The 56,611-nt window shown below is 43.1% G+C and overlaps 5 protein-coding genes across 8 annotated transcripts; 2 read left to right on the plus strand and 3 right to left on the minus strand.

The window, feature by feature from the left end:
* Nucleotides 1–9,565: 9,565 nt before the first annotated feature.
* On the minus strand, nucleotides 9,566–12,583 carry sostdc1b (sclerostin domain containing 1b). Its single transcript, XM_023809643.2, has 2 exons — nucleotides 11,836–12,583; nucleotides 9,566–10,664 (listed from the first exon to the last, which is right to left on the minus strand). The coding sequence occupies exons 1-2, from the start codon at nucleotides 12,029–12,031 to the stop codon at nucleotides 10,219–10,221; spliced, it is 642 nt and encodes a 213-aa protein (XP_023665411.1). The 5' UTR covers nucleotides 12,032–12,583; the 3' UTR covers nucleotides 9,566–10,218.
* A 1,275-nt stretch (nucleotides 12,584–13,858) lies between these two features.
* Nucleotides 13,859–23,808, minus strand: LOC111842733 (ankyrin repeat and MYND domain-containing protein 2-like). Of its 2 annotated transcripts, none has more exons than XM_023809644.2 (4): nucleotides 23,610–23,808; nucleotides 23,156–23,225; nucleotides 16,737–16,938; nucleotides 13,859–16,149 (listed from the first exon to the last, which is right to left on the minus strand). In XM_023809644.2, the coding sequence occupies exons 1-4, from the start codon at nucleotides 23,672–23,674 to the stop codon at nucleotides 15,983–15,985; spliced, it is 504 nt and encodes a 167-aa protein (XP_023665412.1). In that variant the 5' UTR covers nucleotides 23,675–23,808; the 3' UTR covers nucleotides 13,859–15,982. The 2 variants fall into 2 exon arrangements, with proteins under 2 accessions (XP_023665412.1, XP_023665413.1); XM_023809645.2 differs by having other exon boundaries at nucleotides 23,137–23,225.
* Nucleotides 23,809–24,034: 226 nt separating this feature from the next.
* bzw2 (basic leucine zipper and W2 domains 2) lies at nucleotides 24,035–41,262 on the plus strand. The gene is made up of 12 exons (XM_023809699.2): nucleotides 24,035–24,155; nucleotides 29,124–29,194; nucleotides 30,605–30,781; nucleotides 33,352–33,455; nucleotides 34,546–34,611; nucleotides 35,221–35,356; nucleotides 36,078–36,187; nucleotides 37,897–38,067; nucleotides 39,164–39,310; nucleotides 39,692–39,830; nucleotides 40,067–40,189; nucleotides 40,855–41,262. The coding sequence occupies exons 1-12, from the start codon at nucleotides 24,094–24,096 to the stop codon at nucleotides 40,881–40,883; spliced, it is 1,335 nt and encodes a 444-aa protein (XP_023665467.1). The 5' UTR covers nucleotides 24,035–24,093; the 3' UTR covers nucleotides 40,884–41,262.
* A 1,273-nt stretch (nucleotides 41,263–42,535) lies between these two features.
* Nucleotides 42,536–52,226, plus strand: tspan13b (tetraspanin 13b). 2 transcript variants are annotated; one of them, XM_023809701.2, is made up of 7 exons: nucleotides 42,536–42,588; nucleotides 42,688–42,770; nucleotides 44,730–44,897; nucleotides 45,588–45,668; nucleotides 46,223–46,336; nucleotides 46,638–46,748; nucleotides 49,038–52,226. In XM_023809701.2, exons 2-7 carry the CDS (start codon nucleotides 42,708–42,710, stop codon nucleotides 49,110–49,112), a joined length of 612 nt encoding a protein of 203 aa, XP_023665469.1. In that variant the 5' UTR covers nucleotides 42,536–42,588; nucleotides 42,688–42,707; the 3' UTR covers nucleotides 49,113–52,226. The 2 variants fall into 2 exon arrangements, with proteins under 2 accessions (XP_023665469.1, XP_072562250.1); XM_072706149.1 differs by lacking the exons at nucleotides 42,536–42,588; nucleotides 42,688–42,770 and adding an exon at nucleotides 42,832–44,475.
* Nucleotides 51,619–54,528, minus strand: agr2 (anterior gradient 2). 2 transcript variants are annotated; one of them, XM_023809702.2, is made up of 8 exons: nucleotides 54,399–54,528; nucleotides 54,037–54,167; nucleotides 53,670–53,733; nucleotides 53,483–53,535; nucleotides 52,843–52,919; nucleotides 52,520–52,583; nucleotides 52,324–52,407; nucleotides 51,619–51,873 (listed from the first exon to the last, which is right to left on the minus strand). In XM_023809702.2, the coding sequence occupies exons 2-8, from the start codon at nucleotides 54,152–54,154 to the stop codon at nucleotides 51,824–51,826; spliced, it is 510 nt and encodes a 169-aa protein (XP_023665470.1). In that variant the 5' UTR covers nucleotides 54,155–54,167; nucleotides 54,399–54,528; the 3' UTR covers nucleotides 51,619–51,823. The 2 variants fall into 2 exon arrangements, with proteins under 2 accessions (XP_023665470.1, XP_023665471.1); XM_023809703.2 differs by having other exon boundaries at nucleotides 54,037–54,241; nucleotides 54,399–54,459.
* Between the last annotated feature and the right edge of the window lie 2,083 nt (nucleotides 54,529–56,611).

The following is a 56,611-nucleotide window of genomic DNA, read 5'->3' on the forward strand; positions in this document are numbered from 1 at the left end:
TGTGGGAGCTGACATGCCAGACACTTAAAACACACATTCGTTTGTATATATTTGAGTTGTAAATCCAAATATGACCACATTTCTTGTGTTGTTTTTTGCTCTGATTAAATGTTTACAAGGCCTTACTACAGGAATCTAGTAATTACACTTGATTTAAGTATTCGTTCTATGTTTAAAACTGTTCCCTTCTGAAATACTTATAATTAGGTACAACAAGTAAAGATGAGTGATTAAACTGGGGAAGGAATACTTCAAGGATGCATTCAAGTGGCTGGTGTGACTAATTTTTAATTACATTTATAGTTTAAGATAAGCTAACGAGGCATCTAGAGCCAGGGGAAAAGAATGAGCTGTTTCTGTCCCCATGGCAACATCAGCACCATCTCTGCCGTACCTGCGCCGGTTCCCCGGTGGTCTTGCCGGAAAGTTCTTTGTGTATCGACCCTAAATGAGCCGTCTCTGGCGCGCCTGGTGGTACCTTCTGATTGCTGATAATTGATGTTCCAAGAGAGGTGGTTCGCGGTGATTTATTGTTCTGAGTTATGTTACTGCGGTGGTATGACAAATTCGATTGAACTAGTTCCGACATAGAATGGTCCTAATTCATTACATACAGACATCAGTCAAGGCTCCAAGAGACCAGGTTCCTCACAACACACTAACCCCAGTCTAGTGTTTCTCAGTGTTTTGGCCACAAGCTGTGTTGAATATCTATAACTCTGGGTCATCAAAGAGCTAAGCTCATCTCACAGACATCATTAAACATCTAAATCATGTCTGCACTGGCAAAAAAAAAGCACTTTGGCTTGCATATAAGAGCACCAGAAGCACTGAAACTGTACTCAACAGCCAGGGGCATCTATACCTTTCAAAAGAATTCCCCGATAAGAAAGATTTGAATGTTAGGGCTGCAGATTCGGGTGTAGCAGCCAGAAAGTGTGTGCATATCCCTTCAAAAGGAACAACTTTAGGTCAAAGATCCCTGAAAAGTGAGCTTGGGAGGCCTCTGTGGAGCTGCTCTGCAATGGTGTCCTTTGGCGTGAGTTTCTCTGTCTGCTATCACTTTATCTCCGGCTCCTCCGAGCCGTTCTCCCGCTCTCGGATTTACAAGGGCTTGTTTTGGCTCCTCTGACAGACAGAAACGTAAACAGCGGAGCCGGCTGTTTCAGGGGCAGTTCCGTCACTCACCATGACAGCCCATTTCAGCGACTTCCCAGAGGCCACCAGGGGGCCTCGGCCACAGAAGAGTGTCTGGTGTCACTTCCTGTCACCGGCATACAATCGAAATTGTCACCACGGCAGATCATCTTACTGGCATGGCTTGTAAACGGGAATTTTTCACCTTTTATGTGCGTCCAGTAATGTTCACGCTGCGAGAACTGGACTCCTAACATGTTCACGCATTATGACACGTTAAGTAAGAACTTGAAACTATGATGTTCCCTCGATCCTTTTTAGTGACTTTAAATAAATGTGATAAATTCAGGTACTTTTTGCACTACAGAATTTCCGTGAGGCACACACAAAGGAAACCAATAAATAAACATTAATCGGAACAAATGCTGGCCGTTCCCAGTGTTTGATAAACATTGCTTGATGATGTCAATAGTTTTCATCAGACCCCGCAGGAGCCAGACGGATATCAGGAAATACCTGCAATGCCGTGTGACTACAAACTACGGCTATGTCTGTGGGGTCGTCTGCTTAAAATTTTGTGTTTGCACCTATCAAAGGTTCTCTGAAGTCTCTTTTTTTCCTCTGTCTCCCAACACACAGCAGTGACCATAGAATTTGCCCCAAGTGAAACGACGTGAGAAGACAAGACATCTGGAAAGAGGCGCAAAATACTTTCTTTATACATTTGTCTTTCATTTAGGCAAATGCGCATTCCTGCGGAACGCTGTGTAAGTGAACTCGAGCTGTAGATTGGGAGTCTGAAAGGGAGAGGCGGGAAATAAAGAAAAAAAATCAAAAACATGCTCACGCTGTTATCACGCACTGACGGTCTCCTCTAGAAGTGAATCACAAGAGACACATAGAGTAGGAATCCCTCCCTGAGGTCCTACACTCATTGTCACAGCCCTGCTTCCTTTGTTTGTTGGACATGCATGCCGAGGAAGTTGAACATGGTTCCCTTCCAAATATTTGAGTCTTGATCCCATTTTGGATGGCTGAGATGTGATCCGGTTTCATGCTGCATCTCTTCAGGATTCTCGGTAAAAAGATGCTGTATGCGCTGCCCAAACAGTAGGGTGGAGAGTTACACGGGACATTGGGATCGTGATTTTTGGAGCCAAGAAGGAAATTTTAAGCTGTAGCCTCTTAATATCACCTTGGTTACGATAGTAATATCATAAGCTTTCAGAACACAATGGAAGGCACGAGGATATAGTATTCTCTCTGTGGCTTTGATTCTTTACACTGGTGTCATAACCCATAAATGTACTTTTAGAGTTGTTTTGGAGTGAAGACAACAGCATGCATATATACGAAATTGTTTTGTTTTATTTTTTTCAACTTTAATTTCAACTTGTTTGTGAAAAAGTATTTCTGTGGTCCTGGCTAGGCTAATGCAACTCTTTGTTTTTTTGTATACATATATTTGGAGTTCTTACTTACTGTGTTTTTTTAAGTTATCCTGATTTGTGTTGAGTTTGTGATGAAGTCCGACTTTGGGTTGACTCTGATTTTGAACTCTTCAGCTGTTGTGCAGTTACTTGACTCTAATTCATCTTGTCATCGTGAATCGTGTGCTTTTCCCCCCCTTCCTTTCTCTCCCTACCAGATCCGAGGAAATAAAAAAAAAATTTCAAATTGCACCCACTGAAAAGAAACTATTGTTTTCACAGAGAGAGAGTCCTACCTCCGGGCGGCTTGGCTTGGGATTCTCTGTAAGCAGAGCATTATTTGATTCAAGTGCAATCTTTAAAGGAGAGGAAAGAATTCAGGCTTTAATCAAGTTACAATGTATGAAATTTTCACTGATTAAGAGCTATTCTGAAAGAGGTATGTTGGATGGCGACCAGTGAGCCAACCGCCCCAGGGTTTGTTTGTTTTGTTCTTTTATAAAATGCTCCACTCGCTAATCACAGTTTCAGGGGTGAAAAAGCCATAGGGCCACTAAAGGAAAGATAAGACTTTCTCAGTAGCGGTTTGTTTTTTGTGTTGCCTTAAGTCTTTAAACGTTCCTGCGAAGGGTTTCTCACGATCCTCTTATTTTGGCAATTAAGATATTAGAAGAGAAAAAGGCCGTATTGTTTCCGAACAGCGACCACAGCTGTTTCTGAGCCACAGAAACCTTCACGGACAACTTCTTGCTAGGTTTTCCAGAAATGTTTCGATTAAAATAATGAGTGCACGTTGACTTCTGGTAACCAGTCTTTGGCCTTTAAGATCAGCAGTGCAGTGCAATTTTTCATTTTATATTTGCTTTATATATTAATTATATGTAAGGAGTTACTCTTTGGAACAAGGATCATGCCCCTCTACAAGTGAGAAGCCTGAAAATGCTAGTTAGAGTTCTGTCAGACGATGTTCCACGTTAGCTACCGAGAACCGAGGAGAACTGAGAAACGTTTTGGTTGTGTTTTCTGTTGTTTCTTGCTCAGCTCGAGGTCGGCTCCGTCTGGGCCTTTCGATGCTGCTTTATAAGACTGCTAAAGCCGCCAGCCTTTTAGGGAGGGAGGGGAGGTGGTGTCTTGTACATGATTTAATCCCTGTTGCGGTTTCTCGCTGTCCGTCCTAAAAACAATGCCAATCAACCACTTGTGCTCAGACGCGTAATGAAAAACAAGCACAGGATCTCAGCAGACTATGAACTTGTGTCCTTGAACATCTCTACTAACCCCCCCCCCCCCCCCCCCAACCCCCTGCCCTCCAAGTACTGATCAGCCAGTCAAGCAGGAAGTATGAATGTCCTGGGTGTTTCCCATTATGAGTGCTTGACCGTTTTTTGTGTTTCTCGCATCTTCCATTGCTGCAGTTCCAATATTCAAGAACAGAAGTACAGTAGATGATAAAAATCCTCGGATGTCGTTCTTGCCCCGCCCCAAATATCAAGAATGCATCAGTTGCATCCTTGCCAATGAGAACAATCCCATGATTCATTGCATCCCAAGATCATTCTTGGGAGGCAAATTAGCCAAGACCACAAGTACACCCTTTGAGTTCCTGGTATTGATAAACACCCCCTACTGGCACTTTATGCCCCCTCCAGTTCCAGCACATAACCCCCCAGCCCCCAGACATATATTTATGATCAGTGACTCAAAATCAATAAACGCTTCATAGGTGATTTATTTTTGTTAAACAATGTGCTCATTCGATCATTGTTGTGTGTGTTATTCTGGTTATGACATGGCATGAATAATTGATAGAGTATAATTAATTAGTAAATAGATATATGAGAACCTGCATGTACAAATTGGTAGGTGATTGGCTTTTGTTTTCATTAAATCAGGTTCCAGAACTGAAATGCCTGCGGCTCACTGTCAGAGTTGAGGTCTGAAGCATGACTGAGACACACGTTTTCCTCAGCGGTATAATTTATATTTGTAAGCAAAAAGCTGGATGCTGTCAGATACCAATCCATGACTGTAAACCTGTAAACTCCAGAGGAACAAGCAGGGGCAGTAAACACAGCGCGAGACTTGGCTTGGTTTCTGCTGGGAACTGTGCAACTAGAAACATTACAACTGCAAAAAAAACAAACAACAACAAAGCAAAATAGGGATCTGACATGGGATGCATGCAGTTTTCCAGAGAGATAACCAGACATTGAAACAGAGCTCCTATAGGCTAAGAGTTTACATATGTGTGTGGGAAATTTTAGGACCTCTCCTCAAACAGCCCTTAAACGGCAATGATTTTCTGTCTCTTCATGGTACCATGTCTGTGTCTCTTCAGAAAGTCCTTGGGTACCATTGGTGTGACTTTGTGACTTTCGAACCAGCGGTTGCTAGGGGAGTCCCGAATGAGGCACATTACCTGCATTGTGAGGGAGCATCAGTTACGGCACTACAGCCATGTGGAGCATTTCCCTGAGGCTGATCCGGCTCGCGGGATCCTCGTTGCTGGGGACCCAAGCGGCTGGACCGGGCCGAGGGGACGCCCACGTAAGGAGGGTGGGACTGCGCCGTGTGTCTGCCTGGGGGGGTCGCCGGCCGGTGATTGTGAGGAGTTTCACTGTGTGGTGGCTGTGACATCATGATCCCCAAGCTGACCTGAGAGTAGTGCCCCACTGGCAGAAGTTGTCACAGTTGATTCACAAATCATTTTCTAGCATTCCCTTTATATAAAAGGACAGAGCGTCATTATTTTTTAACAAAATGACTTCTGCAGATACTTCTCAATAAACATAGATATTTAACTGTTATTAACCAATCATTTTGTTATACTTAAGTTACTCAAGTTAGAACAAAAATGTTGTATTTTTTTCTTTTTTTAATGTAGAAAAAGGGAAATGAAGGAGGCATTTTGGCTAGATATTTTGATGATAAATGGGTTGAACGTTACTCCTGCCGACCATATCTTGATGCAAATTGCCGCAATTTCGATCACTCTTGATTTCCCAGGACTGTTGCTCTCCCTCAGCGCAGTATTTCCCAATAAAGCAAATTCACTTCATTTCTTAACACGAAAAACACTTCCAGAGATTCTGACGGTACAGAACCCAGATTACAGTAATGAATAAAGTCATTTAGCTTGATTGCCAAACATTATAGTCACTAAATGCTTGTGTAACTTTAATTTACTCCATGAAAATTATGGGAGATCGTGTCTTAACCATTTATGTACCATTGCATTCTTCATAAACTCGCCTTGACGGTGCAGTGAGGAGGAATTTGTCTGAGTCCGTACATGTGGATGCAATTTAGAAAGGAGAGACAGATGAATCAGCCAGTTTTCACGGTTCCAGATATTGTTCTTATAGTACTGTTGTAACAATGTGTGCCATTGTATGTGGCAATCCTTCTCTTGAAGTTCACACACACCATGAACACACAGATCGTGGACAGCCCATCAACGTGGTGCACCAGTGAAATTTACTGCCCTCTTTGAGTAAAGCCATTGGGCTCACCTCAATGAGAAAAAAATCACCTGGTGTAACTGCATGGCACAAGACTGGCATCTTTTGGTGCCAAGCTAATCTATAATAAGCACTTGCCCGACAGTGTTGCTTTACAGGGATCAGACATACACCACAGACTTAAAGTCAGGCCAGATGTGCTTCTTCTCTATACCATACAGGATTCACAGTTTGTTGACTGTAGCATTTAAAATAAGTACCTTCCTCTCCTAGGTTCAAGTCCCTGCATGAGAAGGGAAAAAAAATTAAATGGATCATTTCTGTGCATCACATATATGTGTATAGCATCCTTTTCCCATTTCAAGCAGCAGTTCTCCTGTTTTTCCAAGAATCTGTTTGTGTTTATAGCAATTTATCATATAGAGCTAATCTGACAGTCCAGTCCCGAGGCACTACTACTGCATAGTGAACATTAAACGTGAATTAAAAGTGAATGGGGAGGTGAATGTTTCATCGATTTACAAAGACCTAAGTATAATTATTGCATTAGCCCGACACAAAAAGAAACTATTAGTTAAATAAATGGAAGGTAAGACTTTTGCTTTGTGATTGCTGATCAACTGGTCTGCTAATGCACCCTTGACAAAATTCTACTTAATGCAACGTAATACTGAAAGTGATTGTAGTTGTTATTTGTTTGCTTATTTTAGGATTTTTCGCATCTATGCGGAATGCATGTTGGTATCATCACATTACATCGCTTTAAAAATATTCGCCTACTGACAGTTCACACCACCAGTTTTAAAAAGTGATGTGGAGACGATGTGAAAAGTGATGTGGACAATTTATGCCATACTATGGATTTCCTCTGTGCCTCTTAATTTTTCCTGTCACACTAAGCAGTAGTGAACATTACCATCAGTCATCCTCACTATTATTGCTCAGTTAGAACTTTCGACTCCATCATGGCCTCCAATCATATTCAGACAAAGCTAGTAATGCCTACTTCTCAAGCTATGAAGGCCCATTTTGTTACTTTTAACCTGTTAAACACACATTTCCTGGGTGACATATTTCCAATTAACACAACATCTGAGGCACTACTGACGTCATTCGCACCGGTTAGTTGTTTAACATATTTTATTCGCTGTGTTGTATGAAACAGAAAGCAGAAATACTTTTCTGAAACAATCTTATGCCATTTTTGAAAGGTTGAATATCATTTACTTGGAAACTGAGAGTACGGGCCAATACTATTCTGATGTTATTTTTTTTTTTCGAATTTTTGCAGCCTGCGTGCACTCGCAGTGACGGCCGAATAAACGAAACTATCCATCATTTTTATATTTGTGTACAGATCGCAGAAGCAATTTTTTGGCAGGGTTTAAACATTTAGTCAAGATGTTAAATGACTGTTCAAAATTTTCTCCGATGCTAGTTAAAAAAGTAAAAAAATGTCCCCGTATTTGTATATCAGTCTCAGACTGATTAAATTCAAACCTAAGGCCGTCACAGCTGAATAGCGGCACGTATTGAATGTTGAAATCCTGAGACTTTTTCGTGTGAGTTGAAGCGAGGAACAGAGAGAGCCTTTGTGACAGATGAACGCAGTTAAGAGGTGAAGGCAGACGTCCCAAATATACTCGGCTGAAAAATATGTTTTCTTTTTAAGTGAGGACACAAAAAAGAATCAAGTAAAGCCTAAGAATTAAACCGCCTGCCAAGAATATGCCTCATATTCATTGCAAAATACACTTCAAACCCTGCATCTATTGAGCCTTATTTTCGTAAGCGCTCCGTCAAAACCACTGGATGTTATCTAGGTGCTCGTTCTGAATCTATGTCAATCTCACTATTATTTACATCCCTTAATGCTGCAGATTGATAGAGTGGTTGCATTTTTTCCCCCTGCGGTGTCAAGCAATGAGAGCTATTTCCAGGGATTTCCTGGGATTACGTGGAAGGTGAGAGGCACACTCACCCTTGCGGGATCTCTCCTCCGATACATGCCTTCCTGTCACCCTACACTGTGATGCTGTAAGGTCCATATTCTGCAACCCCACGGTACTTACTTGGATTTTATAGTGCCTGATTTTATAAGGTGCCAGGCAGGACCAATGGATTGATTTCAGGTATGACTTTAAGGTTTCTGTTAATGCATGTTCTGCATCAGCAGTTCATACACTGGTTCTGGGGGGCATTAGTGGCTAACGGTATGCCAGCACTTTGCCACACAGGTGATTACGGCATCTGAGCGTCTCCCGCTGCCCAAAACAAGAGACGGTTTCTCTTACGAAACTCACGGTCCAACCGATGTCTAGACTGAAGACCAGAGTGTTTTCTTGTGGGTTGAATTAAGAGGAACAGATTGCAACCTGTCTGATTATGATCAGAGACAGGGGTTAGTTTAATTGTTTTCAGTGCCATGTATTGTATTATATTGTGTTATAGTCACCGATGTGCATTCTGTAGGACTTCCTGAGGTGCCCTTAGTCAAAAATGGAAATTATTAACTTTTTATAAGGTTACTGTTAGTGTCTGCCTTGTTTCACAGCCTTGTAACGCAGTGAGTTAAGCGATACATTTCTCCTGCTCTCTCAGTTACGACTTTCATAACACATTATTTTTTTCTGCATTTTGATCCACAAAGCCGCTGTAAACTTTGAAGGAACACAGTCAAGATGTGACAGGTTTTTCTAAATCAAACCAAATGGGAAAATAAACTTCATATGTTATTTTCCATCGCTTTTTTAAAACCAGTTTAAGTACATCCTAGTTTCAAATGGAGCATAGATACTCATTTGGTCTGCTCCTCTATAATAGAGATTATGCCCAGAAGAGTGAAACATCTATGCCATTGAATATTAAACCGATATGTAATTATTCTTATAAGAGCTACTCATTGGCTGTCTGTGGATTATTAGTGTCTTGCAAATGACCACCACTGCTTTTAGGCTGATGATAGTGAGTCTAATATCTGCTGATCTCATGTACAGTAACTTCAATCTCTACGCCAAAAGGGTAGAAAAGTAGCACTTAAACATCCTGACAAGGCAGAAGTCAGAGAAAGGTAATGTGCCCTAGGCCCCGGTTATCTCTGAAACTACCCCACCCCCCCTCCCGCCCCCCGGTTGCCGACGGAGATATCTATTCGCCTCTCGTGAATCGGTACAGTAGCTAGGGGACAACAGACGTCGTGAGAAATCCAGTCGGCCTGCCCTGACAGGCAATTTCGCCGCCCTGTATCTGAAAACGGACCGCAATAGTTTCTTTTTAACTGAATCTTTTGATTGAGAAAATTAAGGGTTCCCATTTCGTTTCTCGGAGCACTTCTACAATATGACTACACAAAAACACCAAGACCTTATAAAAGACCCATAAAGGATTATGCATTAAGTATCTATTCATGTACTTCTTAGTATGGTGAGCTGTTCTCCCCCAAGGCAGGAACGGGCGTCTCTGTCTCTCGCTAAACGTGTTTCATGTTCGGCTCCTTTTTTCATGACATATTCAGCAAGTCTGAATGATTTACATCTCCAGTTTTTAATTTTTTATTGAAATGAGCAAAATAAGCAAAATGTATATTTCAATAGTCGACAGTTGTTCTACATTGCATCATAAAAAGGTACATTATAAGGAAATCTAGTCTTAGCTGTGTTTTTAAACACTAAGTGCCTACATGAATCAGCTGCAAAACGATCCAAATGCAAATACAAACTGATAGGATAAAACAGACAATAAAATTAAAGGATTAGATACAGGCCTATAGCCAGACCCATTCTTTAAATGTCCATTTAAACTTTGTCCAATTGTGTTACTGTCACAGACGAAAGTTAAAAAAATCGAAGCAAAGTTTTTTTTCTTCCTTTTTTCATCTAAAAAAAACAAATTATTGCAAAATAATTTTTGTCAATATATTCAAGCAATTCATAATTTTGGCATTATACAAAGATAAATCCTTTATACATCTGTTATGTCAGGTTTACAGTTGATGTATTCCTTTTCAGTTTGAGAGGACAGGAAAACATTCAATCAATTCATGATGTCAGTTCGGAGAATGAGCACTGTACATACCGAGATGCTACCTCTCTCTCTCTCTCACACACACACACACACACACACACACACACACACACACACAGGCACACACAGGCAGTGCTTGAACGCACTCAGATCAGGTCCATGGCACATTAATCACGCTCCACTCTAGGTGTCATTTTCTTCTTGGTCTCCCCAGGGTTCCTCCCCTTGGGTTTCAGGGGCTTGCTCTTGGGCTCGTGGGGTCGCACGTGGGCTGGCCCCTTTTCCGGATTGTGACCGGAGTCGTTGTGTTGCCGGGAGCAACGCTTGCACTTGCAGGAGGTGACCGCCGTGATCTTGTAGGTCCTGGTGCTGCCGTCCTGGCACTGCAGTCGGATGCGCTGGGTGCGCGTGCGGTCGTTCACGCACTTCCAGCTCTGGCCTTCCCTCCGGGCCCAGAACTTACCAACGTAGCCGCCGATCCAGTTAGGGACCATGTGGGGTGGGAGGCACTCGCCAGCACACACAAGCTCCTTCACCGGGCTCAGGCTGGTGCACATGCCGTCCGAGATGTATTTGGTAGACCGGAGCTCCCTGCATCCAACCTGGCTCCGCTCTATGGAGGAAATACAAACCGGTCAACATGCGCTAATGCGTACATGCATGCTAATGCATGCTAGCCACCTGCCAGCTAATGCAAATTTAGACTTGAAGTTTTTACCCCCCCCCCCCCATTTTATAGGAAATGAGGGATTAGGTGCTCTGGCCTGTGGATGATAGATGGATGATCTTTGTACATCTGCTTCTTTTGCAAAGATACTCTTCTGTAGGGGAGCTGAGAGAACAGCTCACACTATTTATAGGCTATTACCTGAGCTCCGTATTTATGTGGCATAATTATGAAGTTATAGTTTATTGAAGAGGCGTAGTCTTTTGGATTGGCGTTCATCTTGCACTCTCAGCCATGATTTATACCTGGGACGTAACACTTAAGTATGAGACATAAATTCACATACAGCTTGTGTTTTATTTACACATTCAGAGTTTTTTTCTCACATAATGACTGAATATTTTTAGAAGCGAATTCAACCCATATGTCAGCGGTATCAGGGACGTGTTTTCTTTGAGCTTACACTACAAATCTAGTTCTTAACCACTATGCCACACCTCGCCTTTGTGCACAGACAGATGTTTCCTTGGGCATATCCTGTGAGCTCAGGACAAGCCGTACAGCAAAAGGTATAATCACATACTTCCTGATGGAGGGAAAAAAAACAGACAATCTAGTCGTCAGACACGCCTTTTATCTCCATTTTCCCCCATTCGTCTCGTTAAAAGCGCTACCTGGAATCGCTTGCAGACTTCACATTCGCCTTTTGTCAGAGCTGCAAATGCTGTATCACTTGCATTCATTTGCACAGTTTTCTGGCGGCAGCGAAAGGAATCTTCTTAAAACAGGTAGCAGCTTAAAAATTACATGAATACGTCTGACATAAATTATTGCTATCTGAAGTGCATCATTTCGATGGTGTGCTCTGAAATAAACTCCACCTTTTTGTAAAAACTCGCAATATATGCTATAACATTTCTGTAGTGTTTTAATTAATGAGGTCAAGACACCTGAAACTAACTACAGTATAGATAGTACTTCGCATCTGTGGTCCTGTCGCTGAGTATATTACTTTGCATATGCCATGATTAGGACGCGACAGTACAGTAATTTTACGTACATGAAGAGCCGAAAGATATTGTTTAGCAAGAAGATGTTATTGTGGAAATAAACTTACCACTTCTCTCTGTGCTGCCCAAGCGTTTTCCTCCGTTACGGGCTCGATTGAAAGAAGTATTATTCGGAGTGTCCAGGGCTGAGAAATCCAAGTGGGAATTCACGATTTCCGTAGCATCATTACTAAACGACTGACAGCTATCCATGAAGATGCAAAACAAAAACAACAGGGGGTATTCGCATGTGATCGAGGGCATGATGCTGTAGCTGGGTCCGAAGCCGGTCTGATGTACGCAGAGGGATTCTTGCCGCTTTGTTTCGATGATATTGCCTCTTAACTAAGACGCCGTTACCATGTATCCATCCGTTGATTCGACGAGTGCAGTTTGAGATTGTGGAAAGGCAGATCGTGGCAAGTTTTATGAATGAAACTAGAGTGATCGCATCCGTGACCACACCCCCTTGCTATTCGGCGAGAAGCAGCAGTATTGAGATACCTTTAGGATTTAGGAGAGGTGAACTGACATGTTAACACCAGCAATCGGGATAAGCATCTGCGGAGGTTATTTAAATGTCTACAAGTGCAGTTAGACTGATAAGGTTCCTTTTCTCCTAAACTGAACTTCTTTAAGTGGCTATTTGAGAGGATTTGCAGTTATCTAAATAAAGCATTTCTCTGAATAGTTCCTATAGTAGGCTATATGCATTTAGTCATGCTATTTATTGCATTATATATTGTTAATTATTAAACTGTAATTTTACCAAGCTGCGCATTTTTCATGAATGACATGAAAAATCACCAACCCGCATATCAAATTTATTGGTGGTGGTTGTTTTAATTTAGCTTACGGTCCAATCCAGTGCAACTTCCGGTTTTACCTATTTAAACAGCTGAACAGTGACACCTAACATAATTTTTCACATATTGGGCAATTTGTATTTTATCGCATTTCTGCCTCATTCCTTTGCTGTCAGGCTTAGGAAGAAAAAATGCAGAAATAAAAGAGAACCTGCAGGCTGGAAAGAGGATCAGTATATTCGACACCGCGCAGTGTGCGCGCAATTAGAACTTTTCCTTTTATGAGCCTAATATGCGTAACATAATTACACAGGAGTCGAGATAATATCGCGGAAATACAGAATAAGCAGAATACCCCTGACAAGATCTCTGACATTTTCAATGATGGGAATGATGTCGGGCAGAAATTGTACACGCTGGAAAATATCAGGATCAAAGTTAGCCTGTGTAACTCCCTATACGTACTATTACCTCCACATGAAATAGAGAAGCTCTGATTGTCGTAACCATTTGGTTTATTAGCGAAGAGTGAGGGATCCACAACAGCTGTCAGAGTTTTTATTAATGCTTAAATTATACTAAACCGTACCTACACTTCTCCCGGAGAAATCAGAACTGTATTTGGTGAAGTTTGCATTATTATTATTATTATTATTATTATTACACTTTGTCCAGGAATGCAAGTAAAAGAAAAGCTCATATATTCGCAATAACAAAAAAATCTAAACCTTTTTTTAATGAAAAAGTATTAACTATTTTCTAGACGTATCTTTAAGAATGGCCATTAATGGCTCACGGCTCTTTATTGACACCCTGAGTGGCTTTGTATTATTCATGCGCCAGGATACGACCGATCAGGCTACAGCCCTGGTACAGGTCCAGAGTCCATTTCTGTACCTTAGTAGGTACAAGTACCTACAGCTAGGGTACAACTGGCAGACCCAGTGACAAATAATTGTACCCTCAAATTGTACTTTAAATTTACTTCGTAAATTGTACTTTTTTTCTGACGGTGCATACGCTTAATAATAATGGCCTTATCTACAATAATACAGTACCTCATATTTACACATTTTGATATTACCGAAAAGGTGAAAGTCCGCCCCCTGGTGTTACATCAGTAAACCGCAATTTTAATGTAACTTGAAGTTTCCTTAACATACCTGACAAGTTTTGGTTTTGGAAAATAAGGGAAATTTCCGGCACCCACCGCGAGCCACTCCACCACCCCAACCAAGCTCCAGTATCCCTTACATTTTAAGACAGGTGTACAAGAGATCTAAAATAACCACTTGTCATTTACATTTTATTTTCATTACACATTTTCTTTTCATTTCTCATGTTCACTCATGTGGCTCTCTGGCATTCACTAATGACTTATTATACAGATTTGTTGCAGACTTTGTATCCTTGTTGAAGTTGTCACAGAAGGTGAAAGTAACGTTGTTTTTTTCACACAGCATTGCCATTTAACCTCCGTATTTATTACCTGGTTAATGTTGTAAATGACCTGCAGATTACTGCAGGTGGCAGCTCTTGCGAGGCTACTGACAGTTCAGTTTGGAGAGGCAGAGGATTTATTTTTTTATTGATATTATAATACGGGAGATTTACGGGAAAATACTAATACTGGAGGACGGCGGGAAAGAGGGGTAAAATACGGTAGTTTCCCGGCCAAAACGAGAGACTTGACAGCTATGTTCCTTATAAGTGTGGGAAGATGAACCTGACGAAAAGATCTGGTTGTTTTTACAATTAAGTGGTCAATCGTGGAATAACACCACTAATAGTGATACAGGGAAGATATTTTATAATCCAAATTGTCACAGGACTGAGGAATTGAGGCCTATCATTGACGGTGTCTGGACAGCATCTCTTCTGATCCATTTTAGTACCAAAGTTTGCGCATTTTAGAAGAGACACACGGTGACTTTCAGGTAAAACGTGGTAACAGGCCCAGCAAAGTCATTACGGTGCTTCGGAAACAGAACAGCCACTCAGGGGACTCAGTATCCTGCGACAAGGTCACGCCCTCTGCTATTGGGGGGTCAGGGAAACACTCAGTGGGGTAATTCTGACACCCTGCGTCAAACAAAAGACGACAAATAAGCTGAGAACAAAGCTTGGGATGATCAGAATGGACCACTGTCTTTTTGGGAACGCTTTCCATCTATGAAACCTCCCATAATCAGATTTTAGTTATCACACATACATGTTTCAAGTTTCCATCAAGTAGTCTTACTGGCAGACAGACGTCTGGAATTCCTACCACTGTACATGAAAAATGTAAACAAACTACACGTCAAACGCGCCTTCATGGAAAGTTTCATTCATTCCTCTTCATATCATTTCCGTTTCGGACAGTCGCTCATATGCAGCGTCGACACAAACGTGAGTCTGGATGGAATTAGCCAGCAGTATTCCTGATAGGCCACTGCCCAGCCCAGGAAGGCTCAGCAGTATTCCTGATAGGCCACTGCCCAGCCCAGGAAGGCTCAGCAGTATTCCTGATAGGCCACTGCCCAGCCCAGGAGAGCTCAGCAGTATTCCTGATAGGCCACTGCCCAGCCCAGGAAGGCTCAGCAGTATTCCTGATAGGCCACTGCCCAGCCCAGGAAGGCTCGGCAGTATTCCTGATAGGCCACTGCCCAGCCCAGGAAGGCTCGGCAGTATTCCTGATAGGCCACTGCCCAGCCCAGGAAGGCACACCTGGGCATCTGCTCATCCCGCAGCGTCTCACTCTTCATCCCTTCCTTTGTCTGCTGTCCCCACAGTAGAGCCAACATACTCACCAAATCATCTTCAGATCACTGGTTAATGAGACAAGACATCCCAGCAGATTCGTGTCACACTAGCAGACCCATTTCACTGTATTTCTGTAATGCTTGTAAAGTCTCTCTGGGTGATACAGCTTGCAGAACAAAATGACAGATGATTAAATCACAGTTTTCACACTGTGTACCCGGGGCCCGGAACCAAAGACGGATGAGAAGTCAGAGAAAAGTGAAAATGCTAATGGGGAAACTGGAAAGTGAGACTGACTGCCACGGGCAGCATTTGCATGCTGCTGTGAGACATCCCACACGGAAGGTCACGTGTTCACGACCCACCAGCAGAATGGCTTCAACACGCTGTCAAAGCTAAAAGCAGAAAGCTACCTTAAACAAAGGCCAAGGACAGACAACTGTAATACTCGCGATCTACCTGCATGCAAATTGCTAATGTTTCCAGGGGAATTCGTCTTTCTAGGGTGCAGAAAACATGGGTGGGGAAAGAAATCTGTTTACATTTGTTTCTACACCCCAGTACATGTTCATCTCTAAAATTCGAACAGAACCTACTGATGGTTTTTGTGTTTGTCACGTGCTGGTAGGGGCCAGTGGGCTTCCAGGTACAGCGGGGGCCCATGCTACGGAGCTACGGTCACATGGTGTGGGGGGCTTGGAGCAGCGGGGAGAAGGTTAGCATCGTGGCTGCTTTGATGGTTAATGCTCACGCAAGTGACCAGATATTCCTCCTGGACGTCGGAGGAAGACATGCATAGGTCCTCCAATGAGCTAGCAGCCGTCATGCCCTCTGTTGGAAAAAAAATGAAATGATTAGACATTAGCTAGCTCTGCAGAGTGAGGAAAGGGCTAGAGCAGAAACCATAGCAAGAACCAGGTCACATGATGTCTAGCTTGCAGATAGTCATACACATAGTTACAAAGTAGCAGCAGAAACTCTGCACATGAGATACAAACTCACAGGTGCTAGTTATATATTTATCCTTGCCCACTGATCTCCACCATAAGCATGAGTCCTTGTATCGGTGTAATAACAGCCTTGCAGTGGCACTCTCAATTGTATAAGGAACTGTGGTCATTCAAAAAATTAATTAGCCTGAAGATAATCTGAAAAAACAGCATTATTTTGGCCTCAGCCAGGTCCTGTTTGTGCATGAACTAATGGAGTTTCAGACATGGACGGCCGCAACACGTCACCCGGATAGGACGAGCCCTCCCAGAAGAGGGTAATAATATCGCCCTGCCCGTTGCTGGGTACTTGGGTAACGGTAAACCATCCGCTTTGCACACGTGGCATCCTGCAGTCAGAACATCACTTGGCAGCCCCCTTGTCACCACATGTGGTGCAGAATTCGGCGCTTGTGAAGCCCATCTGACCTGTGAGGGCTTTTACAAGAATGTCCAGGTTGCCTTTATACTTTTGCAGGACCCAGTTGATGTAGCGCATCTTCATGGTCAGAACCTCGGTCATGTCCGGCTGCTTCACACACTGCTCACAGATCAGATCCATCACCCCGCAGAACTTTTCCAGGGCTCCCAAGTCCACCAGCAGGAGGTTCTCCTTGATCAGCATGACCATCTGAGGAGGAAATGGATGCAGTGAGAGAGAGAGATGGGGGGGGCATTACCATCTGACACCTCGTCTTCTCACACTCCACTATGGCATCCTGATAACTATCTCAGCAGAGGACAGAGTACCAGTAAGAGACTCCAGCAGTATCGTGACGCAGCACAGAGCACCGATCCTTAGATACTGCAAGCTGAATGACAGCAAAGCATTATGTTCTCCAACCGCACAGTGTCTGAGAGTGACTGAGTGGGTGACAGATTTTTTTATGCAGGTACGTGCTATCCTGGGGGGGGGGGGGTTCTTCGGTAACAAGAGGGATATATTCTGCACATTACCAGGGACGGGTTCAAAACACAACCTTCCATTATGCCCATATGACCCGGAAGGTGAGAAATACTTTAGAACTTAAGGGATCTGAGTAGCTCTCTGGGTGAGGAGTAGGTTGAGCAAGGAGCAATGACCCAGTGAGACTGTCCACATGGCAGACACGAGGCCTCAGCATTAACAGCCTAAAATTAGACTGTCCCACTTTGCCCACGGCGGGGCTTTGCTTTAGCACGAGCGGCATGCAGGATGGTCCGGTCCGCTCCAGTGGGAGTGCACACCCACGCTGCCCAAATCTGAGAACAAGCATAGAGGAAGGTCATGTTGACAGCAGGGAACAGTCCTGGTCAAGTTTAACTCAATGAGTTTGAGATCTTCTAAGAAGGGAACCAATCTATTTTTCCCAGAGGGCGAAAGTCCCTCAGCCACACAAAGCCAAGGTTCATTGCAGGGGTGCCGTTAGAGATTCTGTGCCCGATGAAAACACATCACATTGAACTCCCAATCCTTAGAGTCCTAGGGGCTGGATGCTGTTCAACCAAATAGTTACTTAAATATTAGTTCAAATACAAGAACTGGTGGCCATAGGTGGAAATTAGTAGGAGAACATTTTAAACTGGATTTGAGATTTGGATTTGAGCACTTCTTTACACAGGGTGTAGTTAGAGTATGGAATAGTCTTCCTGTTAGTATAGCACAAGCTAAAACCTTAGGTTCCTTCAAATCAGAGCTAGATGAGATTATAACAACTTTAAGCTTGTTGAATTAGTTAGTTGAAATCTCCCCAAGCAAGCTTGATGGGCCGAATGACCTCCTTTCATTTGTAAACTATTTATGTTCTTATGTTATAACTCAAAGCAAGATCATGTCGCTCACTAAAGTGTTCATTAAATCCAAGACTGTTAACTCATTGAAATCCCAAGCAGTTAAAGTACTCATAAGTGAAAAAATAATCTAAATGAAACTGACGCTCCGTTAAAAATAATGAAACTACAATCCCTGTCTCTATGCACGGAGTGAATAAAAATGACTCACCTACCTAAATATATAACAAATACCCATTCAAAGAGCATGACACAGTCAGCCCCTTGACAGCATGAATTTTCCCCAACAATACCATGTTCTAGGACGTGTCAATCATCCATTTAGCAATGATAGCTGTCTGCTATAAGAACCTCCACTGCAGTCATTTTACTGCCAGTATAGGTGCTGTTCAGAGCAAAATTACCTGGAGATGAAAGAGGACCCTCTTCCTTGGCTGCAAGCTATACATATAATATCTTCCACAATATGTATTCTTGATAAAGCACCAATAATACTTTAAACTTTTGACCCTTTCTAAACTTTTCACCCTATTGGGTAACTCAGAAAGCAAAATGTCGTCTTAACTACAGCGACACAAATGTATGCCCGTGAGAAAAATATTTCTCACGGTCTAAACAGGATTGTGTCAACTTTCACATAATGATAAGCATTATCTGAAATGGTTAGCTCTGCCATATTTCAGCCCTGGGGTTGGTGGGTTCGACTCCCACCCTCGACTCTATGTGTGTGTGTGTGTGTGTGGTTTGCATGTTCTCCCCGTACTGAAGAAGCAATTAAGGAGGACTGGGCTTTAGAAGGTGGGCGTTTTTCTTCAAAGTGAAGAAAAAAAAAATTGAGAATGATAGTACCTTACGTATGTCGTTTTTTAAGTCCAAATTATTGTTTTTCCCTCCAGGTTCAGGGCGTGAGCGTAATTCTCCGGTCTAACCCTGGAGAAGCTGTTGTTGTTGTTGTTTTCCTTGTGATCTGACTGATCCAACATAAAATGTTGCTCAAACATACGCAACTTATTCCCAACTACTGTCCATGCATGAATTTTATGTAACTCCTCCTTGTCTATTAATAATGAAGTCCAGAATGTATATTACACTGAATGGCTTAGCGTCTTTCAATTAATTTAATGAATCTTTTTAAAGAAGACAAAAAAAGCAAATATTATTAATTTTATTCCTACAGTTCTTCGCTGCCATGGCGCTGCACCCAGATGGAAATTAGCCCACTTGATTCAGCGTTCATAGTGAGCGATACAGTATGATAAAGGTATGCGTGTGCACGGTTAGATCAATCACAGGAAAAGTGTTGCTGAGAGGCAAATAGATTTTTCTTTCTCTTTGTTCATTTGCTCTTGGTAATGCCATGTGTCACTTTAATACTAATGAAAAATATATGTAGTTGAGTCAGTAGTGATATTGTCAGCAGGTAAATTTTTATGGAACTGGCCCATCTGATATTCCGGCCCAGACACGCTATGATTTCTGTCTCCGCTATTGGGTCTCAGTATTGTTCACCTAGTAAAATGATCTGATGAAGGAAGAAACATGAGAGAAGCGATTTTGTATGAAGGGTTTGAATTTTTTTTCATGATGGCTATCTGTCCATTTTATTGTGCCCCCCCCCCCCCAATCAAACTATTAGTCTACCTTTTGGGAATAAATGTCCCATAAAAAAGGAAGAGCAAAATTCCAAAACTTATCGAGTCCATTTTTTGTGTTTGAGATGTTGTGAGACTGTTAACGACCTAAAGTCAGGCTTCCTCGTCATGTGTTACAGTATTGGGAACCACAACTATCAGTCCTCAAAATTCAATGAAGAACTTTCATTAAAGTTCATTAAACTTACTAAGTACATATTGTAATGACACCTGTATCCCAAGGAAGGACATGTACATTCACCTAAAGGATTATTAGGAACACCTGTTCAATTTCTCATTAATGCAATTATCTAACCAACCAATCACATGGCAGTTGCTTCAATGCATTTAGGGGTGTGGTCCTGGTCAAGACAATCTCCTGAACTCCAAACTGAATTTCAGAATGGGAAAGAAAGGTGATTTAAGCAATTTTGAGCGTGGCATGGTTGTTGGTGCCAGAAGGTCCGGTCTGAGTATTTCACAATCTGCTCAGTTACTGGGATTTTCACGCACAACCATTTCTAGGGTTTACAAAGAATGGTGTGCAAAGGGAAAAACATCCAGTATGCGGCAGTCCTGTGAGCCAAAATGCCTTGTTGATGCTAGAGGTCAGAGGAGAATGGGCCGACTGATTCAAGCTGATAGAAGAGCAACTTTGACTGAAATAACCACTCGTTACAACCGAGGTATGCAGCAAAGCATTTGTGAAGCCACAACATGCACAACCTTGAGGCGGATGGGCTACAACAGCAGAAGACCCCACCGGGTACCACTCATCTCCACTACAAATAGGAAAAAGAGGCTACAATTTGCACGAGCTCACCAAAATTGGACAGTTGAAGACTGGAAAAATGTTGCCTGGTCTGATGAGTCTCGATTTCTGTTGAGACATTCAAATGGTAGTCAGAATTTGGCGTAAACAGAATGAGAACATGGATCCATCATGCCTTGTTACCACTGTGCAGGCTGGTGGTGGTGGTGTAATGGTGTGGGGGATGTTTTCTTGGCACACTTTAGGCCCCTTAGTGCCAATTGGGCATCGTTTAAATGCCACGGCCTACCTGAGCATTGTTTCTGACCATGTCCCTCCCTTTATGACCACCATGTACCCATCCTCTGATGGCTACTTCCAGCAAGATAATGCACCATGTCACAAAGCTCAAATCATTTCAAATTGGTTTCTTGAACATGACAATGAGTTCACTGTACTAAAATGACCCCCACAGTCACCAGATCTCAACCCAATAGAGCATCTTTGGGATGTGGTGGAACGGGAGCTTCGTGCCCTGGATGTGCATCCCACAAATCTCCATCAACTGCAAGATGCAATCCTATCAATATGGGCCAACATTTCTAAAGAATGCTTTCAGCACCTTGTTGAATCAATGCCACGTAGAATTAAGACAGTTCTGAAGGCGAAAGGGGGTCAAACACCGTATTAGTATGGTGTTCCTAATAATCCTTTAGGTGAGTGTATATGCAATGCATAAATGGATATGCAATGCATAGTACAGTAATTTCTTCACTCTGGGTTTTAAAAATAGGGGTGTAAAATGGTTTTAGTGTTTTACTGTGCATATGGACCTGCGACCAACAAAAAGCCTCACGTTTGTATGAATGAGTGAAGTCACACTGCCTTTCCAGTCAAAAGAACAAACCTCTTAAAAGTTAGTGAGACACGCTGGCGAGTTTTCCACCTTTTCCTCTCCAGACTAAAATAACTACCAGTCAGCTATATTTAGACAGACTGAGTGGCTCTGACTCAAAGCCAGAGTCATGTGACCTTGTATGGGATCCAGCAGGGTCAGCATTCAAACTGTACAGCAATAAGCGGCAATGCAACGGCACATTAAACCACATGCAGTAATAACTTATGTACAATTGTGCTCCAAAACCCAATCAGTTACAGTGTTTCATTGAACTATAACTAATTACTGCAGGTGAGCTTTTAATCTGAGGGTTGATTCAGATTCTACTCCATTACAATAGGGTTTAATAAAAACCTGACTGTTCAGATTAGTGTATATCCTTGTCCTGTAGATACAATGGTCTAACCCAGTGTTTGCCAACCTGGTCCTCAGGGGTCCCAGCTTTTTGCTCCATCCCAGCTCCCTGTCATACAGTCCACATTTTTGCTCCCTCCCAGCTCCCTGTCATACAGTCCACATTTTTGCTCTCTCCCAGCTCCCTGTCATACAGTCCACATTTTTGCTCCCTCCCAGCTCCCTGCCAAACAGTCCACATTTTTGCTCCCTCCCAGCTCCCTGTCATACAGTTCACATTTTTGCTCCCTCCCAGCTCCCTGTCATACAGTCCACATTTTTGCTCTCTCCCAGCTCCCTGTCATACAGTCCACATTTTTGCTCTCTCCCAGCTCCCTGTCATACAGTCCACATTTTTGCTCCCTCCCAGCTCCCTGTCATACAGTCCACATTTTTGCTCCATGGACTGTCTGCGGATCCCTAAGGATCCATTTTTGAAGGTACCGTAGGCCACACCTTGATGGGGTTGATGTTGTAAAGGAGCCCCCCATTGCTGGCCCCCGGAAAGGCGGCTCGGCCACCTACCCCAGCACCCAGACACACAAGCGCAAAACTTGCGCATCTGCCGTCCAGGCAGATGCCAATCCAACCCCTGCTTCAACGGATCCCGGTCTAGCTTACCCGTGAAGGCTGCATCCTGGGACGGATCCCGGTCTAGCTTACCCGTGAAGGCTGCATCCTGGGACGGATCCCGGTCTAGCTTACCCGTGAAGGCTGCATCCAGGGACGGATCCCGGTCTAGCTTACCCGTGAAGGCTGCATCCTGGGACGGATCCCGGTCTAGCTTACCCGTGAAGGCTGCATCCTGGGACGGATCCCGGTCTAGCTTACCCGTGAAGGCTTCATCCTGGGACGGATCCCGGTCTAGCTTACCCGTGAAGGCTGCATCCTGGGACGGATCCCGGTCTAGCTTACCCGTGAAGACTGCATCCTGGGACGGATCCCGGTCTAGCTTACCCGTGAAGGCTGCATCCTGGGACGGATCCCGGTCTAGCTTACCCGTGAAGGCTGCATCCTGGGACGGATCCCGGTCTAGCTTACCCGTGAAGGCTGCATCCTGGGACGGATCCCGGTCTAGCTTACCCGTGAAGGCTGCATCCTGGGACGGATCCGGTCTAGTTTTTACCCATGAACACTGCATCCTGGGACGGATCCCGGTCTAGCTTACCCGTGAAGGCTGCATCCTGGGACGAAACCCGGTCTAGCTTACCCATGAAGGCTGCATCCTGGGACGGATCCCGGTCTAGCTTACCCGTGAAGGCTGCATCCTGGGACGAAACCCGGTCTAGCTTACCCGTGAAGGCTGCATCCTGGGACGAAACCCGGTCTAGCTTACCCATGAACGCTGCAGCCTAATAAGGGTAAATGTACGTTGATTTGAAGTACCTTCATTTGCGCGACTCACCACACATACACAGGTTACTCGAACGACTGTCCATCCCAGTAGCCTGAAACCAAAGCTTCCGGACCCCTCCCTGACAAGAAGAAAATTAGTGCATGTAAGTACTACTGTAGTATAGTACAGTATAAAGACTTTTTAAGGAGACTGGGTTTGGTGCGGATATATATAATCAAAATCACAACCACAGTTATTTATAAATTACGAAATTAAAACTTTTTGTGAATTAGAGCGAAAGCAAAAACTCTCAATAAGCTACGGCTAATTTCTTTCTATTTCACGTCAAACTACCTCAACAATGAAGCAATATAGCAGTTCTCCACAGATTTTCACACCTGTATAGGTACGCGACGAGTTTGTAATAGATTTTCACTACAGTATATGTTGTATGTCTGGCGTTTTTAGAATAGGCCTAAACTGTGTTTAATTGACAGACACAGAAACAAGACTTTCATGTTACCTGCAACAATAACCTGTAATAATTCCTTCTCCGGAGCGGAGATATAATTCTTCCGAAGAAGCCATGCAGTGATGTCCTAAGACCTTTTAATTTTAGAGAAGTTGCGATTTAAGATGTTTATTTAAGCATAAGTGCGCCATTCATAACTTTAAGCCTCTAAACATAATTTGTACTAACATCGGACAACTTTATAACAGAGCTTATGCGCCAGACTAGACTGCCTTTGGGTTGTACCACACATGACATGAAGGGATGAAACACTACAGACCATCGGAGTACAAATAAATAACTTGTTGATAACTGGTCGCAGATTTATGTTTTTTTGCAAATTTAAGAAATTATAGTGCGTGTAGTATTTAAAATTATGCCAGCATGTTAGAGAGTACTAAAAGCGGCAATTTTAAAAAGACAGCAACCCCCGTTTTCCACGGCTACGGATTATGCCTTCTGTATAACACTCGATGGGAAGGGCACGGTGGCGTACATGATTTGTGTCTGTCTGTGCAGCGGTCCTGCAACTTGTTACCTTGGGTCAACCTCAGCAAGGTAAGAAGGTGACTGGGGGATAATCTGAGATAAAGGACATATAGATTGCCTTCTGTAATCTATGAAATTATCATTCCATCAATATAGTTGTTTAACAAATCTTGCGTTATAAATTAAATGATCTCAAAATTATAATTGAGGTTGGTGATTAAATCCACAAAAAAGGTATTTATTCATTATTACGACAGAACCATGTGTTATTTTAAAAGTAGTGTCCTTGAAATCTGAAAATTCGCGACTTTAATCCTTAAATTATGTTACTGTTCTTATTTTAGATTTTAGAAAAGTACAGAACTACTTTGTATTCCTACCAAAACCAAATCGGGAGCCCTCGTAGTCTGTTAGGCTTTAAGTTAAATAACACAACGCAGATGTATTCCATGCATTTCTCTCGCTTAGATGTGAGTGTTGGAACTGTCATTATACGAAACTGAAAGCTCTGGGCAGCGATGACACACGTGCTACAGAGACACTTTTGCATCTTGTACTATACGAAGGTTGCGAAGGATGACTTTCGGTTGCCTTAAACTCAGGTGCTTCACAAAATACTTCGGTACTACGCAAAATAAAACGTTGGTTTGTTCAAGCTAGCTGTATATATGATTTTAGATAGTTACAAATGATAAAAACAACATACAGTGTATAAAACCACTGTATCAGTTGTTTGTTTGGACTGTTTGTAGTGTGTTTGTGCGGAACCTATTCTGAGGTCGCCTTGTTGATGTTGCAATACAGTTGTAATAAGCAGTATAGTGTATTGGATTATCCAGGCTTTGATATCCCTGCTCTAACTGATCATCCATGTTTAACTGTAGACGTCTCCCAGTTCGCCCGTGGAAATTCCAGTTTAAAAAACATTAAACCTTGTCAGTTAATCACAGCTGGTACGAACTGGTTTAGATTTATAGCAGACCTAATGTGGAACAATAGGTCTGTTAATAACCTAACCAACACACCCGTTTATCTATCCAGAGAAAAAGGATTTGGCACTATTTGGGCGGGTTTTTAATATAAAAAGCAACGAAACCCGTTTGGCCAAAGGGGTGCATTACTGTAACATATAAACACATAGTTATCGCAGCGCAAATTGCAGGAATACACGGTGTAACATGAGAATTAGACAAGCCGCTTCCCGGTTACCAGTCAGCTGAGAGGATTGCAGGCACGTAATGGTTTGTGCAGGTGGGGCTGGGACTTTTAGAAATGTTACTATTTTGTCCCAAGAAGTATAAGTATCCAGTCATTAACGCTTCGTGACAATGTTATTTTCTTTTGCTTTGTGTTCATGGACAAGTAAGTAAACAAACCGGTCTCGGAGACTCACCGTGGACGGCAGTCGCCAGTCGGTCGTGTTAAGAGTCAAACTCACACGTTTTGAATACTGAGGCTGTAATCGCTCTGTACTATTATTTCGTGATATTTGAGAGGGTAACAATACATGTACTTAGTCATTGTCGTGTATGTGAAAAGCGTGTATAAGACTCTACAGATTTGCATTGTTTATCAGTCTATAAACTCCCTTCTGGGGATTCTGTGTTTATTTGAGCAGTGCTGTAAATTGTGATAGGCTAGTCCTAACGATTCGTGTGAGAGAAGGCTCGTTTTCTAACATCTGTGTTTCAGCATCTGGCAGCAGGACCGGGTATGCAAAGAGACCTTGCACACTAGAGGTGATATTAATAGGTATGAGACCCTCACAGTTAATTAAAACATTCTCATGAAAAAATCAAGCTATATAATGAATAACTCATTCACTTAATGGAAGGATAGTGAAATTGTAATGTATCATATTACAGGTCGAAGGTGTTTAAGTTAGAGTTTGTTGTAGATCGTTATTGTAACCATAAGATTTTTAATAATAATAATAATTGCAAAATGTCAAACCAAAATAACATTTCTAAAACATGTTACCAGCTCAGATACACTGCAGTCAACAAATGACAGAGGTGATTTGACATCTGAAATACAGTAGAGAGAGAATTTGGGATTATAGCTTTGTCTTTATTACCATAGGCGTGTGCCTTGTTAGTTGCCTTGTAAAAGCACAGTCTCCGAAATAATGAGGAAAGGAAATGTCACAGTGAAATTATGAAATTAACATTTCAGAGCTGCTCTGGTCTAATCTGCCTGCTTAATAATTGGTTTGTGAGAGGACGTATTTAAAAGTGCTTATGTCCTGTCACAGTAAATGTGGGAGATGTATCACCCCCCACCCACCCCGAGTTGCGTTGCCCTAGTTCCCGAAGTGAAACACAACTCCAGCCTGCAATCTGTGTGTGTTGGTGCTCATGCCTAGGACCACCGGGACCAAGCGAAATCTCTGGGAAATACTGTGCATTGCCTTTGTCTAGAGTGTCCACTGAAATAAAATACACACAAAAATATAAAATATACGTATTGGTATTGAACAGGGGCCTGTTTCAGAAAGCAAGATTTCTTGCATAGCGGGTTAACTTGTCAGATTTAAGGTGCCCCAGTTCAAATAGACTTTATCTTCATTCACTTACATTTAGCCCAGACCACCTTAAATCCGACAAGTTATCCAGCTAAGCAAGAAATCCTTCATGATACAGGCCCCAGAATGTGCATCTCTTAAAAATAAAGTGGCTGGTTCAATAAGCGTAATTTGTACCTGTGAATATTGATACATATAATTACTATATGAGAAAGAAATGTGGAGCAGGAAATGGCTGGTGGAGCCCAGTAAGAGGTATGTGTCAAAAAACCAGTGATAAAACCAGTGATATAGAGCCTTCATTAATAAAACTGTTAGCAAGTATAAAATCAATTATTCTGCTTTGTGTACATTTGCTGTGTAATTAAGAACAGGGCAGTATTTATCAACAAACAAAACAATAACTGTATACCAGTTTCGTTTCATCACTGATCACAACAGTTTCTCAATACCAAGAATGCAAAGATCGTACTTGTGGTCTTAGCAAGACCGAGCTTGTTAACTTGCCTTCCAAGAATGAACCGATGCATCCTTGATATTTGGGGCGAGAATGACATCCGGGGATTTTTACCGCTCTCTGTACTTCTGTTTAGTACTGGAACTGGTACTCGATAGTGGAAGATGATGTAAAACGGGTACGCGAGAACACAAGTACGGCCAAGTACACATATTGAGAAACACTCTTGGTGTTTATGGTAAGCAAACAGAAATAATATTTTTTCAAGTGGAGAACCGGATTATGAAATTAGGCAGTGGTATTCTGCAGTGGTATTTGGCAGTGGTATCCATTTCCGGTTACAAGCACAGTGCTAAACTGTCAACTGAGATGTCAGGGTAGCATGTGCAGATCCTGCTGTAAGGTTTATATATGATTTAATTTTTATCGAATACTTCACTTTTATGTGTAATAAATTGTCTAAAATAGGAAGCTTTGATATGCCTTAACACAATCAGATAACATGTAAACAGACACATGCTACTGGTATTCATATTTTTGAGTTGTTTACATATTTGGCTTGGATTGTGTCACACCTGGATCCAGCTGGACCTGTTCGTGCGAGGTGTGTGTCGGTGAATCCCCAAAGGCGCTGATGATGTCACATCAGCTGATCAGGGCCTCCAGCCAATTCACACCCTTATTCACTCAGTTAACGATTCCATAAAGGGGGGGTTGGGTCAGACCAAACCATCCATGTACAAACCCCCACATCAGCCACATTGGTTAAACAGCAGCCTTTCTACTCATTACACTTAATTAGCAGTGACAATGGTTAAGGTCAGATTGCATATATTCCATCCATCCATCCATCTAACTTCTTACCTCTTTTCCTGGTAAGGGTCATGGGGGGGCACCATGTATTATTATTATTATTATTATTATTATTTATTATGATATCATTTTCACAGAGTATAATACTATAATATATAATACTATTATAATACTGCAATTATTTTCATTAATACTATAACAATTTTTATAACACTGTAATTTTTTGAGATTGGTGTTCCTCACTCTTCTTTCTGGCTCTGCTGGGCTCCAGTTAAAGGGCCACTATCAGAACAGGTCCACAGTTCTGAACCGGTGGACCCCAGCCCAGCCCCGCCTGTCTCTGCTCCCATACTCCGCCGGTACTGTATGTTACATCTTCGGGTCAGGTGCACCTGAAGTGGCGCCCAGCTGTTAGAAAGTGAGCGGGGAGGAGTGGCCCGACAGCCCGGGCCCTGGTAGTAATAAGAGCCGGGCGGTCCGTGTGCCGGGGGCCAGCCCGCTATATATATCTGCCGGGTACATGTCCCGGTGTGGTGGCGTGGGAGGGGGGAGTTGGCGGCTCCCCGATGGCCAAAGAGGAGCGATATGTCCTGAGACCAAAAGCGGCAGCAGCTAAAGAGGGAAGTTCTGGACTGGGGAAGCTGCTCCGACTCACCGTCAGCTGCATGCATTTCACCAGTTTTATCTCCTTTTTGACCTAAATACACTGTTCATGCATATGAAATGGAAAAACTTGCCCCTGCAGAAAGTTTGCCTATTCTGGCTCTCCAGACACTCCAACTCAACCTTCAGCTTTCAACTTTACTGTCCCCAGAGGCCAATTGGTTTTGCAGCAAGGTAACAAAAACAAAAACAAACGTAAAAGAACATAAAAACATGCCACAAAGACACCAGACCGTTATGGCAAAGGGCATCGAATATCGCAGTCTGAGAAGCAACAGAGATATGACACAATGAGATTAAACTCCACCAGAAAGGTCTGTTTATTGAGGGGAATGAATAAAGTCAAATGAAATATTGGGGGGCACATCCTCCCGTCCACACGAGTTTCTATGCCCCTGTGTGTGTATGTCCAACGATGGACTGACATCTCATTCAGCACATCCTCTACCTTGCACCTCATGCTTCCTGCTGTATACAGTACGTCAGGCTCACCATGAGTGCGTACCGAATAAGTGCTAACAGAAGATGGATGGATGTGTTGATGAGTTGCCTCATTGACCCCTGACATTGTCTCCTGCAGGAGTTTTATGAATACCGGTAAGCAACAGAAGCCAGTGCTAACAGGCCAGAGGTTCAAGACCAGGAAAAGGGGTGAGTTCTTCACTTCCTCCCTCCTTTAACCGTCCGTCAACCGGCAGAAACCAAAGAAGAACCTGGCTTTGGCCGAGACAGCAAGAGACAGGTCTTAGTAGGAGCTAAAGATGTTTTTGACTGCACAATAACTCCCCCTTCCCCACAAACACACACACACCCTTCTTGTCATTCTAGAAGGCTCCTTTCTATTAATAGCCTTTCCATCTTTTGGCAGCAGTCAGGTGTTGAACAGCTTTCTCGTGGCAGTGTGATTACATGCCCAGAACTTGTGATTATGCAATTGTGTGGCCCAGAAGCTCTCGCTGACAGCCCTTGAGAGCATTGTCTCAATGGTCAGGCACGAAACCAGGCGGTTTCTGTCAGTTCAGAGCAGCTGAATTTTAATCAAAGCCAGAGCCTTTCTGCTTTGGAAACTCTTGCTCAGTGAAATAACCCCCCATCATAGTGAATTTATCAGGGAAGGGTTGTTTTTGTTTTGTTTTGTTTGACTTTGTTTGATTCGTTCAGGTTTGTTTTTCTCCCATTCGTGGGCATTTGCAAGTGGAGTGCACTTATCAGGGAAGGGTTGTTTTTGTTTTGTTTTGTTTGACTTTGTTTGATTCGTTCAGGTTTGTTTTTCTCCCATTCGTGGGCATTTGCAAGTGGAGTGCACTTATCAGAGAAGGGTTGTTTTTTTTTTTGTTTTGTTTGACTTTGTTTCATTCATTCAGGTTTGTTTTTCTCCCATTCGTGGGCATTTGCAAGTGGAGTGCACTTATCAGGGAAGGGTTGTTTTTGTTTTGTTTTGTTTGACTTTGTTTCATTCGTTCAGGTTTGTTTTTTCTCATAAGTGGGCATTTACTGGGGCATATTTATGCTTCTTCTGCAAGTTAAATAGATTAGACCTGATGGTTAAATACCCTGCAGGACTGGGCCTCTTTCCACATCACAAGCTCGCATAGCATCAACCTACTTAACCAACATTGTTCAGCAGTGAGCAGTTTCCCTGTAAATGTCAACGAACACTGTAAGAGCAGCATACCTTAGTTATATCTGAATGAGGAACATTGTGCTAAATTCTGGAAGCCACAAATTCCCATCTACTTTGCGCATTTTTCCCTTCTGTTATGAAATAGATATTCAGATTCTGCATTCAGAATCATGGAAACCTAATCTAAATTTACTGTAGGAGCACTGGTTCCGTGTGATGTTAGCATATGCACTGCAGGCGGCAGTTCAGGCTGATGTTACCATTAGCATTGCAGGCAGTGGTTCGGTGGGATGTTAGCATTAGCACTGCAGGCAGTAGTTTTGGATGATGTTAGCATTAGCACTGCAGGCAGGGATTTGACATGGATTATGAATGCAGCCTCCTTGACGTTGGGGAAGTCACCTGCTCACGTTCTGCTCTTTGCCTCACTTGTCCAGATGAAAAAGAGAAATTTGAGCCCACAGTGTTTCGAGATACGATCGTCGGGGGCCTCAACGAAGCAGGCGGGGACCTGGATGCTGTAGCCAAGTTCTTGGACGCAACCGGTTCGAGACTTGACTACCGTCGATATGCCGACACGCTCTTTGACATCCTCATTGCCGGGAGCATGCTTGGTAAGCCGGCCCTGTGGTCCTGCCTCAGGTGTGCAGACATGGGCAGAGATGTAGGGGGGTGGCGCAGGAGGGCAACCTAACTTTCTATCAAGGCTGTCAGAGTGCGTGGCATCATTAACACCAGAGGGATACCCTTTGACATTGGTGTTCGACACTAATGCCCCTGTTGTCAATCTGAAAGCAAACAAGGGTTTATTTCAATTCAACACATCCAACCATCTGTCTGTCTTCCTTAGACACTAATCCAGTATATTGATTCTGGCAGCTATCCTAGGAAACATGGGGCACAAGGCTGTAGGGCAGCCTAGACAGGATGCCAGTCCTTCAAAGGGCACATAACCTCTATGGGCAGTGTAGTGGCACCAATTCATCTAAATCCCTTTTTCATAAACTGTGGGAGGATACCAGAGTACCCAGAAGAAACCAATGCGAATAGGGTGAGAACATGCAAACTGATCACCCAGGACCCACAACCGTGGAGGTGTGAGGCCACAGCGCCCTCTGCTGACCCCCCAAATCCTCTGAGTCAGAAGAGAATGGAACCTCCCACATTACCCAATCACGCAACTTCTGCGTTTCCCTCGAAGATGCCTAACCCAGGCATCCACATAGTAGCAGCTCTGAGGCCCAGTGAGGTCAGGGACACTGTAACTCAAGGGCAAACACGATCGTGCAGATTATGTGGTATTAGGGAAAGGGATCTGCAGCACACGGTGCATTATGGGTATTCTCTACTGCAGACCATGACACACTCTGCTGTACATAAGCACTGTATCTAAGTACTTCTAGCCTAAAACAAGGATTGCCTTTTAAGTAGTTTTATTATGCATTTTATTATACCCTTGGCTTCTGTTAGTGTTTGGGTTCTAAATTTCTAGATACACCTGGGGGCTAGATTATGCCTTTACTGCCTATGCTCAGGCCTCTGTAGTACATAGCCTTAGTTTAACCTTTTAAGAAAACATTTACTAAATGTGACAATGTTACTGTTAATCCATGTTATTTTAAAATACTCCAAACAAAGAGCAGTGTAATAATTTTCCCAGCATACACTAGCACTTCTGAGGGGAATCTGATCCCTATCCTGCACCCGTTTACTTATCACTGCCAGGACCATCTGTTCAGGTTCCGGGATTTCTCCTGAGTAATCTAGGTGACCCAAGGCCATTGAGAATGATTCCTGGCTACAGCCCCCATCCCGTAATCTTCCTGGAATTAACTAATTTTCAGCTGAAGCCAAGTCCTTTTCCGTTACGGACCTTTCACACGCAAACCAATTAGCCACTAACTGGCTTATGCTGGGCCTGTATGAGGCCTAGGTAGTGGTATGACACTCGAGCCCCTTTGAGTGGGAATCAACAACCGGATTACTGTGGAATGCGGAGATGATGGATTTGATCTCTGGCCCCCAGGCACATTGCATATGTCATGAAACCGAACTGTATGATGCAAAGGTTGCCGTCTTAGATTCCTGTAAAGAGCTTGCTGTTTTACCCTTGAAGTGCTTAACCTGAATGGCTTGAACAGAATATCGAACATACTTCTGTTACCTGTGAACAAACTGTCTCATCATTCGTCCCCAGAGCAGGTCACCTGCTTACCATATAAGTTTTATCGTCCCTTCAGAAACAAGTTACCCCTTAGGTTAGAGTGTGTCCTGCAGACTTAGGCTTCACTCAAGACTAAGCCAATGATTTTATCCATGAAGCTTAACCTTCAGCTCTTCTAGTGGTGAATGTCGTAATGGGTCAAGTCAGGTGACATATTCAAATCAATGGTACAAGAGCAGAGGCCTTTCTGAGTAGGATCGAGCTAGTTTTTGCCTTTTTCGAGATCCATGAAACCTTCTACAAGTCCTTAAAAACCATTATCTTGTAGTATTGGTAAATGCATCACGCTGTAATTGAAATGTGACAGTAGGAGATTAGACTAGTTTATTGTTTTTCCCCCCTCAGACGACACCAAAGCAGCGTTACTTAATAGTGTTTTCACTGACCAGTGGATATCAGCTGACATCTGTCTTTTGACAGATGATTATTCACAGAGCCTGTCAGTGTGCATCCAGGCCCTTCCCTCTGGGGGATACATTAAATGTACCATTTGTGATTCAGCACAATGCACCTGTGTTGCATGTGTTCAGACTCCTGGCTTCTTTAGTGAGTCAACAGTGTTTTGTGAGCCAGTTCTTGTTTCAGTTATTACAGTAGAAGGTGTCGTCACTTTGGAGGAGGACTGCTTCACTACCCGTGGTATTTTCTGGTTCACACACAAGTACAAGCATACAGACACACACTGCCTTCTACACTACTCACCGTGTGCGCGGGTTGAGTTACTAGCAGTCCGTGGGACTGGAAATTCCAAATTAAGAATTAAAAACGAATTATTACATCCCTGCAGTCCTTTATGATGCATTTTCCCACATTGTTGCCATGGAAATGCTCACTTTCTGCGAGGCTCAGGTATATATATACATTTTATTTTTGTGTGCACTTGTAGTGATTGTGGGCCAGGATCCAGCATGCTAATCCCTGTGCTTTTATACCACTCTCTCCCTCCCCCGACCCCCCCAGCTCCCGGCGGCACTCGCATTGACGACACTGACAAGAGCAAGGTGACAGAGCATTGCGTGTTCAATGCAGACGAGGACCACGCTGCTGTTCGTACCTATGCTCAGGTGACCCCTCGGTGACCTCTGCTGCGACACCTCCCCCCACCAAATCTATTTCCTTCATCACTACGCCACCTGTTGGCTGCCTTTCATCTCTTGTTCAACTCTACACTCACAAATAGCAGAAGAAAGCCACACATCTATTTTCAATAGGCACTGTATTTGCTGTAATCAGAAGCATATGCTATGGAGACGTCCTGAGCTAGGTCATGTGAGGACGCAGAGCCTCACGAAAGACCGGACTGTACTCAGATCAGTCACTGTTTCTGCTCTTTCTGGATCAGAATACCAAGAAACATGCGAAGAACATGCAGGCTGAGGGTATAGCAAAGGCTTGGCAGCCCTACCAGCTCTTGGGGTGAAATTTGGTCCTAGAGCATTTTATTAGCTGTTGCCCCCACCACACGCCCCCATTCGCCTTGTATATCACCCTGCATAAGATTGCCTTCTGCTCCTCACATCTTTGCATCCCCCTCCTTAAACCAGCCCCCACATTCAAAAGTGCTGCTACATGTAAACAAGCAGTGAGATCTGGATTATCGAGCACCAGGAGGTCATTGTAGATTATAGATCCACTCCCGTTAAAGACACATAGGACACCAGCGATTGATGTTTGGAGCCAGCTGGGGTCTAATAACTAGTGACGGCCAAATGATGCTTCATGAACCATTTGCATTATTTTCTGACCCCACTAGATGGTGCTCTCTGTTCAAAAAAGGGCTCAAAGCATGCCCCAAAGCAAACCAAGAGCACCATCTAGTGGGGTCAAAAAATACAGCAAATGGTTCATGAAGCTTCATTTGGCCATCACTATTAATAATCCAGCCGTGAGCGTGTAACAAAGAATTGGGTGACGTAGAGGAGGCCCTTTGTGAGTACTGCTGGGAAATGCAAAAAAATATATATCCCCGCCCTGGAAATTTTTGAAAGTTTTTAGTTGAACTGCATTTTGCTCCAGAGCAGTGAAGGTGTGTTTTGCTTAAGTTGTGGATCGTTAGGTTGAGTGTTTTGCCACCTTTGGACACCTTGCAGCACACATCTTAGCTTTTGTCTGCTTTCTCACACCCCCTTCTAATGCTGCGTCGTTCATTTACAGGTATTCAATAAGCTGATCAGGAGATACAAATATCTAGAGAAGGCCTTTGAGGAGGAAATCAAGAAGGTAAATGCATATCAGACCATCAGATTGTCACGGCATGTTTTTGCAGGTCTGCTGACACGGCTCCTATCAGGCTGCTATTTCATTCTGCCAGCCTTGGTGAGCGGAAACTTTATGCAGGTTTGAGGCTTCAATCAAGGGCTTTTCATTTGGAGTTTTATTCAGAGGACGCATGAATCAGAGTTGATGAGAGCATTCGGGTCCAGGTTGTTCCAAGAACCATATGGGTTTAACTGCTTTCGCATGGAAATAAAATGGGGTGTTTATCTGGATCTGTGTAGCAGTGAAAATGAGCTTGGGTTGCTTAAAAACAGTACGTAAGGACAGTCAAATCAGTAAGTTCTTATCTGAATTATTTTGTTTATTTGGTTTAGAGCAACAGTTTTGCATAGCATAGATTAGTAATGCCAGTCATTAGCTTTTAATAGGTGTATACATTTAGAATGAAGTTTGTAGTTTTGTATAAATAACTCGCAGCCTTTGATCTGCTGGTGTTGATGTGTCAGTGAGGTGGAGCCAAGGGTCACGTTAAACCCACTGTCAGCCCTTTTGGTGCTTTTCGTGTGACTCGGGACTTAACATGTCACTTCCTGTTCCCCCGTGTGGCTGCAGCTCCTGCTCTTCCTGAAGGCCTTCAGCGAGCCGGAGCAGACCAAGCTGGCCATTCTGACAGGCATCCTCCTGGCCAATGGCACGCTTCCCCCTCCCATCCTCACCAGCCTCTTCAGCGACAATCTGGTTAAGGAAGGTCAGAACCAAGATGGCCGATTATGCTGCTCTATATAGACAGAGGGAGAGATGTACTTCAACACTGGTAGCCGGAGAAGCCTTGTGTTAAGAGACATGATGACAATGGCAAAAATATAAACATACAAACTATTTTTGAAAGCATAGAAACAAAATAAGAAATGTGGATGAATGTGCTGAAACAGAAACAATATATGCATAGGCAAAGATTGGCTCGTGCAAAAGTGCGTCTGGCTCCCTGATCCATTTATAATCCTTTGTGTGTTTAAGCATCTCAGCATAATGTCACAAATCTATTATGCACAAATTGTGCCGGAAACTATATTCAGAGTGTGAGCTGACTCTTCCTGTAGCGAGGTAAATACAGTTTCAAGTACAAGGTGCATTTTCCAGAAATGCAAAGCACTGTTTTCTGCTGGTTTTTTGACAGATGAGTACCACATTTGCATTTTTCCTCCCTTTTTTACAGTGTAAATGTATGACTAACAGCTGTTCGAACACTGTGTTTAATCACAATCTGCCACTTTGATTCCTGTTATACACTATTGAGATCATCATTATCTCTTCCAGTAACTGGATAATGACATGTAATGGGGTGTATTATCTTAATATCACACTGTGTAAGTCTCATTATCTTTTAATACAGTGGGATTACATTGTAGTTTTATGATGAGGTTGCATTCTAATGTTTCTATGGCAACGTGATTGCTGTACCACTGCAGGGATCTCGGCATCCTTTGCAGTAAAGATGTTCAAAGCCTGGATGGCTGAAAAAGATGCCAATGCTGTCACTTCTGCACTGAGAAAATCCAACCTGGACAAGAAGCTTCTGGTAGTTCCCCAGCCCTTACCTCACCTGTATTCTTGAGACCTCTTCAGTTGTGTTGTGTTGTTATTAAGTTATCCCAGGGGGTGAGGATTGGCTTATGCCAGACCAGAGCTGTTCAGAACAAGATGTTACAGGGGGCCTTAGGGGCAGAACTTCCCGAGTGCATCTCTACAGAGAACACTCAGCGCTTACGGGATGCTCACCTTCACTGACCATGGGGGCCCTTTCACTGCGCTTCCAGAGGGGCGGCACATGGAAGGCTGGACCCACAAACTGGAAATCATGAAATTTATCTGTGGATAACATTCTGTTTATTATTGACAGGCTTTAGGCTATATTGTGCTCAACAGCAAACGGCAAATTAAAGGGGCAGGTTAACCGTGGCACTGTCTCCAGGGAAAGCAAGAGCCTTTTGCTGAGTTTTTGCACTTTTCCTTTAAGGAAACCTTAACCTACCAAGACTGTTTACCTTAGAAATGTTATGATTCACAGCACCTTCTTTCCACCCCAAATCTAAAACTGTAACCACAATAAACCCACCCACTAATTACCATTGTTTACTATAGGTGTAGACTGTACACTTGATTGTGTTTTGTGTTTGCACGTTCAGGGTTATAATTGTTGATCTGTGACATAGCACCCAGCTGCTTGCTCACAGAAGAGCTGGCACGTTCACTAGTATTGTGTAAATCGCGAGAGACTGTTAATTGGGCCCCGGCACAAACGTGGAGCCCTGTTTGTACCGCTGCGCCCCCCAGGGATTACTCTGTCAGAGACAGCAGGAAGTTAGGCACAGTCAGAGCTTTATTCTTTGCGGGAAACTTGTTTATTTCAAACATTTCACGGAAACCCAAATCTACATTTTAATAATGACGACACAGGTGTTGTGTTTGAAATTTAGAACAATGACATCCTTTACCATTGCCATATATTATATTTTTTAAAGGATTTTAATTAATTAACATTTTATAATGAATACCTTTTTTCAAGATGATAATTAATCTGTAGAAACTGACTGGTAGGTCCTAAAATGTAATATAATATTGCGACTTCAATGTATGGATTCAAATAAAATGTGATGAATCATTGTATTATTACTCATAATAACATATTCTGTTAACTGTTCTGGCATGTCAAGTTGCTGAACTTCCCAACTCCTTGCAGTATTTTACATAATAGATGAAAATATTGATCTCTATTGCCCCCTAGTGGACAATATCCTATAGCATCACTCTATATCTGTATGTGGATGAATGCTTGAAGGTAGGGATGAATGCTTGGAGGTAGGGATGAATGCTTGGAGGTACTGGTAGTGCAGTGGTTAGCACTGTTGCCTCACATATCTGGGACCAGGGTTTAAATCCCTGCTGAGAGTCTGTGTGGAGTTTATACGTTCTCCCTGTGTCATCGTGAGGTTTCTGCTGGGTGCTGTAGTGTCCCCCAACAGTCCAAAAGCATACTGAGGTTGCTAACTGGCCCATAGGTGTGAATGGTGTGCGAGTGTGTGCTGTGATGGGTTGGCACCCCATCCTGGGTTGTTCTAAGAGAGGCTTTGAATCTCCCACATCCCCAAATAGGGTGAGTGATTACAGAAGGTGAACCGGAAGTATTAACACCATGCATGCTGCTGCAAATTGATACAGAGGTTTAAACCTTCTCAACCTCATCATTGCATTTACTATCTGTGGTCCTGTGTTTGTGAATTTTTGCAGGAGCTTTTCCCTGCCAACAAGCAGAATGTGGAGCACTTCTCTAAGTACTTCACTGAGGCAGGTCTGAAGGAGCTTTCGGACTTCCTGCGTGTCCAGCAGTCCCTGGGGACCCGTAAGGAGCTGCAGAAAGAGCTGCAAGAGCGTCTGTCTCAGGACTGCCCCATCCGCGAGGTAGACCGACGCTGCCGCTTCTGCATACCGCTCACTCTTTATTCTTCAAATAACAGCCGTGTATTCAGCTGGGTGTGTTATTGGAGCAGGATGTAACAGAGGGTGTTCTTCTGGGACTTGAACCAAGGACCCCCTGATGAATCCACATCCTAGGTTCCGTGGCTGCCTGTAGACTCTAGGCCCTGTGGTGCTGCAACCGTCAGCAATCTGACAGAGATACCTTTGTACAGCTCAGCAATTAAAGATCTGTATGTGTGTGTGTGTGTGTGTGTGTGTGTGTATATATATATATATAGTAGACCTAGACCTTTACACTTGGGTGCATTTGACGTATCTGATCTGATACATACACCTTAGGTGCACAGAAAGGCTGTTTTTAAAGGTATGTTTTAAACAAATGTCCTGTCCAAGCATACCACTGCACACTGGCTGTCACCTTCTGCCGCTCTGTGATCGTCACCTGTGCCACATGCTTCGCCTTTCTGCAGAATCCAGGGGAGGGAGGGACAGGAGGCCTTTATGCTCATCGTCATTGTTAAAGGATGTGAAGTGATCAGTGGACCGAATTCGGAGACCTATTTCCAGATGTTACCCTCGCACTCCTCACTTAACTTACATCATGGACCATGGAATGCAGCTGAACTAGAGGGACCCATGGGCAGCGGGGGCACAAAGTCATGTGCACCTGCTTGCTTTTCAAACACTCTTTGCCTCTTCATTTTTTTTCTAAATTGTTGAAGCTTGCTTATCTCCCGAAACACTATTTTTGCCATACGAGGCATGTTGAGATTCGGCTACTGCTGCCCATGATGTAACATTAAATGCACAGTCTAAAAATACAGATTTAAAATCATCACATTCAGTGAATAACCAATATCTTTCACTTCGCCTAAAAATATCACATTTTTGTTTTAAAAAACGTGGATATAATTCAGGCTATTGTTGGTAAAGTTTTATTGGTTTGGACCAAATAATTTAAGTAATATTTTTGTAAATGTTCATTACCGCATTGTTAATGATGTTCCAAAAATTACTCGAGCATGGGACCAGGAGTTGCCCATGGATCTGAAAGGCCAGCCGTTCTGTCTCCCTGCAGATAGTGCTGTACCTGAAGGAGGAGATGAAGAGGAATGAGCTCCAGGAGCAGGCCGTCATTGGGCTGCTATGGACATGCTTGATGAACGCAGTGGAGTGGAACAAGAAGGAGGAGCTGGTTACAGAGCAGGCCCTCAAGCACCTGAAGGTAGGCTCCAGTGTCCTTAAACCAATGGGATCAGGGACGTCACAGTAGCTGCATGCCTATTGGGTGGAATTCCCACTCTCTAGTGATGGCCTAAGGAAGCCTTATGAACCACTTGCTGTATTTTCTGAACCCACTAAATGGTGCTGTCTATTAAAAAAGGGCATTCCCCAAAGTAAGCCAAGAGCACCATCTGGTGGGGTCAAAAAACACAGCAAGTTGTTTGTGAGGCTTCATTTGGCCATTACTACGACTCTCCCTTTTAGCAGTGGTCAGGCAAAAAGACAGGGGCCTCTGTTGTGGGGCGGACATCAGGGCAGCCGCTGACTATAGCTATGTGCCCCAGGCAAGGTCGCCGACACCCAGAGTTGTGTGTCTTTCCAGCACTACGCCCCCCTGCTGGCTGTGTTCAGCACCCAGGGTCAGTCTGAGCTGGTGCTACTGCAGAAAGTTCAGGAGTACTGCTACGAAAACATCCACTTCATGAAGTCCTTCTCCAAAATTGTGGTGCTCTTCTACAAAGGTGAGAAATCCATTCTGTGAACTGCTGCCTTTTTAGATTCCCTCCATATTGTGCACAATTAATCGACAGTCACATGACCCCTGCATACTCTTTACGGAGCATGATTCCTAAGCCAGTAATTCCCAACCCAGTCCTTGGGGACCCACAGTCTGCGGGTCCCTGAGGGCTGGATGGAGAAATACTGGTCTAAGCAAACATTGCATACGACCTCGCAGCTCCTTCTTGTATCTTCCTAGCTGATGTTCTGAGTGAAGGAGCCATCCTGAAGTGGTATAAGGATGCCCCAGCGGCCAAAGGAAAAAGCGTCTTCCTGGAGCAGATGAAGAAGTTTGTGGAATGGCTGCAGAATGCAGAAGAGGGTAACGTTTCCATGGTTATTAATACCTGTGGTGGGTTTGTGTATTCTCCTGAAAACCGGACAACATCTGAAAGCTCAGAAGTGTTCCGTGGATGAACTTATTATACATAAATGGCATGAATATGTTCCATATTCCACAGAAAAGGAAATCATTTGGCTTTAGTCTGTAGAGAAATTTAATCAAATAAAGAATGCTATGGAAAATGGGTGGAAGGGCACTATTTATCAATCTATTTTTTAATAAACACTTGATTGTATTAAGGGGGAGGGGCAATGGTCAGCAGGGTTTGCCCTGCTTGTGTGGAGTTTGCATGTTCTCCCTATGTTGTCGTGATGTTTCCTCTGGGTGCTTCAGTTTCACCCCGCAGTTTAAAAACACACTAAGGTGAATTACAGTTAAAAGACTGCCTGTAGGTATGCATGCATGAGTGTTTGGTATCTGAGAGTGTGCCCTGCGACGGGTTGGCGCTCCATCCTCGGTGGTTCCCTGCCTTGCACCCACAGCTTCTAGACCCCCCGCGACCCGGAAGAGGATAAGCGGGTACAGAAAATGGATGGATGGATGGATGGATGGATGTGGTTGTGTTATTGCTATTTGAAAATGAGTCACTCTGCTGTATTGCGTTTCCACTCCTCACCAAAGGATGCGCTTCTTCTCTCCCACAGAATCTGAATCAGAGGGAGAGGATGACTAGCACCAGAGCCCAGAAGAAGGTGCTGTACACCAGCCAGCCTGTGCTTTGCTAGTCTTGGTAATAGGGTTTTGGGCAGGAGCTGCGGATTGTCATTCTCTCTGTTCCCACCGATGAGCATGACACTCACCTTTGGGGCGTTTGTGTTTGAGTTTAGGGATGCTGAATAATGGCACTTAGAAGTTTGCGTAGGCAATCTTTTTAAAAACACACAGGGCTGTAATGGTGATTTCCTTTAACCAGCTATTCAGGTACAGCAGAAGGGCCTTACTGTCTGTTGCAGGTTATTTACACATTTATTACACATTAATGACTTGTACATGTAAAAGTTCCTTTTTTGTGTGTTTGTTTTTATGAATAAATGTTTTTTATTTATTAAAAATGTAGGATGTTTTTTTCAGTGTCTGTGTGAAACTCAACATTAATAAGTACGGTAGAATAAATAAATAGAACAAGCTTTTTAAAAGAATCTATTTGAGCTATACTTACACTGCGGTACTTTTTAAAATAAAAAATAAAAAGCACTTTAAATACGTGTTTAAATCACGATGCCAGATATATTTATAACCCATTAGGTGTTTTAAGGAACTGAGGATGTTCCGCAGTAATATATTCAAACTAAATAAGATTCCTTGTTTTCCTAAAAGCTCTGTAAACGAGTACTGTGAGGGAAAGTCGATATTATTAATTCATAAAATAAGTCAATATTATTGTTAATTAAAGAAATTAACTTACAAGCCGGTTCTGAACGACATAGCAAGTTAAAAACCATCGAAACAGTCTGATAGGCTGCACTGACCTCTACTGGAGAAAAGGTCGCACTGCGGGAAATTTGTAAGTGGAGACGCAAGATCGTCAATTTTTACTCCGAATACAAAAGACATTAAACCGACACTGACAATATCAATGAATCCCAAACATAAAGACTACATTTTTGGACTCGTTAGCTCAACATACAACGCAGGGTTTTTCTCGAGAATTAGCTCAATTAACCTCTCACCTTTCCCACCAGTTTTTGTGTTTTTTGTGACTGGTGTGCTTCTCCATCATCCTGTGTAGCAACAACAAGCGCCTCTTCCATTGGCTAATAGGGAATAGAGACGCTCCTTGTCATGATTGCCTCCATTGTATGCGCTGCTTTGTGTTTGTTCGGCAGAGGTTTGAGGCGGAGATTCCGACTGTGGAACTGGATAGGATTTCGTATCTAGGGCAATGAATGATAAATGAACCATTGGTGACATCTGAGTGTAGGACATGCCATTACAAAAAACAATGACCTAAAGAAGGCCACGCGTATATTTGTTTCATCAGATTATTAAATGCCATTCTTTATTCCTTTTTTGTATTAAAATTGTATTGTTCTGTCCCAACGTAATTTCGCCAGTAATCTTATTCACTTCCGGAAATGTATGATTTGTATTATCAGCTGCTTTACTGCTTAACGTCCATTAAAATGTCCCAAGAAAAGTTGACGCCATGAAAAAGATTGATTTTGAACTTCGCGTAGCACCTGTTTACCTGAAACAAAACGTCACTGAGGAAGACGGGGCGTGTCCACGCGCTACATCCCCGCATTGATTTGCATATTAATGACGAGCACAGTCAGACAACCAATCAGAGTAGCGAAATTATCCTTTGGCTCCTCCTCTTTTGGAGCAGTAAAGTCCTGCTTGCATCCCTGCGTTGGGCGTGTTTCTCACCAGCAGCGGTAGTGCGCGATAAGCCTCACACATCATTTTTTAAAAGACGTTTCCATCTATAGGATATATAAATATATATATATATATAATTTTCTGTTTTGTAAAAGAAATTTAAAGAGCAGCTGTTATGGCGTGCATTGGATTTTCCTGTTCCAAGAATTGCCTCTGCGCCTTAAACATCCTCTATGTTGTAAGTACATCTGTTGTTATATATACTGCCATATGGAAACCATATAACGGGTATCAGGTAGTATCATTTGAGGATGCTTTTGGAAAGGAGACCGTGTTGCCATCTAACATTTTCAGGAGGTGTGTTTATTTATACAGTCACTAGCTTGTGTCTTTCGTCATTTAAGCCCTCTGCGTTCATCGAAATTAGATTTGCAACGCAAAGATCCTGATCTAATGAAGGAATAAAAAATGGGTCAAGACAGCTTAACGTAGTGGTCGTCTATGTGTTGTTTCCTGAAGTTTCCATTCATGATACGTGCGTCTTGTTTCTGTTCCTGTCGTTAATACTATAATTTGACATTAGAAATCCCCGCACCTCATATAAAGTCTTATTTTTTGTTCCAGCGGTTTTTAATCTGTAATATAATTACATTTGGCGTTTATGTAATAAACAAACGATAATGTGGTGTGTATTTGTTTGGTAAGACGCCTTTCTCTACCGCAGCATTTTGTGGTTAAAATTGTGGATAGATAGTTACGATCCATCGGACTCTTTGTAATACAACTAACCTTTGGCCCATGCCTTCAATAAAACGAGGATTTTGAGATATCTTGTACCTTGCTTTCAATAAAAGGTAGAATCACTGGTGATTACTGGGATACATTACATCGAGCTCCTTTGTCACATAAATTAGGTATCTGATCTGATAATGTTTGTTCAGCGTTCACACAGCAGTGCATTCATTCTCAGGGGCACCAAGCTAATCTAAATAACAGCGCAGACTGTTTTCTGTGCACTGGGTTGGTCAAAACGGTCTTTGCAGAGTTTACCCCCATTGTACCCAATGCTACACTTGCAGGGGACAAAAAATAGCAGGACCAAAGCCCAGAACACCGTCAGGAGCCTCCTAGAAGCCATGGTGGTGTGTTGGTAAAATCCGGCTAGACTTACAGAATAGTCATAGTTCATGACTCACCTAATTACCGTAAACAGTTGGGGTTAAAAGGTGACGGACTCTGTGTTTTGTATTTGGGTCACATTTTCCTTTGAGAAACGCAGAGTATTTCTCTCTGCTGAATAGAGGGCGGTGGGGTTGTGTCAAGTAAAATTCAAAATGAAGCATTAATGATAGAGGGATTTCTCTGCCAGAAAGAGAAACGTTTGCTAATAAAAAGAAATATATTGCAAAAACATGTAGTCCAGCTCATTAACACCTGCTGTTTTATCTATGAATTCCCCCACAACACTGCATAATTCTGTATTGTAGACTATGCACAAAACAAGAGGTATATTTCTGTTTTATTTTTGCCTGGTGAACTGGTGACTGTTACAGAGTATTCGAGATGGATGGAGATGGATTCTTTGAATATTTTAAAGATTTTTTGTGCAAAAAGACAAGCACATGAATTTATGCCGACTATGCTATGCTACCACAGGACTGCACAAGTACTGTTATGCTTCCATTCAAAAACAGATACCAGTGGCCCATATCGGCACTGTGACTGATATGTGTCATGTGCACAGAGCTAAAAATATGTCGCTTAACGTGACTGTATTTATAACACTAATTTAACAAGCCTCACAAAGTATGCGTGATGGCCTGATGTTTAACACTGTTGCCTCACAACTCTGGGGGTTGTGTGAGGCTGTCTGAGGGTGTGTTAATTTGCCATACCCTCCCTCTGTTTGCTTATATTTCTTCCCACAGCTCAGGAAGATATAGGTCAGTGATTTGGTCTGTAAGTTGCCCATAGTGTGTGTCATGTGATGAATTGGTGTCCTGTGATTGGCTTCACCTCATTGTGACCTATTTTGTAGTGGTATGGATGGATTAACACCAGAAATGCTGTTTTCGGTTAGAATAGTCTTTGTCTAGCGTAATTGTTTTATCCGGTTTGCTAAGTCTTCTGAATCCACCGTGATGTGAAAGGGACTAGCCAATAAGGATTGACTCCTCTCCCCCTCCCCCCTCCACAGATGGTGAGCCTGCTGATGATTGGCATTGCCGCCTGGGGCAAATGGTTCGGCCTGGTCTCCAGCTTCCGGGTGGTGGGAGGGGTCATTGGCGTGGGGGTCTTCCTCTTCTTTGTGGCGCTGGTGGGGCTCATCGGGGCGCTGAGGCACCATCAGGTGTTGCTCTTCTTTGTATCCTTTTCTGGTTGGAAGTTTCACATCTTTCTTCTTCCATCCTGTTGGTCTTTTCGCTGGAGAAAATTCATACTTCAGCACTATAATAAAAAATAAAAAATTAGTTGGAAAAAATTAAAAGAATCCGGTGCGGAAAGACACCTTGTTTGGCTCAGAAATATAGGCTATTCATACTATTCTTAATTAAATTTTCATTCCTTATTTATTCTGAAAAAAATCTACTGAGATAGAATTTCAAGGTAAGCATGCATTTGAAGAGTCAGTCCCAGTTCGGAAGCATGGGATGTGAAAGTTAAAGCAGTTTTACCTGCGTAAAAGCCCTTTTAAGTCTCTTTCTTGAAAAAGTGAAAGGTTTATTTCTGGCTGGCTCAGTTTGTTAAAGGGACTTTTTCTGTGCCATTGTCACCCACTTCAATTATTAGTCAGATGCTGTTGTAATACTGTTCATATTCCTAATTAACGTTAAAGTGCATTGATATTTTTGTGCATGAGTTGGTTTTATTTTGCTGCTGGGATTTGTCTGGCGAGAGATACACAGGCAGCAGCATGTATTTGGGCTTTCTGAGGACTGACGTGGGTTTGGGTCTGGCTCTGGCTGGTGGGTCCCGGTGCTAAGTGGCATGTGATCATCCCTCCCATTGACACGAGTCTTAGATGTGCAGTGAAAGGCTTTGACTCCGCCCACAGTACATGATCGTCCTCTTCATTGTGTTCGTGGTCCAGTTCTCCGTGTCCTGCGCCTCTCTGGCCATCACTGAGACCCAGCAGGTAAGTGCGGATTAAGCCCGTCAGCGTTTTCTCAGCCCAACGTCATGATTCTGCTGTATTCTTCTCCTCGCTGGGCCACTTAAAGACGAGAGGGAAAGGTGACCCCAACCCGGCCAGATCACACAGACTCTCCTCCAGTGAATAAAGCCTCTTTTGTTTTACATTCTCGCGGTTTTGGGCTGGCTGAGGTATGAAACCTTCACCTGGACCTCTGGCTCATTGCTTATTATTGAAACTTCAGCTCCACAGTTTTGATTTAATTAGGCTGTTTAATATCAATTTCCTGTGATACTCTGCACACATTTAGCTTTTCTTTTGTTGTTTACATTTTGTAGTTATAGATTAATAGCAGAAAATACTAAAAAATAAAAACGACTACGAATATCAGGAATCTTAGTATATGTGTCTTCATCTTACATTCATAATATATTTTTTAATCTATTTGCCCCCCTGGGTAATTACTGCTCAGCATCAGAGACCCTCATTAATATGAGAGTTGTTTCCTTTTTGGGGGGGTTGGATTCAGCCCTTGTGTCCTTGTCTTTTCTACGCAGGAAGAGCTGCTGGAGGTTGGCTGGAACAACTCTGTGAACACGCAGAGGGACGTGGAGAAGAGCCTGGACTGCTGCGGATTCTCCGCCGTCAACTACAGCGGCGTCTGCGGCGCGGTAAGCCGCCGTGTCGTATCGCGTCATCACACATCGGAAATCGGAAATCGATCCTCCGCAGTCGGCAGACCTTGCCGTGTAGCACGTGAATCAGAGCTTCCCGGGTACCTGGGATGTTATCAGCCTGGCTAATATTTCTGCAGCCAGGGGTGAACGCTTCTCTTTGATCTTTCCGCATTTCAGTAACACCTATGCGACTTTCCGGAATGTTCTAACTGCTGACTGTCTGCAGCAGTCAGGGCTGGCCTTTTCAGTCAGCTAAACTGCTACGCCCCCCCCTGTTCTGATGCTGATTCTGCAGGCCTGCTTCCCCAACCACACGTGCGACTTCTGTAAGGCCAAGATCCAGAAGCATGCTGGTGAGGTGCTGCAGTTCGTGGGAGGAGTGGGGCTCTTCTTCAGCTTCACCGAGGTATGAGCAGCTCAGGGACATGCAGACTGGGCCTGCGCACACAGGCTGTCGACATCACGGGGCTCTGCAGGATAGGATGCTCTGCTTGGTATCGGAAGGTCGCGGGTTCAAATCCTGTTTGCAGAGTGATTTCGCCATTGGGCCCTTGAGCATGGCCCTTAGGTAGTGATGGCCAAATGAAGCTTCATGAACCATTTGCTGAATTTTTTTAACCCCTTTAGATGATGCTCTTGGTTTGCTTTGAGCCCTTTTTTAAACAGAGATCACCATCTAGTGCAGTCAGAAAATACAGCAAACGGTTCATCAAGCTTCATTTGACCGTCACTACCCTTAGCCCCCAGTCGCTCCAAGAACTGTCAAACCCTGCATTCTCAGCTGTACGTTGCTTTGGATAAAAGCACCTGCTAAACGGATGTAAGAAATAATAAATAAAAACATTGTATGGATAATTTGTGTATTGTGATAAGGGTGCAAAATAACTAGAACAGGACTTCGAATCTGGGGCATTAAGGAGCAGAATAGGGAAGCTGGCTTTAGTATTACGGATATCATATTAATTGAGAGCCAGCTGAGAAACATCATCGTATCAAAGTGCTGAATTAGCTTTGCGCGCAGCTGATGTACCAGAACGAGCCTGGATGTTACGTGATTGGCCAGATTCCGATGACCTTTAACGCGGTCTGACACTGCAGCGAATCAGCAGCCGTGCCCCGGCGAGCCACAGGCACGCTGTCCAAACAGCAGCAGTTCTTACGGTAATGGGCTCTTGTCTATATTTAGCCTCCTGAGTTATTGGCGTTGTTCCTCCGGCCTGGAGAGCAGTCACCCTGACTGGGAACAGGCTGCTCTCCACACAAACGAGCCTCGACGGACCCTCCCACTCCACCCCGCTGCACAACCCTCTTTGCGTGACATCATAGACTATTATTCATTCATGAAATGCCTTAGAAAATACTGGCAAAATATCAGTCAATCTCATCTATCCCACCTAAATGTTTAATAAGTTGCCTCAGGTTATTTTCTATGGGACAATTCATTAATATTTTGGTGTCCTTTCTGTGCTACCTGCATAGAATTCCCTTCCACTGCCTTCCTCCCTCATGAAGGGTCCCCCTCTTATCCTTTATTAATATCATTTGCTTGTCACACATTAACAAATGACTATGCGGCATCGTCAGCCGAGCCTCCTGACACTGTTACGAAGGTGAGGATCCCTTATGAAATTGAGGAGTCTTTTTAATAACAATGATCGATACTTTATTGATCCATGTGGGAAAATCGTCTTTACGCCTCCCTCACCTTGCTCTTTGTAGAGTAAGCTGTCTGCGAAGGGCAGCCACCCGTAGCGGCACCCAGGGAGCTGGGGGTTAAGGGCCTTGCTCAAGGAGCTGCAGACATGCTGAGGCGGGGTTTGAACCAGCAACCTTGTGATTACAAGCACACAGGGTTAGCCCACTGAGCCACACCCTGCCCCCACCCTGCTATGTTTTTAGGTATCTCGGTGCTGCAGTGTGTTTAGCAATGTTTCCTCACACTTCCAGGATTGAGGGTTCATGTTCCATCTTGTGGGCTGGTGCACAGATCTGAGGGTTAAGACAGAAGGTCACCGGTTCACGCCCCAGGGGACCCGTACTGATTTCACCATTGGGCCCTTGAGCATGACTCTTAACCCCCAATAGCTCCAGGAACTCTGCTTCTCAATAATATATCAGCTCGTGCAAAAAAAAAAAAAAACGAAAATGATTTGATGCTAATTCAAATGATAGCTGGTGGGCGACGGTTATTCTAGAAGTGAGCTAAATGAATGGAGCATCCGTCTTTCAGCCGGTTACACTTCCAGAGAGTGTGATAGATTCAATTTTTAAAAAAGGTTTACGTTTGCAGGTCTTACGGAAAATGGTCTTTGCAGATTTAAATGGGTGAAACAGATTTGAAGGCACACGAGTATCTAGCAGCCTGAAAATCTAAATTGATTATTTACTTTAAATGATTACTGGATGTAAATTAGACTTCTATACATACGCTGCTTGTCACAGTTTCTGGGAACCGTCACACTTTCTTTTTAGGTGTCAGGTAACGTCTGTTGACATCTTCTAGTGCCAATTGAAAATTGATTTATTTCAGGAATGCTAAGTGTCTCCCAGTATGTTCCATTCTCGTTGTCGTCGTTATGCTGTTGCTGTTATTTTATTGTATTGTATCTGTCTGTATTGCAAAGCATCCTCAAGCGTGAGAAAGGCACTATATAAATATAACTTATTAATACCATTATTCTTGTATTTCTTTTAGATTCTGGGAGTGTGGCTGACCTACAGGTATCGGAACCAGAAGGATCCCCGTGCAAATCCAAGCGCTTTCCTGTAACTTCGTGTGTTTGAGTTTACGTGGGGTTTAATCACTGCACTATTTGAACTTTTCTGAATGTTTTTTCTTTATTTGTAAATGAAGTCTGTCTGCTGGGCTTCATTCGGGAGGCATCACGCTCGTTTGTGCCGCTGGCCCGTCTCGTGACCGAGTAGCGCATTTCAGTTTGAGTGGCTTGTGACGTGTGCTCCAGCACCCCCTACAGGACACTCCGGAACCTCTGCGATAACGAGACGCGTCACTGCAGAAAACCGGATAGGACGCTTGGATGCATGGCTATGAGTGCAAAGAACTAAGCCAGTTATCATCAGACATCCATCCTGTAGAGTCCATACTGGGGCTAACAGCTAAACACTGCTGAACAGGAATGCTATGGTAGTGTAGCATAGTGTGGACCGTGCATGCCTGACTGGTTACTTTTCACTATGTTTGTAGGGTGTATCTTAAGAAGTGCAATAAATGAAGAAAGCTCTGCTGTGTATATGCATACCGTGGAAATTGTTGCCCATGCTCAGTGGATTTTTACTCGCACTTCTGCATTTTGTGTGTATGCACATATTAGTATGTATTGACATTCCCTTTTAAACCCAGTGTCACTCCATGTTAGTGCTTTAGCTGATGAATTTAGTTTGTTGATTTAGACCGTAGCTCAGTTCTCAAATAAAAAAAAAAAAGAAGGAATCTAGGGAAATTAGGAAGTAGTGGCTAGTCTGGCTTTGTTTGTAGCTGCTCTTGACCTGATAATCCATTGTTTGCTGCTCAGTATTTCTGCAAGTGGGTTATGATGTGTGTGCGTGTGCGCATGCGTGCGTGCGGGTAACCCTGCCTCAGTCTCCGAAGAGCGACATGTGTTCGCCTCATTCTTGCATGAATCCTTTTATCCTGATGGTTCTGTGAACTACGTACCTTTAAACTTTGTAAACTGCAATTAAAAAGAAAAAGGATTTGATACACCGTGACGGGAATGAGCTTTGTCCCAGTGCTGTTGCCATTACGTGACACCGCTGCCACGTGTAGTAATTCCGGCAGGCAACTTTTACATCAGAATCTTCGCTTTAAATCGGGGACACAGCTGGGTTGAGCACTGAGGCCTAAAAGTCACATGATCCATGCATGCAGTAAATGGAGTGTTAGGGTGTCTTTCTGAGTGCTTACTGCACATTACATGGTCACATTCCACAAAGGTTAAAATGTTTTAAATGGACTTACGTGGGTTGTTGTCAGTGAAGAAAATATGTCAGCCGACGATAAAAATGAATCTTGCTTTAAATTCACAATTAATGAGGGTTCAAGTTAACTAATACATAATTAAAATTAGTTATTAAAATAAGTTGTCTGTTTTTGATAGACTTTGACAGGGAGTTAAAATAGTACAAACCTTGAATCATCTATGTGTGCCAGTCAGTTTTAGGAAACTGAACTGGCTCCGTTTAAATGCTGAAAAAACAATGGAGAACTTCCTTGTGCCGTCAAGGCAAACAGCATTTTTTGCATCTCTTTCTTCACCAAAACCCCCCTCTGCAAACAATAGGCGATGCATTATGTTTTCACTCGTTGTAAAAGACTGGAAAAGCAGAGATTGGGTTCTAGATGTAATTCCTGGCAGTGATAGTATGCTGCGACTGTTGTACCTGCAAGTGCACGTTGCCATAGCTACGCAAAGTCGGAACATGCCCCTCCCACTCAGGTCAGTTCAGTTGCATTCCTACAGCACTCAGCCATGAAGACCAGCAGACACAGCAGAAGCACTTACATAATGATGTCCAGCCGTTCCAAATATCACTTGCCGGATGCAACAGAGAGGCATTCGAAGTGGTTTCCATGGGAACGAGTTTATCCCCGGATATTCCACAAGCTCATCATTTTGGTAACCCGGCAACCTCTCGCCGGTGGAAAAGTCATATCATTTCACGCCGGCCCCTCCCATACACACTCCAGTCACCCCGGGTATCATGTCTTCTTACTCGGCCTGTTCCATCATTAAATACACAGAATTGTTGACCCAGAGATAGAATGTAAGGTAAGGGTCCAGCGGGGCTTGGCAGAGAGCCGGAATGACAGGTATTAAAAATCAGTTTGTCAAGGAAATGTTACCCACCAAACTGAATCGTGTCATTCAATGACTTCACTACAAAACTTGATCACTGAGTCCTTGAAATTTCTTAAAGCTTATCAAAAAACACTTATGCATATTTTATTATTACACTTTAGAGCTATTTAACCTTATATCTGCAGATTAGTGAATATTATCAAAATACTTTAAGATGATAGAAATCACGTAGATCATGCTTTCTGCTCTATGAATGGGCTGTTTAGCTGATTTTTCATTCAGACAGCATTCCTGCTTTTTTATTAACATATTACACATTTGGTAAATTTTAGTAAAAGGTAAAAATTACCCAATATTGCAAGTTTGCAATCTGAACAAACCACTTATGGTCAGCTGTCATTGAGATCCATGTAGGTCACATCCAGAAGGCCATTAAAGCCAGGAGACACAACCAAGTCAGGAGACACGTTTATTAAAAAGACAAATACACAAGCAGGATGATAAGACACAATGCATGAAAAAGTTGAACAATGGAAGAGGATCCCTTGAAACTGAAGACGAAGTATCCCAGTGCTTGGCTTTTTCACCAGTTAACATTATCATGACCCTTGAGCCTGAGAACTTGGTCAAAGGTCAAAGGTCACAGGCACACATGGTGCTCTCACAACTCTGTCTTCAGCAGCCTCTTAGCCTTCTTCATGTTGCTTACCACTGAGAAATGGAGAAAAAGACAAATATGGGCCTCTGCTGTTTTTAAAGGTTTATTTCATTAGTGTGCAGCACACATGAAATGTTAGTACGCTCTTCATTAGCTGCGAGTCCTGAACAATCAGTAGCCTGTGTCTCCCCCACTGCTAACTGCACATGTGCTTCTGCCTCTGTCTCTATTTATTCCTGGGATTCTGGTCTTATTTATTTACTTATTTATATTCACTTCATCATTGTGTGTTTTTTTTGTCGTCCTCTATGTTCACTGTCTGCAGGGGCACATGCAAGTAGGCATTTCATTGTATATGGTACTCGTATTTGTACATATGACAATAAAAGAATTGAACTGAATTGAATTGAAATGTTATTATGCTCTTCATTAGCTGTGAATCCTTTCTTATTATTCTATATTTATTTTGTAACTGACTGACTGGTCCATTGGGTCATACTCACGGAGGCTGATGTCAGAGGGCTCGTACGCATATAAGCGGTTAGAGTATCTTCCCGTGATGTCAGCTCTTACAGTCATGGAGGGGTCTGGAAGTAATGAAGAAATGCAACAAACTCTCAGAAGCATCATTTGGAGGACAGACCGATACTGCTTCTCACTGTGGAAAGTCTGAGCATGCAAAATTTCAGGTCAACTTACCAACGAAAAGGATTCTAGGAACGTACTGTCCATCAGGGGAAAGGTGCTTGTCTGTGGTCTCAAACTGTTGATAAAATAGAACAGTGCTATTTGCATATTACACTGATTTATCATCTAGCAGAAAGAGTGGCTTAAATGCCAGTGTTTAAATATACAACAGACTAAACCATCATAAAAATGTAATTTTCATCAGTTTCATTTTCTTAAAATTTTGTACTCCTAAATTGTTTAATTCTTTTGTCACTTCAAATAGACCCTCATTCATTGCTCAGTGATCAATACATTTGGTGTCTTTCCTCAAAATAGACAAAAAGCAAACATACAACTAAGTTCAGGATGATGAAGTCCTCATCCGCCATCTTCTGGATCTCATTGTTTTCAGCAAATGCCTTCTTAAGAGCTGGATGCAACAAAGACAATGTGAGGTTGTTATTTGACCATTCATCATAATGTCCATCTCAGATTCGTACACTGCTCTGGGACGTCGTCATAAAATCTAGTTTCTCAGCATAATGCTCCAATATTCAAGCAGAAATACATTTCGGTTTCACCTAAGTTTCAGTTTTCCTACTGAATGCTTAGGAGCAGACAGACTGGATGTTCTTACTCAGCCTCTGCAATCGCCACTGAGCCACTTTAGAATAATGAACCCACCCATTTTCCAACCACTTACAGAGTCGTAGGGACTTACGACTTTGTTGGACAAACTGCTGTAGAACAATGAAGCAATATCAATGTATCTAATGCCACTGGCTTCTGTCAACAAATTTTCCTTTTTATCTTGATAAAGAGTTTTACTAAACAGAGAAGTAATTTGGGGTAAATATCTATGATACACACACACATACACACATACATATACATACACTGTTTTCCTAGTCATTAAATTAAAACTTGGACATAATGATAGATATCAAGCAAAAAAGGGAAAAATGAAATTGCATTGTGGGATATCAGGCTTACCCAAGCTGTGTGGACAGTCCTCCAGGTGAAAGATCACTATTACAGGCTTGTTACTAAGGAAACAGAGAAATATTGTATTTACTATTTAAATGCCTTTAAATGTATACATGTATGTAATTTATGCTATTAAATATAAAATAAAAATATGTTTTACAGGCAATCAGACATACAGAGCCTCATGACTTACTTTGATCTGGATCTGAACAAAGCCTCCTCATAGGTCTGAGCCCAGGTGAGCTCATCACCCCACCCTAAGCAGAGAGGGAGGTGAAAATTGGTCAGATGTGTTATATTGGAATGACCAGACCCTGTCCGTTGGTGCAGGACCCACAGTGATATATAATCTCTTTATGCAGCAAGTCCCATCAAAACTCAATATGGATCAACAATCCACTTGATGTGGCTCATTCTACTTGTCTTTGTTTTGGTGTAAAGGGGACGCATCAGTGATAGGAGAGATTTTTATAGATTGCAAAGCTAGAGTGTGTGGAGGTATGGAGAGTGGTAGGTGGGACACCTATGGAGAGATGGAAGCAGAATCAGCAGCGGCTCACCTCTGGAGAGCGTCTGGGGAAGCCTCTTCGCTTTCGGCGTAGTCTGTTTTTCCGGTTTCCCCAGTGAGGAGGATACAGCCACCAAGACCACCAGAGCAGACAACAAGCCCTTCATCATGCTGTCGAGTTCCCTTAGAGACAGACACAGCCATTCACATCACTGTGAAGCCCACGGTCCTTCAAGATGAGGCAATCATCTAATGTCCTGTTTATGTGATGCAAAAAATAGAAAATGCTACACATGTAAATTTTAGGACTGAACGTGAGGCTGGAAGTTCCTGGAAAAATCAAGAATCAGAGAAGACGGTTGTTTGCAATGCAGTAATCCTGAGTAAGATGAAATAGGTTTTTGTCTGTCTTACCTGTTAACACTGCTGCCTTTGTGTACACACTGGTGCTGACTTTAGGTCCTGCTCTGTCAGTGCTACACTATCGCTCTACCTTTATACACCTGCTCACCTGCTAGCCAGCCCCGCCTCCGGCTGTGCCGGAATGTGGAAGCCTATCAGCATGAGAGACCATTACGATGCCATAAACACCGGCGTTCAAAAATGTTACATTTGCTTTGCATAAATCGGTTGCCCATTATGCTGATTGGTCGCTTTCCTATTGGCTACGCTCAGGCACGTAAGAATGCTGCTTTTTGAATGGGCTTGAGATCGCTACAGAGATTAGAGTCGTGAATCATTTTAAGCCCTTTTACTATTTCCTTTAACAAATACCTTTCTCAACAGGGACTTACATTTTTTATTCATAAAGTTGAGTGTTTGACTGAATGCCTCACTCAAAGCTACACCTGTAGTGGCCCTTCTAGGCCATAAACCAGAGACCTTCAGAACCAGTATTCAAGACCATTATGCTACCTGCTCCTAGGTCATGTGACCTCTTTAAATTTATTATGCACACATAAACCACTGAATCACATTATCTTTAATAGTCGGTTTTTATCTTTAATATGGCTGGAACTTATCTGGGTTCCACCTGTTAACCACAGTTATAAACTTATGAACTTGCTAACTAAAGATGCGAAGTTTTGGACCAAATCCTACAAACTGGTGTGTTTTAATTTGCTGAGAGTCTGTGTTGACTTCATCCCCCGCAGAATCTCGCTCTAGTGTCAAAGGAGACCCAGCTATGTCTCACGACTCTGCATTCACTTCACATTCACCGTGTTTCCCTCTGTATTCGTGTTCTAAGATTGCTGAGCACTTTAATGCTTATTTTGCGATACGTTACTTGCTTTAATAAAACCACAGAACGATATTTTTTCAGTGTCCACAATCCAGGGTCGTGCGTTAAGAACTGGCACGCAGTGTACAGTCGACTTCGATACGCTCCCCTCCTTGTTCCCGGCTCTGTACAGCTATCAGAGAGCTCCCTCTCGAAAAGATAATTAAAGTAGACAAAGTCACGATCCAGTCCGGACAACAGCTCCTCCAGAGCTGAGACCACAGATTGGGGATAGGATGACGGACGCATAAAGGCCACCATTGTCCAGGGCCTGATCCAAATGGCTCCACATACTTCAGACTTGAGTTTACAGACTTCAGATCGGAATGGAGGGATGAATGAATTCTCTGTGACATCATCCCCCTGGATACGCTTCATGAAATGGGCTTTATTCTTTTATTCATTTGTTTTTCTCCTGATGGGTTTCTGATATTGCTTTTTTGACAGTAACAACTTTTAAATATTACTATAAGGTACTAAAGCAGACTAATAAAGTGTATGGACAGTGAACAGGTATTCCGGCTCTCCACCCCCGTCAGTCGCTACCCAATGCTGATGTCATTCCAGAAAAACTGGTTGTTTACCCAAACTGCCGCAAATTATTTTAACAGCAGAGGTCACATTCCCGCAACCACTTTCCAGATCCATCTTGGTCAGGGTGTGGTCAGAGTAGACGTCAATGACCGGGTTGAACTGCAGGCAGCTCTCACTGCGAAATGCTTAAACTGACCCTACACCTTTCACTTCAATAGAAGGCTGCTGTTTTACATCCTGGTCAATATTTGCCGAGGAAGGGGGCCACTCCTCCTCACACGCTGAAGCCTGGGGCTGTCGCGTACCCCTCCCTGGGCACACGGATCTGACCAGCCAAGGAGGGCAGATCTCAGCAGGCTTCCCAGGGGCTCCGATTGGACGGACTCTAACTGACTCCCCAGGAACAAAAGGAGCCAGAACCGCGAGGGAGGTGACGCCACACGGCCATGAGGAAATCTGTCAGCCCGTCTCTTAGCTTAAGCTTTGTGTCACGAATATGCAAAATAAAAAACGCATTGCAAACGCATTGGTCATTCCAAGTTCTGCTGGAATAAATTAATGGAAGATGAGAGGCTCAAAATTGATAGGTTGTCATTAGCCATTCGATTCTAAGGGGATGCCGTACGTACAGGACTGCGCAAAAGTCTTAGGCAGTGAAAGGAAATGATTTGAATGATGCCGTTGATTTGATGTCTGTCAAAGTGTGTCAGCTTTGCGATTTAAGAACCTCACCCCAGTATCCACAGCAACCAGGTAAAGTGCCCATGTATTTTTTTGACTTGTCTACAAAGAGGACTGATAAGGAATAAAT

This window comes from Paramormyrops kingsleyae, chromosome 23 (assembly GCF_048594095.1).
Source record: "Paramormyrops kingsleyae isolate MSU_618 chromosome 23, PKINGS_0.4, whole genome shotgun sequence".
Classification (NCBI taxonomy): Eukaryota; Metazoa; Chordata; class Actinopteri; order Osteoglossiformes; family Mormyridae; genus Paramormyrops; species Paramormyrops kingsleyae.

Bases quoted from the DNA above. Each gene is read 5' to 3' on its own strand.
- sostdc1b (XM_023809643.2), bottom strand. From the start codon at position 12,031: ATGCCCTCGATCACATGCGAATACCCCCTGTTGTTTTTGTTTTGCATC. The intron at 10,665-11,835 runs GTAAGTTTATTT...TTTCCTCCATAG, and splicing joins GGGCAGCACAGAGAGAAGTG to AGCGGAGCCAGGTTGGATGC.
- LOC111842733 (XM_023809644.2), bottom strand. From the start codon at position 23,674: ATGGCTTCTTCGGAAGAATTATATCTCCGCTCCGGAGAAGGAATTATT. The intron at 23,226-23,609 runs GTAACATGAAAG...TCTTCTTGTCAG, and splicing joins ATTACAGGTTATTGTTGCAG to GGAGGGGTCCGGAAGCTTTG. The intron at 16,150-16,736 runs GTCAGATGGGCT...TTTTTCCAACAG, and splicing joins TCTTGTAAAAGCCCTCACAG to AGGGCATGACGGCTGCTAGC.
- bzw2 (XM_023809699.2), top strand. From the start codon at position 24,094: ATGATTTGTGTCTGTCTGTGCAGCGGTCCTGCAACTTGTTACCTTGGG. The intron at 30,782-33,351 runs GTAAGCCGGCCC...CGACCCCCCCAG, and splicing joins CATTGCCGGGAGCATGCTTG to CTCCCGGCGGCACTCGCATT. The intron at 35,357-36,077 runs GTCAGAACCAAG...GTACCACTGCAG, and splicing joins CGACAATCTGGTTAAGGAAG to GGATCTCGGCATCCTTTGCA.
- tspan13b (XM_023809701.2), top strand. From the start codon at position 42,708: ATGGCGTGCATTGGATTTTCCTGTTCCAAGAATTGCCTCTGCGCCTTA. The intron at 45,669-46,222 runs GTAAGTGCGGAT...TTTTCTACGCAG, and splicing joins CCATCACTGAGACCCAGCAG to GAAGAGCTGCTGGAGGTTGG. The intron at 46,749-49,037 runs GTATGAGCAGCT...TATTTCTTTTAG, and splicing joins TCTTCTTCAGCTTCACCGAG to ATTCTGGGAGTGTGGCTGAC.
- agr2 (XM_023809702.2), bottom strand. From the start codon at position 54,154: ATGATGAAGGGCTTGTTGTCTGCTCTGGTGGTCTTGGTGGCTGTATCC. The intron at 53,536-53,669 runs GTAAGTCATGAG...CTGTTTCCTTAG, and splicing joins TTGTTCAGATCCAGATCAAA to TAACAAGCCTGTAATAGTGA. The intron at 52,408-52,519 runs GTAAGTTGACCT...CATTACTTCCAG, and splicing joins TCCTAGAATCCTTTTCGTTG to ACCCCTCCATGACTGTAAGA.